Source organism: Ochlerotatus camptorhynchus, unplaced genomic scaffold, assembly GCF_037179485.1.
Source record: "Ochlerotatus camptorhynchus isolate MF236.1 unplaced genomic scaffold, CSIRO-AGI_Acam_v1.1 ptg000316l, whole genome shotgun sequence".
Taxonomy (NCBI): Eukaryota; Metazoa; Arthropoda; class Insecta; order Diptera; family Culicidae; genus Ochlerotatus; species Ochlerotatus camptorhynchus.
Genome location: NW_027040804.1, coordinates 433,512 through 495,000, shown reverse-complemented (window position 1 = coordinate 495,000; position 61,489 = coordinate 433,512). Strand labels below are relative to the sequence as shown.

The window sequence follows — 61,489 nt, the reverse complement described above, 5'->3', positions numbered from 1 at the left end:
ACGGCAGGAAACATTTGTGAAGCTGAGCTATTTACGAAAGAGAGTGACGATGAAGAGAATCGATCAATGTAGATAAGACCTATTGAAAAGTGACGCGAGATTTGTTTTCCGTACTGAGCTCCAATGCTACCGACGCCAGGAAGGCAGCTCCCACACCTGGACCCTACATATCGACCCATCAACTCATGAACAGGGGACCAACGGCGAAGAAAGGTGGGATCAGATATGTTATGCCTCGGAACATGCCGCTGTGACTGAGATTGAACCCAGGCCTGCCGGGATGAGAGGTAATCACGCTAACTACCGACGCCGATATCTTTTAAGGTGATATCACGGCGAATAAGAACGACCCAAATTTGAGTTTAGTTATCTCAGAAATAATAAATAAAGTGCAGGAACTCAGCGATGAGTAAATTTGCTTCATGTTTTCCCAGGATTTTCCAGAATTTGAGAAAAGTAAAGATTGGATTCACTCAGTCTATTGGTACTACTCCGAGACTGAATAAAATTTTCGTCAATTTCCTCATTTTCTGGCAGATGTTTTAGGTTTTCCACAGGAAACCATGAGACAAATTTACTCATCGCTGAGTTCCTGCACTTTTGGCGATTATGAGTGAACTAAACTCAAATTTGGGTCGTTCTCATTCGCCGTGTACGCAAAAGGAAAAGAGCCAGTGTCACTACTTGATAGCAAACTACTCATAATGGGAGGAGTCTTTGTAACTTTTATACCACTTGTTTGCACATCATTCTGCTTTAACCTGAAAAGATATACAAGAGCGTTGCTGTATGGCATTAGTTCATTTTCGCTTCGGACGGCGTGGTGAACAGCAATAGCAGCAGTAGAAAGGTGGTGGCTAGTCCACTCCTTCACACCTATGCTGTCACCTACACTAAACACGCCAAGCGTAAGTGGCCATGGATGTCCTCTTCAATAAAACGACCCTTTTCAGGGCCATCAAGCATACATCAGTAAAGAGTTGGAGTAGAATTTATCTGTGCTTGTTTGTCCATATTCAGAACCAAAAGCCCCCAACGACAACACAAAATGCTCTCCAGAGTTGTATTCTTGTAACCAAACTTGGAAGCAGGGGTGCAAGTGATTTTGATTGATTCTCTTAATCAACTTTCTATTTGAAAAAGATTACTACAAATATGGTACGCCTACAATTCAAAAACGGAAAGAGTTGATATAATAGACAATTGATCAATTAAAAGAACTAAATGCTCTTCACATTTATTCCGTCCACTAGCGGTCCTACGTCAAGCTTCCGTTCGTGCCCCTAGGCACAGACCCTTCTACTTTTTTTGCGTTCGGAAATGTGTTTCGTATTACATGGTATTTTAGGCAGATCCATTCATTTTGTGTTACTGATTATTTTAAATAAGCTTTTGAAATATTCAAAAACTAATTTCATTCTAAATTAAAGCAGCCGTGTTTCTATTCTACTTATTGCTATCATTTATTGAACAAACATCATCTAGTACATTGAGTAGCATGAGTAATTACTTCTTCCGTTTTGCCTTAGATTTTGGTAGTGAATTTGAACGCTTTTTTGAAATTACTTTGAAACATGAACCCGTTTCTGAACAAGAAATCGTTTTCATAAGAACAGTATCTTCGCCGGTAGGGGTGGCACAATGCATTCCGCGAATTCCAGGAATGGGTCGTACTAGAGCGAATCGGGCTTCTAAATCCTGCTTATTCGTATTACATTGCTCCGATGTCACAAATTGTACATTCAAATTGCAATTTGACAGTGCCCATTCGTATTACTCTTTTGGCGTTTGTATCGTTGTACCGTGTAGACTGGCTCTCGTTGCCAATCTTTTCAAGGTACCTCCTAAACCGTCACTAGGGCCTTTGCCGCATGTCGTGGCAAAGTAATGCCACTCAGCCGGAACTCCGAAGTCTTCTCGATGGTAGAGCAAGTTGATGACGTTGAATCGGCTTTTATATAGCGAACCAGCACCATCAGAAACGTATATAATTTTAGTCAAATGTGATAGCCGAGATTTCAGGAATGCCATAAACTGCCTCTGGAAACTGTGGAAGATAGCTGTGGAATGCTCAAGAACGTCGGAGATAATGATACAGTTTAATGGAACAACCTTTCCTTGCTCTAAGAAATAGGCGACGAATGGATGGACGGCGGCTTGCGGGTTATTATAGTGAACCCCTTGTACGCTGTCTTGGAACACAAACGAATAATTTTCGGAAAAGTCCGCAACAACAAGAACTTTTCCTTCCTGCAGATTATCCCGAGTATTTTTACAGTAGTCTGCCTGTTTTGCAGCAATATAATCCCCGACTTTCGTTTCCAAACTGCACCGATCTTGCTGAGTCCATTGCTTGCACGTTATTTCCTCGATAGAGTTATCGTCCAAATATGACCAAATCGTTTTTCTGCTTGAATCCAAATCGCCACAAACTGTATTGGCACACTTATTCAAAAAACATGGCTCCGATGGTGGATCACATAGGTTCTGCTTCAGTACGTCTCTGTACGAAGAGAATGCTTTCGTACCTTCTACTTGCCCTTGAATTTCGTTGAACTTAGCACTCAAAAATTTGAGTTTAAAATTTTCGTGAACCACGCATACGCAAACTGTGTGTGCTCCTGCAGCTCCAGCCAGGACACACTCAGGTGGCCGTAGCTAAGCAAATTTTGAAAACCCAATGTCGATTTTGGGAAACATCTCTTTAAAGAAAGAGAAAGTTTCCCTGAGATTTGCCAGCACCAACCACTTTTGCTTCAGAACACGAGAGTTTCCTTCTCGAACACTCTTGAATTCCTTATTTCCGGCTAACTCTCAGCTTTACGGTAAAATGATAAAATCGTATGCACGACGTCTTCTGAAATAGGGTGGCCTTTTCTTGGATTAGGTGAACAGAGAATACATTTCTGTTCAACGCACTTCTTCATATTTCGAACTAATCTTTCGGAACACTCGAACTCGCCTGTAGATCACCAAATGCAATCAATTAATTCTAAACTCTGTTCTAAATTAATTAAGCTTACTCTGAATTTTGCGCACAGTTCAGGATTTGGGCAAAACTGACAAGACTTGGATTTTATCGCTATCTTTCGTACAAATCCGAAACTTTTCTTTCAGCTGCTTGATTATCTCCTCTCCATCTGCCTCATATTGTCCAGTCTGTGATTTTTTCTTCCATAAAGCAATCTTCGCCTAGAGCTGTGGCAAATGCAGTTTCCAACGCTTTTGAAGCATTGGAGTACTTTCGTGTGGGATATTTCATCGATCGGTTCACCTTATGTCTACGAATCGGTGATTGACCAAGCGACTCCAGCGTGGTGTTCAAACTTGAAAATGTCAATTCATTTCTAGCGGGATCTTCGACATCATCGCTGGCATCTTCAACCTTCAACCAAAAACAAGGTACAGTCAGGAATCCTTATTGCCGGGGTAACGGGGGCGTGAATAAGGAACCGCGAATAAGGATACCCACAGCTTATGGGATTTTCACTAATGGGGGCTGTAGTGGAATATCTCATTTGTTTCAATACATAAAGCTATACTGTCTTCGACAAAGTTGCTGTACTGGGTTAGACCAACAAGCCTGTGCCATTGGATTCAGGTTAAATTGGGAACTACGCCGCTAGAGGCGCTTCACTTTTATGTTACTTATGACGGATGCTATAATATAAGGATCATATTTCCAACATAGAATATCTCGTGATACTGGCCATATAGAAAGTTACTGTTTTGAGCAAAGTTGTTCAGGTGACCAAGTCCTTTCGGATGGTGGCCATATTAGTTCAGAACTCTCTCACTACGCAGCGCTAGTGTGCATGTGCAATTCCTATATAAACTGTATCTCGAGAGCCTGGCCATATAGAAAGTTGCTGTTTTCAGCAAAGTTGTGCAGGTGATCAAGTCCTTTTGGATGGTGGCCATATTAGTTCAGAACTCTCTCACTACGCAGAGCTAGTGTGCATGTGCAATTCCTATATAAACTGTATCTCGAGCGCCTGGCCATATAGAAAGTTGCTGTTTTCAGCAAAGTTGTGCAGGTGATTAAGTCCTTTCGGATGATGGTCATATTAGTTCAGAACTCTCTCACTACGCGGCACTAGTGTGGAAGTGAATTTCCTGTATAAGCTGTATCTCGAAAACCTGGCCATATAGAAGGTTACTGTCTTCAGCAAAGTTGTTCAGGTGACAAAGTCCTTTCGGATGATGGTCATAATATTTCAGAACTCTCACACTACGCGGCGCTAGTGTGCACATGAACTTCCTTAATATGTTATGTCTCCAAAGCTTGTCCATGTAAGATGTTACTGTGCAATGTGAGAACAGGAACCGGAAAAGGGATGACGTGTAGAGGCCGGAAATCGATGTCAGATGCCATTTTGGAATCCAAGATGGCGGCCATCGGTTCAAGAAAAACTGTCAAATACCCTACAATATGGATATTTTTGGAAAGGGGATGACGTGTAGAGGCCGGAAATCGATGCCAGACGTCATTTTGGAATCCGAAATGGTGGCCAGCGGGTCAAGAAAAACTGTCAAATACCCTATAATACGGGTATTTCCGGAAAGGGAACGACGTGTAGACGCCAGAAATCGATGCCAGACGCCATTTTGGAATCCAAGATGGTTGCCATCGGTTCAAGAAAAACTATCAAATACCCTACAATATGGGTATTTCCGAAAAGGGACGACGTGTAGAGGCCAGATATACATTCCAGACGCTATTTTGGAATCCAATATGGCGGCAACATGTTTTCCATAAATAAGGCCTATCAAGCATATTGCGTATAATTTATTGTGTATAGCGTATCATTAAGCAAGATCTCAACGTAACGTGGAAAATTCCTCAAAACAATAAAACGCTTTGAATTGTTTTGTTTTTTCTATCGTAAACTACAGATTTATTCCACATTTTATTTTCTCTTTCGATAACAAAGAACCAAGCAGCGCTTATGTTTATGTGCGCTGTTTTATGCATTCTAGTCACTCTTGACTTCCCATAGCAAATCTTGCATTTTTACACTCCGTTCAACATTGCTGTCCAATGTGCAGAAACTTTCGACCTCGGAGAGTTGATTTAGTTTTAACTCGATTTCTGCCGCACCAGGTGGTGGATGAAAATATCATCCATATTCACTGTAGAGGGGTCCAGGAATAAATCTGTAGTTTACGATAGAAAAAAAAAAAACAAAACAAATCAAAGCGTTTTATTGTTTTGAGGAATTTTCCACGTTACGTTGCGATCTTGCTCAGTGATACGCTATACACAATAAATTATACGCAATATTCTTGGTAAGCCTTATTTATGGAAAACATGTTTTTTTTAACTAGTTTGCGATGACCGCCATCTTGGATTTCAAAATGGCATCTGGCATCGATTTCCGGCCTCTACACGTCGTTTCCTTTACGGAAATACTCATATTGTAGAGTATTTGACAGTTTTTCTTGACCCGATGGCCACCATCTTGGATATCAAAATGTCGTCTGGCATTGATTTCCGGCTTCTACACGTCGTCTCCTTCCAAAAATATCCATATTGTAGGGTATTTGACAGTTTTTCTTGAACCTATGGTCGCCATCTTGGATACCAAAATGGCATCTGACATCGATTTCCGGTCTCTACACGTCATCTCCTATCCGAAAATACCCATGTTGTTGGGTATTTGACAGTTTTTCTTGACCCGATGGCCGCCATCTTGGATTCCAAAATGGCGTCTGACATAGATTTTCGGCCTCTCGGCGGTCTGGCATCGATTTCTGGCGTCTACACGTCGTTCCCTTTCCGGAAATACCCGTATTATAGGGTATTTGACAGTTTTTCTTGACCCGCTGGCCACCATCTTGGATTCCAAAATGACGTCTGGCATCGATTTCCGGCCTCTACACGTCGTCCCCTTTCCAAAAATATCCATATTGTAGGGTATTTGACAGTTTTTCTTGAACCGATGGCCGCCATCTTGGATTCCAAAATGGCATCTGACATCGATTTCCGGCCTCTACACGTCATCCCTTTTCCGGTTCCTGTTCTCACATTGCACAGCAACATTTTATATGGACAAGCTTTCGAGACATAACATATTAAGGAAGTTTATGTGCACACTAGCGCCGCGTAGTGTGAGAGTTCTGAAATAATATCATCCGAAAGGACTTAGTCACCTGAACAACTTTGCTGAAGACAGTAACCTTCTATATGGCCAGGTTCTCGAGATACAGCTTATACAGGAAATTCACTGGCACACTAGTGCCGCGTAGTGAGCGTGTTCTGAACTAATATGACCATCATCCGAAAGGACTTGATCACCTGCACAACTTTGCTCAAAACAGCAACTTTCTATATGGCCAGGCTCTCGAGATACAGTTTATATAGGAATTGCACATGCACACTAGCGCTGCGTAGTGAGAGAGTTCTGAACTAATATGACTATCATCCGAAAGGACTTGGTCACCTGCACAACTTTTCTGAAAACAGCAACTTTCTATATGGCCAGGCTCTCGAGATACAGTTTATATAGGAATTGCACATGCACACTAGCGCTGCGTAGTGAGAGAGTTCTGAACTACTATGGCCACCATCCGAAAGGACTTGGTCACTTGAACAACTTTGCTGAAGACAGTAACTTTCTATATGGCCAGGATCACGAGATATTCTATGTTGGAAATATGATCCATATATTATAGCAGCCGTCATAAGTAACATAAGAGTGAAGCGCCTCTAGTGGCGTAGTTCCCAATTTAACCTGAATCCAATGGCACAGGCTTGTTGGTCTAACCCAGTACAGCAACTTTGTCCAAGACAGTATAGCTTTATGTCTTGAAACAAATGAGATAATCCACTACAGCCCCCATTAGTGAAAATCCCATAAGCTGTGGGTATCCTTATTCGCGGGTAGCCCGGCAATAAGGATCCGGCAATAAGGGATACCGGCAATAAGGAATCCGGCAATAAGGATTCCTGACTGTATACAATTTAAGACCCACAACCCCCCCAAATGGCATTTTTCTTACCCGGTATGTCTACATCCTAACACGCATCGGCTTGACAAGTAATCCCTGCTCCATCGGCCGAAAAATAGTCTTTTGTAATTTAATGTAATTTTTTGCACAGGAAACGTATTATTTCTCTACCATTCGCAAACTTACCATTTTCAGCATGAGGTCCCTCATACGATTCCTCTTGCAAAACTTTTTCCCTTACTGCTTTATCGCATTGAACGCAGATTTTGCGACCCTCAATCACATCCTTTACGTGATGATTAAAATCGTCGTGAAATTGTTTGGAAATTGTTTTCAAATTTCTTCGGCGAATATTTGAATGCACTTTTGACGGGTTACAGCATTGCTTCTGCTTAGCTGCATAAAACCGTCCGAACTGATTCGCGTGGCTTTCACACACAGTTTTCAAACTGAGAACACCGGATCGAAGTTTGAAAAGATTCCATTCCCGAGATGAGACCTGACAGGAGGACCAATGTTGTTTTGCGATAGTACATTTTCTTTTTAAGTAAAGGGTGATACGGTCAAAATTTGGTCAATATCAACTTGACGTATTTCTTTCAATTTTGCATTTAAAAAACCTGAACACCCCTCATTTTGAAGGTGTGTGTGTGTAGAATGTTGCTCCTATTTTGATTATGGAATTCACTCTTCAGTTGTCAAAATGCCGTCCAAGCAAGAAGAGCAGCGTATCAAAATTTTGCTCGCGCATCGCGAAAATCCGAGCTACTCGCACGCAAAGTTGGCAAAATCGCTAAAAGTTGCCAAATCAACCGTTACAAATGTAATTAAAGTGTTTGGGGAACGTTTGTCGACAGCCAGGAAGTTTGGATCGGGGGGAAATCGAAAACCGGAAGCCGCTGAGACAACAAAGAGAGTTGCCGGTAGTTTCAAGCGAAACCCTAACCTCTCTCTCCGAGATGCCGCAAATAAGCTGGGTGTATCGTCTACAACCGTGCATCGAGCCAAAAAACGAGCCGGACTATCGACTTACAAGAAGGTAGTGACTCCAAATCGCGATGATAAACAAAATACGACGGCCAAAGCGCGATCCCGGAGGCTGTACACGACGATGCTGACGAAGTTTGACTGCGTGGTAATGCACGACGAAACCTACGTCAAAGCTGACTACAAGCAGCTTCCGGGACAGGAGTTTTATACGGCAAAAGGAAGGGGAAAGGTAGCAGATGTTTTCAAGCACATGAAACTGTCAAAGTTCGCAAAGAAATATCTGGTTTGGCAAGCCATCTGTACCTGTGGCTTGAAAAGCAGCATTTTCATAGCTTCCGGGACTGTCAACCAAGAAATTTACGTGAAAGAGTGTTTGAATAAACGTCTGCTGCCTTTCCTGAAGAAACACGGTTGTTCCGTACTGTTTTGGCCGGATTTGGCATCTTGCCATTACGGTAAAAAGGCCATGGAGTGGTACGCCGCCAACAACGTGCAGGTGGTTCCCAAGGACAAGAACCCTCCCAACACGCCAGAGCTCCGCCCAATTGAGAAATACTGGGCTATTGTCAAGCGGAACCTAAAGAAGACCAAAAAAACTGCTAAGGGCGAGCAGCAGTTCAAGGCAAACTGGCTTTCTGCGGCGAAGAAGGTGGACAAGGTGGCTGTACAAAATCTGATGGCAGGGGTCAAGCGTAAGGCCCGGCAATTCGGATTTGGAAAAGCGGAAGCCTAACTGAATATTTTTCCTGAATTTTATACTAATTGAACTTGAAAAAGAAATTTAATTTGATTTTTTAAATAAACGATTTTACCGATTTACACGCGTTTTCCCTTGACCAAATTTTGACCGTATCACCCTTTACAATCCAATCGAACACGCCATTTTTAACCAGATAGTAACGACTGCAAGTGAATCACAATTCCAACTGACACTTCTCAGACACTATCCGTAAACTGGGACGGGACACGACAATCGAGAATATTGTTGTTATTGATATTTGTTATGCATACCTCATTGCAAATTTTACATGAAGATTGATGGTGTCGTTTCGTGTTGCCAAGATTGCAGAAAGTTATTTAAATTGTTATGAAGATTTATGTTTTGGATCAACAAATTAATATATGCAGCCGAAACCAGTTCTTATTTGATTGTAACAATTCCACTAAATTTTAAAACACAAAATGCAATGTTAACTAATAAATTTTAAATATTTATACCAGATAACAACTTTACAGCAACCAATATCCGGGATCAACATCAATACATTTGACACTTCATTGATTTTGGCATCACTGGTAATCATATTGGTGTGTTCCTTTTTATTCACTGGCTGCTACGGTTGCTACTGCCTAATCGACCAATCAGCAACTGGCTCCAGTTTGACAGCAGATTGGCTCCAAATCGCCACCCGATGGTCGGGTCCCGTCCCAGTCCGTAAATACAGTTTCTTTTTAGTATCAAGTAGGCCTTGACAAACTGGTTGATATTTGAAAATTAAAGCGGCACTTTTCTGCCAGATGCGTATAAATCTGTGCAGCCGCTCATGCACATTTGAAATAAGTGATACTATACTGTGCTATTTTCTAGATGGCAACACTGTCGAAACAAATCTGGTTTAATACTATCTGAGCATTTGATTGTATAAAATGAAAGAAGGATTAGATCCTCATCTAACTTACAGGTTTCATCGTTTCTATCAACATTCAGGATTGTCCAACGTTTCATATTGAAGGGTAGTACAGTAATGGAACTTTTTAAAAACATTAAATCTTTAAAAATCCATATCTCCCAAACGAAAAAAGTTGTTTTTGGTGGTTAGGTGATTCTTATGTAAAAATGTCTGCCAAACATTTTGGTGCTATCAAAATTAGAGGCATTTTAAGTTTTAAATTGCAAAAATCGACAAGTTGACAACACTGCATAAAAATTCTGATTGTACGTTAAAAATCCTTTAAAATGAGTGCCCAATCCTGTCTGTAGCATAATTTGGTCCAGAGATATGTTCGAAAGAAAAATGGTGTTTCTTGAAGATCGGAAAAAAAGTGGGGGCAGTCTCCAAAACCGGGGGGTGAGTCGATGGGTACAAAACGTTGGATTTTTTATTGTTGGCCTAAAATAAGTCGTTCCACCAAGTTTGGTTCAAATCGGAGAGGGTCGACGCAACTGACTCGGTCACTTGAGATGGAATGACCCATTCATCGACGTTCCTCGCGATAATCCGTCCACGAATTGCCGCCAGTATCCGCGTTTCTTAGCTTTTAGTAGGCTCTTGAGTTCGCGTTCAAGAGCCGAGTACGCTTCGAAGTGCACGGGTGTTCCACGTTTCCGGAAAGCCTAAACGCGTCGGACTTTTTTCGATAAACCTCAGTGCATTGCTGGTTCCACCAAGGGGAAGGAGGTTTCCAGGAACTGGCCAAGTTTGAGCTCGAAGCGCACTGTTCAAGATCAGATTGGAGAGGAAGTTATATTCCTCAAACGGTGGAAGCCCTTTTACCGACGACACGGCTTCCTCTATCGCGGTGTTGAACGTTGTCCAATCGTTAACGGATTCTGACGGATTGAACCCACTGGCAAGATTCAGTTTATCTGTATAATATGGTGTGACGAACTTAGATGTAGTTTAAATCGGTTTGCTATATTACATGCATTTTAATTAGAAAATATTCACTCCGGTTACTGTAAATAAACTTGAACATAAAAATGGGTCGCACATCAACATGCAGGTAGAATGCTATCCTTTTCAGCGAACTAACAGCGTCCGGAGGAAGAAAGAAAGAATACGTACGAAAAAAAAACAACCGGGATTAAGGATTCCTCACTGTTGTTTGATTTGCGTACCATCACCACCACCACTACTGGTCAGACCCACAACCATTCGGATGAAGCGGAAAAACTGGTCCCGGAGACAGAAGCATTCCTCTGTTGTCAAAAGGAAAGCAATTCCCGCTGTATATGTTTAGGTCAGCAAACTTGCACTGGAAAATCCCTCCATTTATGCGGAGGGTGGAACCGTTCACCCACCGCTATTTATCGGCTTTCTTTTGAGCTTATTTTCAGTAGATAACTAGTTTATGATTGATACTAATCACATACACCAAATCAGCGGAATTTGTTGTAGGACAAGGCGAGAAACAGCGGTGGGTGGACGGTACCACCCACCGCATGAATGGAAGGATTCTAGTAGGTACTATTCAGCCAGTCTACATCCCCAAAAAAGTAGTAGCAGTAGTGGTGGTAGTTAGTTTCACTTGTTTTTCGCAGAGTTAGACTGGCATTGTTGATTTGCTATCTACTGATGATGATGATGATGATGATGATGATGATGATGATTCTGGAATTTAGGTACGTCCGTGATATCATAATATGCTACACGCCTGCGCATCGTCAGCGTAATCAAAAACCATACTCGTGAGACGATAAACGATGCATATTTATGTTCCAGCGAGTTGATGTTGGAAGCGGCTTCATTTGACACCACAAGCCGACCAACCGAATGGTTGGCTGGTCGGTTGGTTGGTGGCAGCATAAATCCGTTACAAGTGAAGCAGGATTAACGGTTGAGGCGAGCTGTTCGCAACTTTGTGTGTTTGGTAGCCATCAAAAGGTGAGGATTTTCCCATATGGGCTCTGTTTATGCTCGATGTTGGCTCTTGGGGAGCAAGTGGAAGGATACGAAGGGGTTATTTTTTTTTTTTTTAGAAATTTGTTGTGGGGGATTAACACTGGAGGCTGAAATATGATGGTGTATTTTTTTCGGAAGAAAACACATGCCTATCATGCGGTGCATGGCCTTATTGAACAAATAAATGAGGTTTAATTTGTTTCAATTACGATGCGGTATAGTTGAAGTCCGAGGAAAATACGATTGCCAGGCAAATTAAAAGGTGGGTCGTGATAAACTACGATGAATACCTCCATATTTTTTTGGAATTTTGAATCAAACAATCAACATTTATATCATGGAACCTAAACCGTAAAAACCCGGAACAAACTTTTTATTTACAATGATATTTATCTCAAAGATAATATGGACGACTGAAATGAATTGTTTTTAACAGCATTCCGGTGAGTGGTTCTTACATCTGTTGGGTGGTACTCCCTCCCAGGCCCCTCCCTCTTTGTTATGTATTCAATAATGTGTTGAAACGGGGGTGTTTTTTTTTCAATCCATCGAGTAATACTTAATTTTAGTTAATTCTGGCCTATTCTGCGAGGCGTGGTGACTCTGACTAGTTTGTTTGGACTTCCCTGAAACTATGGACATCTCTCGAAAGCCTTGTGAACCCAGAAGGAATAAAGAAAACGAGAGTCTCATCAATTATACAATCTCTTATTATGATTGGGGGCAATTTCGCTGGAAAATGGCACTGGCAAAAAATCCTTCGCCCCTTACTCTGAAGTAAACGAAGAAATAAACCTTAGCAACGATTGGCAAAATGTCAACACAGAACAGTGATGCCATTTTATATTATATTTTGAGTGATCGTGTGCCATGACGTGCCGATTAGTGTACCACCATGTGTTTCGGCACAATGTGCAGAGTTGATTACTCCCCTACGCTTCGGTCAGAGAGCGTATAGGATGTCGTTGTTCCAATTTGGTCGTGGAACATTTCGAGTATGAGAGAGTAATTGCTCAGTCCGCATCGTGCGCTCTTGTGGTGCGGATCTATTTGCCTTGGACGGATTTAAATGTCTTCTCAAGTATCTTACTGAGAAGAAGCACACATTTTTTACTTACGACACCAAAACTGAACGTGTGTTCAAGGTTGTCATGAAAGGACTGCCCAGTGGTGAATCCCTGGATCAGATCAAAGATGAACTGGCACAATTACTTGGAGTTGTGCCACTCCAAGTAATCAAAATGAAAATGAAATCCCGTCCTGGCGATTCGCGCAACGGGATTTCTAATGATTTTTATTTAGTTCACTTCAAGTCTAGTGAACTAAACAACCTTAAGGTCTTAGAAAAAGCTAACCTTATGCTTCATGTCCGAGTGAAGTGGGAACACTTCAGGAAGACTGGAGGAAATTTCCAAAACCTCACTCAGTGCCGTAAGTGCCAAGGTTGGGGTCACGGAACTAAAAATTGCTACATGCCAGCTAAATGCATGAATTGTGGTGATTCCTCTCACGCAAAGGACGACTGTCCTGTGAAGGAAGATCCTAAGAAATTTAAATGTTCAAATTGTGGTGAAAACCACAAATCCAATTTTTGGGAATGTAAGACTCGCAAAGCGATCCTACAACCTCGTTCTAAGCGACAGGTAGAAAACGCTCTACGTTTCCGAACAGGTACAAATTCCTCTGCTGTTAACAACGGTCAACGAGGAACAAATTCCACATTCGTACCCGTAGGTACAAATATCACCCCTGCTTCAAATGTTTCATCTGTACCTATTCCCCACGCTGCTAACAATGTTCAGCGAGTTAATGGAGCTACCTATGCTGCTATTGCACCGGGTAGAAATCAAAATACTAACCAACGTTCTAACGGAAATTTTGACAATTTTGACTTAGGAAGCATTACTGCTCCTAAAATGGAATTTTTACTGAATTCATCAATTGACATGATTTCTGATATGCTTAAATCTAACTCCATGTTTGATGCTATTCAAACTGGAGTAAAATTTGCTAATAATATTGTCATGGCTTTAAAATTCAGTAATGGATTTTAAAGCTTTTAATATTTTAATTTGGAATGCTCGATCTCTTAAAGATAATGAAGACGAGCTATTTAACTTTTTGAGAGTTCATAACGTGCATATTGCCGTTATAACTGAAACGTTCCTTAAACCTGACCATAAGGTTAAGAAGGACACAAATTATTTATTTTATAGAAATGATCGTCTTGATGGACCCTGTGGTGGCGTTGCCATCATTGTTCATAGACGAATCAAACATAAAATTCTTTCTTCATTTGAAACCAGAGTTTTTGAAACTTTGGGAGTTTCTGTTGAAACAAAATTTGGACAACTTACGTTTATAGCTGCCTATTTGCCATTCCAATGCGTAGGCCAGCAAAAGAATTTTCTCAAGGGTGACCTCCAGAGACTTACCCGTCATAGGTCTAAACTCTTCATTATTGGTGATTTTAATGCAAAACACCGCTCAAAGCAATGCCAATGGTAATATTCTGTTTGATGATTGTTCTGCAGGTTATTACACTATTCAATATCCAAACCGTCCAACATGCTTTTCTTCTGCAAGAAATCCCTCAACTATTGATTTGGTCTTAACTGATTCATGTCAACTTTGTAGCCAATTGGTTACCCGTGCTGACTTCGGTTCTGATCACCTTCCAGTAACTTTTGAAATATCCCAAGAAATAATTTCTAATCCCAACAGCTCTATTTTCAATTACCACAGAGCTGATTGGGAGCAATATCGAACATTTATGGAAGATAACTTCGATCCAAACATTCCTTTGCAAACCAAAGATGAAATTAATTATGCTCTTGAATCTCTGACTACTTCTATAGTTGAAGCAAGAGCTGCCTCAGTACCAAAATGCGAGGTTAAATTTGATTCAATTATAATAGACGATGATCTTCAGCTCTTGATCCGTCTGAAAAATGTCCGTAGGAGACAATAAGGAGAACACGCGATCCTGCCATGAAGGTTATCTGGCGGGATTTACAAAAACAAATTAAAAAACGATTCTCTGCCCTGAGGAACAAAACTTTTGAAAATAATGTTTTAAATTAGACCCAAGTTCCAAACTCTTTTGGAAATTCACAAAAATTTTGAAAAAACCTCAAAAGCCCATTCCAGCGCTAAAAGAAGGTGGTAAAATTTTGATCACAAATTTGGAAAAAGCTCAGAAACTTGCTAAGCAATTCGAGAGTTCCCATAATTTCAGTTTGGGTCTTACTAGTCCTATTGAGAATCAGGTTGCTCGGGATTATCTGAATATTTTCTCTCGGGAAAATATTTTTGATGATTCCTGGGGGACTGATTTGGACGAAGTGAGGTGTATAACTAAAAAGTTTCAAAATATGAAACCTCCAGGTGATGATGGAATTTTCTATATCCTCATCAAAAAACTCCCAGAGAGTACCTTGTCTTTCTCGGTAAAATTATTTAACAGATGTTTCCATTTGGCATACTTTCCTGATAAATGGAAAAATGCAAAAGTTGTTCCAATTTTGAAGCCGGATAAAAATCCAGCTGAAGCTTCTAGCTACCGTCCAATAAGTTTGCTTTCTTCAATAAGTAAACTTTTTGAAAAGATAATTTTAAATAAAATGATGCTTCACATCAACACGAACTCAATTTTCGCAAATGAGCAGTTTGGATTCCGCCAGGGGCATTCAACTACTCATCAACTCTTAAGAGTTACCAATTTAATTCGTTCAAAAAAATCTGAAGGCCTCTCAACTGGAGTTGCTCTTCTAGACATAGAAAAAGCATTCGACAGTGTTTGGCATGAAGGTTTGATTGCTAAATTGAAAAAGTTTAATTTTCCACTTTACATTATGAAATTAGTTCAAAATTATTTAACTGAAAGAGCAGGTAAATTATCAAAATTCCAAATCTAATCGACTACCTGTTAGAGCAGGAGTTCCTCAGGGTAGCATTCTTGGGCCTATATTGTATAACATTTTCACTTCGGACCTCCCTGATTTGCCTCAGGGTTGCCACAAATCTTTGTTCGCTGATGACACAGACATTTCCGCTAAAGGAAGAAATCCTTTTTGTTATTTGCAGCAGACTGCAGAAAAGTTTAGATATTTTCTTTTCTTATTTACAAAAATGGAAGATTTCTCCCAACGCTTCCAAAACTCAACTTATAATATTTCCACATAAGCCTAGAGCTTAGTTTTTGAAACCTAGTAGTAGTCACATCAGTGGCGTCTCGTCCATATGTGCACCTCGTGCACTGCACAGTCTCGAATTTTCAAAAAGTAAAATTTATATTTCATAAAATTTAGGAGGCAAAAATTTAATACTCAATCAAAACCATTTTTGTCCCCCTATTTATTGGTTTCATATGGATAGTAACTGAATTGTCCACTACATCACTGAAGTAGCTGAATTGCTTACCACATCGCTGCTCAACCTCCGTTTTACCCGCCACTGAAAGAAAAGTAAGTAAAAACAGAAGCGAGGCATAGCGAGCTTGTTTTCACGTACGGGTATGCTGGGATTTTACCACGTGCAGACAACTCATTTTGGGCTTCTATGGCGTGGCGAATATGCGACACAAAACAAGCATGGAAAATATGCCTTCATTCTACCCAACCCACCGCATGCTTAGTTCTCCCAGTCTGAGCACTTTTGCTTGTGCACCAGAAACGCTCGTATTTACAACCAGATCAGTTGTATATGTATTGAAGTCCCGTAAGCATAATTGCCGATGTGTTGATGTTTATTTTGTGCACTTCTATCTTTGCACAGTTTAAAGAGTAGAGAATAAATTGGCACGTGTAGGCAACGTCGTATTTGAGTTTCTCTCTGAATTGATTGAATCTTGGAGAGCCGTCATTCGTTGTATACTACACGCACACATCGAATTTTTAAATTTTCTCACTACCTGACTGCATTTCATTCAGTAGCCTCAGCGCATTGATGGAATATTGTTCTAACATAGTGCAAAATTAAATAGGAATCATGGAACAGGATATTGTTGATGACCTCCTGAAAAGACCGTTTGCCAGAAGATCCATGAAGGAAAAAATGCTTATTGCGAGAATGGACGTCCCACGGCCAAAATGGACAAGTGGAAATTGTTGGTTGTGTCATGCTCGAGGAAATTGCGTGGGAAGTGGAGCATTTCGAGGAAATCGCAATTGGCGTCAACTCTACGCTACTGCTTAGGAAACGGTGAGTAACAATGACAAATATCATAAACATGAGACTTAAAAAAGAAAATCAATGTTTATATGCAAGAGTAAGCGAAACTGGTAGCAGAACTGTTTCCCATCATCATTTCATTTATTTTTTATACAGGTACCCCCGTCGAAAGATTTGTATCCCATTTTTTATTCTGCATCAAAATTGGCTTCTACTGTTACAGACAAAATATAAATAAAATAGGTGCACAACTAGTGAATTTTCTCACGAGACGCCACTGAGTCACATAGTCACTATGAACGGAGTTCCAATTTCCTGGTCAAACCAAGTGGAATATCTTGGATTCATACTTGACCAAACATTAACTTCTAAAGATCACATTGAGGGCATTCAAGCCAAATGTAACAAATATATAAAATGTTTGTATCCTCTTATAAATAGGAAATCCAAATTTTGCCTGACGAATAAACTTCTAATATTTAAACAAGTTTTTAGACCGGCCATGCTTTACGCTGTGCCAATATGGTCTTGTTGTTGCACTACCAGGAAAAAAGCACTTCAAAGGATTCAGAACAAAGTTCTGAAAATGATTTTGAAGTTGCCTCCCTGGTACAGTACTACCGAAGTACATAGAATTTCGAATGTTGAGACTTTAGAAAAAAATGTCCAACAAAATAATTAATAATTTCAGGGAAAAATCGTTGCAATCCTCCATTGCAACGATTAATTCTCTTTATACTTAGATAAGATTTAGTTTTAGTTTTTAGTTTTAAGATATCAATTGTTATACTGACATGCAGGTTTAAGAAACCTGTTTAAAATACTGAATTGCCAAGACAGGAACAATGTAAAAATACTTAGATATATATCATAACAATTAAGGCTGGTAAGTTACTGTAGTAACTGGAGCACCTAGGTAAAAATGATATGTAATTTATTTTGAATTGGAAACAAATACAGAGTAAAAAAAAAAGAGAGTAGTTGCAGTTAGATCAGAAGTGCCTTAGAAAGTATGCAAGTACTTTCGCAGATTACCCGAAGTTGCGATAGTGAAGGTATGATCACAGACAAGCAGACATATCACTCTTAAAACGTTCATCGAAATCGTTTTAAACCATCAATTAAAATGTTTCTTAGTTGGTAGTGCCGCCACTTGTGGTGCACATAATTAATTCCCTAACGTTTGACGTTTACACATTACAACCATCTGTTGAGTGTATTGCCCATCAAAGTATATACGACAGATGGCGGTAAGGTTTACAATGATACATGTTGAATGTGTTGTGTCTGCTTGCCTGTGATATAACATTGAGGTAACGCATCACTTTCAGAAATACTACACTTCGCAACCGATGAACCATTCTGACGGCCATATGAATACCCAAGGAACCATATATTCACAATATAGCTTGTATATTCTTGCTTTGCTTGAGTATGGTTAGTTGGGGAATCTGATGAAACTGTCACTTCTTGAAACTGATCCCTTTCGTATTTCATTAATTCTCCTTTCGCACACGGAGTGCTCGGTGGACCACACGCAAACCAAAAATCTATTACAATGAATGTTAGTTCCGTTTCCTATCATCCTCTGTTCATGAACATCGCAGCGAATGTTAGAAGTTGACCTTACAGGCGATGTAATGGTTTTTTGACTTTTTTATTTCGTGTTCTATCTACGCTTTCGACTATACCAGTAAGCTTGTAGAACGACGCACATTGTAGAACATAGTAGAACGACGCACACACTTGCCTCGAATCTCTCCAGCAGAAAAAGCATACGAAGCCGAGTATGCGAGAAAATGAGCGCTTCATATTTGCTTTTAGGCTATTCATATTCAGGAGCATGGAGAGAGCAGTGGAAAAAGCACAGGTCTGATAATCGAAGCGTTCTTGGTTCGAGTCCAGTCGGCAATCGGATTCCTATTTTTTCGACATAACTAATTTACCTCACTAATACACTCTAGATTTTTCGGTCTCCAATTTTCTTGCATTGGACCGCAGCTAGGTATATCGCATCCTCGGTTCATGCGGTCTCCACTAACATCCTCTGATGATGAATCCCACATAATTGTAAGCGAATCTTGCATCCCTCTGTTGGGTGCAGCGACTTTGGACGTGAGCCACGTCCCAGATCACCATGGCAATTCAATGACAGATGGTGGGCTTGAAACCGACCAAAAAAGGCGGAATCGTTTTAGAAACAACTAAGGACGATCTACGGAAGGATATTGCCGGTGAAGTACGGAATGAAATACGAATCGAAAAGTCCAAGGGATTCCAAAAGAAGTAATTAACGACGGCGGAAAAGCAGAAAATGGTGAGAGCTTTCCAATACTTTTAATAAAATTAAATATCAAAATTTAACTAAATACATGCCAGGTTTGAAAAAAATATTTTCAAACCTGGAAGTGTGTATATATAACCAATATCCATTTGATAACGGTGATGCATACATGCGGGGCTTATTGTGAGTGAAAGTAACCTCGGAATGGGCGTGACTCTCCAGACATTCTAAAATGGGTTGCTGGAACTGCAAAAGAGCTATCACCTTCTAACTCCTGAACTAAAGCTGTCTACAATGACCATAAATGCGACATTGTAGAGAGAGTTCTTCCATAATAACACTGCCGGCCAGTGGGGGTTAGAGGAAATACACACACACAATGTGCATAGTTGATTACCCCTTGATTACCGATCATTTCCGATACGGTCAATAAACTATTCGTTTTCCGAGACACGCTATTTCGAGGCTACTCATTTTTGAGTCAAAAACCACTCAGTCCAGTCAATGGGGAAGTAACCCAAAAATGGGTAAACATGCTTTTACTCAAATCTGAGTAAACGTGCCTATGGAGCAAACTGAGTAACGTTTACTCAGATGATGACATTTGTCAACTGAGTAAACGTTACCCATTTCTACAGAAGCGAATGAATGCGCCTTATATTTAAATAATTTCTTCCGGGAATAATATAAAAAAGAATACGAGAATGATAATTCTGTATTTATTGATACCGCAACACCAAATCATTTCGTAATAAAAAAAAAGAGATAATCAGAAAATACATGAACTGTTTGTTAGTGTTCTATAAATCAAAATGGAAGAAACGTCTTGATACATCTGCAGCTTGCTTGGAACTTTTTGACCGAAGACATGGAAACTCTTCCAAAATAGATCTAGCGTATCGATAAAAGAGTCGCTGGTCTAAAGTACCACCTCGTTGAACACAATGTTGTAAGATCCCGATTTGAATGTGTAAGTGACACAGACGATATGTGGTTCGTCGTTCGAGACTTCAATGTGATGTGTGAGGTCCTAGAAATTTTAATAATTAATTTTCGGATGAATTAAAAACAAAAAAAAATATTTTAATTACCTGTGTCCATTGAAAAAATGGTGCAACCAAAATTTCCTCTGGAAGCATTAAACTACTGGGACCTGCATGATTTGCTGTCGCATTTTGCACACCTTTTCTGTGTAATTTCGTAAACATCCGTAAAGCTCCTTTGACATGCACTAAATAAGGCCGGAACAAATATCAAGTTTTTCTTTTGTCACCCCCCCTCCACCCTTCAAAATTTTGGAATATCACCAAGGGGGAAATAAAATAAACTTTCAGTGCATATTTATTTTTCTCAAATTCATTTGGGTATGGATACTCGCTTTGCTAGATTTTATTATGTTGTTGTTGTTGTTGTTGTTGTATCACCTTGTTCTTTTAATGAATTTTCACATAAATTGGTACTTGACCAGTACGGCATGACAGGTCCTTGAAATCGGATCAGCCGGTTTCAGTTGTTGAAAACGGATCTTATCGAACATCATTCCTAATCTTGTTTGGCAACTCACTAGGTAAGCCACCTTCAATCTGATCGATCCCTCTTGTTCGTTGCACACACCTTCGTCTAGTCTCAGTCACTACAAAGAACCATTTTCAGTGGGTCGTTATCCGGCATTATTACGATGTGCCCAGCCCACCGTAGTCGCCAGATTTTTGCATTCGATCTACATTTCTTAACTTACAAACCTTCTGCAATGATACTTAATGATTCACTTCTTTTCTACAGTGATTCAACAATTTCCGAGCTAAATCCAATCTTTTAAAAATTGGTTTAAAATTTTTAGAAGTGGGACCAAATCAGAAACGATTCAGGAAATTCCTAACTGAGGTGACACTTTTCAAAGCAGATTCAAGACTGAGTCTGAACTTTTTTGAAGTGAGTTCAAACTTTCGAATAAGTCATCAATATTTTTCTAACTGAGTCTAAACTTCAATCAGTTTTAAAGTTGTCAAAACTTTCCTGAAGTGATTCAACATATTCCAAATCCAATCTTGAAAGAATTGGTTTCGCATTTTCTGAAGTGAGGCAACATTAGCTGATTAATCCTTTTCCTAAATGAAGCCAAGGTTTCCTGCATTGATTCAACTTTTTCCGAACTGAAACCAAACTAGTCAGAACGGGTTTGATATTTTCCTAAGTGAGCCCCAGATTTTTGTTAACTGCTTTGGCGTTTGGCAAGAACACAATCTTGCTTAGTGAAAGTGTAGAAAGTTTTCCGAAGTGAATCGATAATTTTTTGAGCTTAAATTTTCCAACCTTTTCTGAAGTGGGGAGTCCAAAATTTTCTGTTGAGTTAATGAATTATATTGAATGTTAGTCTGAGCTTTCCTGAAGTGATTTAACTAACTTTTAACGTAGATTCCACTCCCTTAGATCCCTTCCTCGTTTTTGTGTGATTAACATCCTTTGAAAATTAGGCTGAGATTTTAAAGAATGGACCTTCGTGTGTTCATACCTGATGGTAGATTTTATTTTAAAGCAAGCACAATTGTTGAGAAAACTGGGTTTACATCCACAAAAGTACGTATTTTTATAGAAATTTGGGTTTCTTGATCAGCCAAGTTGGATTTTGGCTCCGTCCTTTGAAAAACAGGCTTGGATGTTATGGAATAGACCTTTGTGAGTTCATACGTTTTGAAGCCAGGTTGGATTTCGGTTCAATCTTTTGAAATGTGTGCTTGGATTTTGTAGAATGGAACTTGCCGGAAGGACGAACCTGGTTAACATTCACAAAAGAAGGTATTTTCGTAGAAAATTAATTTTTCTGTTTTTCAGAACTGAATTTTGGCTTCTATCTTTGAAATATAGGCTTGTATTTTTATAGCAGTTGCTGAATCCATACGTGAGGGTTGAATTTCTTCAATTTTTGAGAATACCGAGTTTAAATTCACAAAAGTACGTATTTTCATAAAAACTTTGATTTTCTGTTCTGCCAAGTTGAATTTCGGCTCCGATCTTTGAAAATAGACTTGAATTTTATAGAATGGACTTTTCTGAATCCATACGTGATGGTAAATTTTTTGAAGCATGCACATTTTTGTAGAAAACTGGGTTTTAATTCTCAAAAGTACGTATGTTTATAGAAATTTGGGTTTCTTGTTCAGCCAAGTTGATTTTCGGCTCCTTTCTTTGAAAAATATGAGTGGATTTTACCGAATTGCTGAATCCATCCGTATTTTCATAGAAATTTGGTTTTTCGGTTCTGCCAAATTGCATTTTGGCTCATATCTTTGAAAAATAGGCTTGAATTTTTTGAATGGACCTTGCTGAATCCATACGTGAAAGTTGAACCGGGTGTGTAATTCGAAAAGGGTTTTTTTTTGGTTTTCCTTTTCTGCTAAGTTGGATTTTGATACTGTCCTTTGAAAGTTATGCTTAGATTTTATAGAATTGACCTTGTTGAATTCATATGTGATGATTATTTTTTTAAGCACACCCAAAGCCAGGTTTAAATTGATAAAACAACGTATTTTTGTTTAAATTTGGTTGTTATGTTCAGCCAAGATGGATTTTGGCTTCTTTCTTTGAATATTACGCTTGGATTTTGTTGAATAGACCTTCCTGAATCCATACGTCTAGTTAGATTTTTTGAAGTACGAACAATTGTTGAGAAAACTGAGTTATATTTGGATAGGGAAGAAGTATCGAAAACAGAAAGTTTTTTTTTATTAGACCTGTTACGTTTGTGGTATTCCGCTTGATGGTTTATCCGGAATTTATCAATACCCAACAATCAATTGCTTTGATCCTATTAATCTACATTATTACCAATGTTCTTCCTTGAAAGGATATAAAAACTTATGCGCGAAATGTCTTGTTGATAACTCGAGTGTTACACATAATAAAGTCAACATTTGTGGCACTAGTGTCGAAAATCACCGGTTCAAAGAAGTATAAGGCTAAAGCGGGGGCTAAGAAAAAATGTTAGCGTTTTAAATAGGTATACGGTTTAGATATAATGTAAAACGAATTTTAAATGTTTTATTTTTTTTGTTTATTTTTTATCCCCCCCCCCCCCTCGACAGGTGCGAGCATCGAGTGACAAAAGAAAAACTTGTGATTTGTTCCGGCCTAATGAGAAAAAAAAAAAACAAGATCTGAACAACTGCTTCTTTAAATTGAGATGTTAATTATTACCATCATCTACCTTGAAAATTCCTGGTGCCAACAGAAGTCCCTTCCCAAAATGGATGTAATCTCGAACTGCTGTGGTACCTGGGGATTTAGACGATAAAATGCGTCATGTATCTGTTATTGACAAGTGAACAATGTGAATTAATGTTACTACATGTAAAACCAGTATACCATTGTAGTATTTTCAGTTTTACCATTGTGCCGTTATATGATGCCAAATGTGGAAGTGCGAGAAGCATTTCTTGCACTCTCTTTTTCTCTCTTAATAGGAGTTTGTGGATAGGGAAACATTCTTCCATTTCTAGCTTAATTTCGGTAATGTTGTCTGAATTCGCAATTAGTTCTGCTAGATCTGCAGCTTGTTGATAAGATCAGGTCGACTGTACTTTTTGATTTCTTTGGGTAAACCTTTTATGATGTTACGCACTTTATGTTAGATATTACCGCCGTGATCACGCTTAGAATTTCCCTTGTGCCACCAGAAAAATGCAGACTGCAAAATTAAACAACAACATAAAATGTGATTCTCTCACCCAATCAATCAACTTGAGCTATTAGTTTACCTCTTCTGGTGCATTTTCGTTCGCCCGTGTGCTTTTCAACTGAGGAAAGGTTCGAATAATATGCTTCGCCAATATCCTTTGATCATTGGAGGAAGGATAGCTGGAGTAAATTAAGGAATATTAAATAGGACGTTTTACGATGTTTGGCGTGATTTAAAATGCGATAATTCGACAGTGAGCATGCATAAGGGCGAATACGCGATGATCGATTCTCTTCATCGATTTTCTTTTTGCATTGCTACAGCTAAGCGAAACAATTCGACAGTGAGCATTCAAAAGGGCGAATACGCGATTATCGATTCTCTTCATCGATTTTCTCTTTGCATTGCTACAGCTAGGCGAAACAATTTTCTAGAATTTGTTCAATGCAGAGTAGTAACAGGTTGTATTGGCTATCAAAAGCAGCAGCAAACGCATCGAGAAACGTTAAATCTAGCGAGTTATTAACAAAAGAGAAAATCGACGAAGAGAATCGATCATCGCGTATAGGCCCTTATGCATGCTCACTGTCGAATTGTCTAGAATTTGTTCAATGCAGAGTAGTAACAGGTTGTATTGGCTATCAAAAGCAACAGCAAACGCACCGAGAAACGATAAATCTAGCGATTTATTAACAAAAGAGAAAATCGACGAAGAGAATCGATCATCGCGTATACGCCCTTATGCATGCTCACTGTCGAATTTACCCTTTATTGTCGTAAATCGATTTTTCGAACTGATGACGACACGAGATACTACACATCTCACGCAGATGTTTTTCACTTGTTTTGATCCAGCTCATTGTAAACAACAAATCGGAACTTTGCGTCGTCGAGAAGGACAGCTCTCAGCTTTTAAAATAATAAAATGAATCAATACATCATTAAACTTGTCGTGCATGTACAGATGTAAGTACTTCTTCAGGAGTTTTTTTTCCATTTCAACCGGGGGTGACTGTGCAGCACGGAGATTTGCAATTGAAGCAAGTGTTATCTTTCGAGGTCCTTTGGCTGTGATTCATATATCGATTAGATCTGCGTCCTCAAACATCAGTAGAGCCCGATCGGTTACCTTGTTATCTGGAAGCAAAATATGTATGTACTTAGTGTCTATAATGCATCAAGTTTAAAAACAATCTTTTAGAAGCTGCGTGCACTTGTCGAACAAAGTAGGGGTAAGAGGAGCGTAATGATCATCACGTACTCCAGCTTCCAACCGTTCAAAACAAATTAATTGCTAGAAGGTTCAATGTCTTACCTTACCAATCAGACTAAGGCGTTGTTGTCCTCTGCTGTCCGAAGAAGTCGTCTTCACTCTACTCGATCCATGGCCACACTTCGGCAACCTCGTAGTCTGCGAAGGGTCCGCAAGTCGCCTTCTACTTGGTCGATCCATCTTGCCCGCTGCGCGCCTCTTCTTCTTGTTCCTGTTGGGTCGCTTTCTAGAACCATTTTCACTGGGTCGTCGTGCGGCATTCTTACGACGTGCCCAGCCCACCATAGTCACCCAATTTTTGCAATGTGGACGATGGATGGTTCTCCCAGCAGCTGGTGCAATTCGTGGTTCATTCGCCTCCTCCACGTTCCGTCATCCATCTGCAATCCACCGTAGATGGTACGCAACACCTTCCGTTTAAAAACACCAAGGGCGCGTTGGTCCTCCACGAGCATAGTCCAGGTCTCGTGGCCGTAGAGCACCACCGGTCTAATCAGCGTCTTGAAGACAGTCAACTTCTTGCGGGGGCGAATTTTATTCGACCGGAGCGTCCTCCGGAGTTCAAAGAAGGCACGATTTCCTGCCATAATGCGTCTTTGAATTTCTCTGCTGGTTTCGTTTTCAGCTCAAATACACGAACTCATCGACCACCTCGTCGACCTCGGGTCGGGAGGCTAACATTGTCTTCCCTAGAACCTCTTACTTTCATGTATTTTGTCTTTGATGCGTTGATGGCAAGTCCAATCCGCCTAGCTTCAGCCTTCAGTCTGATGTACGTTTTCGCCATCGTCTCAAAGTTCCGTGCCATGATGTCAATGTCATCGGCGAAGCCAAGATGCTGGATGGACTTCCTAAAGATCGTTCCGCTCGTGTCTATCCCAGCTCTTCTGATCACACCTTCTAACGCGATGTTGAATAGCAGACACGAAAGTCCATCACCTTGCCGTAATCCCCTTCGAGATTCAAAGGGACTCGAGAGTGTCCCCGATACTCGAACAACCCACATCACTCGATCCATCGTCGCCTTGACCAATCGCGTCAGTTTATCCGGAAATCCGTACTCGTGCATAATCTGCCATAGCTGATCTCGATCGATTGTGTCGTATGAGGATTTGAAATCGATGCACATGTGTGGGCACGTTGTATTCGCGGCATTTCTGCAGAACCTGCCGAATCGCGAATAGCTTTAATAGCTCACTTGGTAGTTTATCTACACCGCACCAGTTGCTTTGTTGTTCTTCAGCCGACCGATCTCCTCCTCAACTTCTTGAAGATCAGGGGCCGGTAGCCTGTCGTCTTCTGCGCGTGCTCCAAGGTATGTTGCCGTGCCACCTTCGTTTTCTGCTGCTTCACCGTTGAGGTGCTCGTCATAGTACTGCTTCCACCTCTCAATCACCTCACACTCGTTCGTGAGAAGGTTACCTTCCAAGTCCTTGCACATATCGGCTTGCGGCACGTAGCCTTTGCGCGTACTATTTAGCTTCTTGTAGAACTTCCGTGTGTCGTTTACGCGGTAAAGATTTTCCATCGCCTCGCGATCTCGGTCTTCCTGCTGACGCTTCTTCCTTCGGAAACCGAGCTTTGTCTGTTCCGCGCATGTCTGTATCGCTCCACATTCAATCTCGTGCGGTGTTGCAGCATTCTCGCCCGTGCTGCATTCTTCTCCTCTACTAACAGTTTGCATTCGCCGTCAAACCAGTCATTTCTTCGGTCCGGGATTGCAGTACCTAGTTAGTGCCGCTGCAGCAGTACTACCTATGGCGGAACGGATGTCCCTCCAGCCATCTTCAAGAGAAGGTGCGCCAAGCTGCTCTTCCGTGGGTAGTGCAACTTCCAGCTGCTGCGCGTAGTTCTGGGCAACTCCGGCGTCCCGTAGTAGCTCAATGTTGGGTCGCGGCGTTCGACTTCGACGGGTGTTATGAACCGTCGAGAGTTTTGAGCGCATGCATACTGCAACTAGGTAGTGGTCCGAATCTATGTTTGCACTGTGGTACGTGCGGACGTTGATAATGTCGGAGAAGAATTTCCCGTCGATTAGAACGTGATCGATTTGGTTTTCTGTGTGTTGGTCAGGTGATCTCCAGGTGGCTTTGTGGATATCCTTGCGGGGGAAAAAGGTACTTCGAACTACCATTCCTCGAGAGGCTGCAAAGTTCACGCATCGTTGGCCGTTGTCATTCGATACGGCATGCAGGCTGTTTGGCCCGATTGCCGGTCTATACATTGTCTCCCGTCCTACCTGAGCGTTCATGTCACCGATGACGATTTTGACGTCCCGTTGCGAACAGCCGTCGTACACTTGCTCCAGCTGCGCATAGAACGCTTCTTTCTCGTCGTCGGGTCTCCCTTCGTGTGGGCAGTGCACGTTGATGATGCTGTAGTTGAAGAAATGGCCCTTAATCCTCAACTTGCACATCCCCGCGTTGATCGCCTGCCAACCAATCACGCGTTGGCGCATCTTACCCAGCACTACAAAGCCGGTTCCCAGCTCGTTGGTGGTAGAAATAGCTTTTCCATACCTTTTGTCCCGTCCAGCAAAGTTCCTGCAGTGCTACGACTGCGAAGTTGCGTGGTTGAAGTTCGTCATAGATTAACCTATCGCAGCCCGGGAAGCCGAGCGATTTGCAGTTCCATGTTCCGAGTTTCCAATCGTAGTCCTTATTTCGTCGCTTAGGTCTGTGCCGATTGTTCCGATTCGTATTTCTTTCTTCAGTATTTGCAACTTTGTTTTTTTTCCAGGGCGGCTTGTTGGGCCTGCCCCAACCCCCTGTCTCGCCGGGGGACCATCGTTCACAGCCATGTTTAGAGTCCCACGCTGGCACTATGACGGTGATCAGCCGCTCCTAACATGGAGAACAGACGCCGTTTTGAGCCGCACCTCCATGGTGAACAGACGCTCGGGTTTGGTGAAGCATTTCCTCTATCACCGTACTATGGTTACCGCGCCAGTGTTCGCGTCACACCTCTTCACTTTGCTATTGCCGGACTGGCAACATTGCCCACGCTACGCCACCCAGCTGTGTCCATGTTTTAGCTGGTAGTCTTTTGTTATGATATGACTCGGGGAGGAGTGAAGTAGGAACTTGTGAGGACCAGGGCTAGGTATTCCGCTCCTTCCAGGTTGTCAACTCACCATTTTGTAGCTCAATTCAATGTCATAATGATTTTAAACCTACTGTAGGAAGTACAGCTACCTACTGTCAATTAATTTGTTTCAAACTACTAGCAATCCAAATCCAAAGTACAGGATGCTCACTATACCCCACCTGTTTACTATGCAATTCACATCCACAATCCACATTGACTGATTACTATGCCTCTCTTTCTCCTACATCGTGGTTTAGGGACAGATTAAATAGTCAACTAAATATGTTTAACATTATTGGGTGTTCACGAACACCCATGCATTTGCTATACCATTAACTAACCTGTTCTATGTTTCTTTGAATTGAAGTGATTAGATGTTCACTTTTTAATCGTCGTTATATTTTAGACTAATGTATAAACAAAGTTCATCTACTCCTGATCGTTTCCATAAACTGTAGGACTTTCTCGGACAAATCTTTTTTTTTTTTCCTTTGGTTTGTTTTTTCCGTCGATCTTGTTTTCCGTGCTGAGCACCAATGCTACCGACGTGCCAGGAAGGCAGCTCCCACACCTGGACCCTACCTATCGACCCATCAACTCATGAACCGGGGACCAACGGCTTTACTTCCCATCCGAAGGAAGGCGTGATCAGAGATGTTATGCCTCAGAACATCCCGGCGGCGCCGACTGGGATTGAACCCAGGCCTGTTGGGGTGATAGGTAATCACGCTTACCTCTGCACCACCGGCGCCGTTTATCGGACAAATCTTTAAGCTTGAAACTCTGGCTAATTCATTGCTGCGTTTTACTTCCAAGCTGTACATATCTTCACTAAATTTGGACACGATTAGTTTTTGAATTACAAATGTAAATTCTTCGCCACGGCCTACTATTAATTCTATAATACCGGATTGTTTGTTATCACACACTTCATATTTTACTATCATTCCTGGACGAAAACTAGTGTTGTCGATTATTAAATGGTTGATGATAGTGATGCTGGAAGGAACATCAAAAAGGATTATTGAAAATTGCAAACAAGACTTCTCTATTTCTTGAGTCTTCATGACGGTGTAAACTTTTGAAGCATTATTATGCTTAATAATAGAGTGGGTTTATTTTAGTTTCATTCTGGTCGCGATGCTGTCAGTAAGATTTTAAAAATTGTTACAAGTTTTGCTTTGTCCTTTGGACATTTTAAATTTGGCCTCAAATGCAAAACAATTGGTTAATGATCCGTTTATTAGGATAAGCTCAGGGTGATGCGATAAATGGTGTATTTTATTTATTGGATTTTTTATCCGGGAAGCATACTTTGAACAACTGATGGAATTGATGAATTGCAAGCTCGAATTCGTGAATCTCGTCTAAACGAAATTTGTTAGAAAATGAGTAAAAGTTTATCTTGAGTAGAACACCTATTATTTTTACAACATTTTGATCGATAGAAATGAATGTATGAAACATGTACGGGAAAGCACGCAACAGAAGCCAACATTGTGATGCTGATTAATTTCTCAATCAATCAATCAGCTCGGGACTTGAGGATAGCTACAGAAAAATTTGCTGAAAGTTTGTTCTCTATTTCACATAAGCCATAATCAAAATCTTCAATAGTTTGATTAATTTGTTCACATGTTAGAATTTTTCGAAAAGTTACCAAATTTCACAGTATTAGTTTGATGATCATCATATTAACACCTTCACATAAGTCGTGCATAGAGTCCATAGGCCTGTCCTTACCATAATTGAAATAGCCTATCGTATTCAAACAGCATTCCTCAATCAGTCCACATTGACTTTTCACGACTTGATTGCAAATCAGTGTGAATAGATTCTGGTGTTCTATGAGGAAAACAATCTCCAAAATGTCCATCCCTGAAATCGTCACGAAAAATATAACAAACCTTACAAAATAATTTAGATTGAGGGCCCATAAAGTTAAAAATTTCGTGCAAAGCAGCAGTATCACCGACCGCATTTACCAATACAGCGTTTAAATTGTAGTAAATCCCACCTGTTCGAATCACTCAGTTTTAAAAACTTGTTTCTGTGCTCAATCTTTATTCACCACTACACAATAGCACAACGGGGACATATGCACAATGGCGGGTAAGTTTCTTGAGGTTTTACTCTCTTTCTAGCCTTCGCGGGAGCTCACAGCACAGGTAAGTATTTTACGATAATCTTAGTTCATTTATTTATCACTTCACTAACTTCAAGTAACTTCTAACTTTATTACTAATTAATACAAATAATTCAAATTCAATTTTATTACTCTTCTCTACTGGTTCACTAGCGGGTACACTTGATGATAATGATGATGATGGGCGTCGTGTTGTCACTTTTACTGATGATGAAGAACAATCTTGCTTCGGCTTTTATAACAGGTCGTCTTCTGTTTGGTTCGCCGGAAGAGTTGAATCGATCTGCGGTATAAGAGGTGAGGAGAAAGGAAACTAGTGGACTCTTTCGTTCTCGCGTCTTCTTACGCAGCAACAGAAGTGACGTCACGTCTGCTGTTGCATAAGAACACCGTCAGAATGAAAGAGTCCACTAGTTTCCTTTCTCCTCACCTCTTATACCGCACATCGGAGTTGAATCGCGAATTTCTGAAGGGAGCCATTGTCGATGAACGGGATGGTTGGTGCTGACATGGCCCCTTCAGAAATTACATTTCTGATAGTTGAATCCTCGATCGAATTGATTTGCTCACGTTCGTGTTGTGGTTCCCATTGAAGATGTGTGACAGCTGTCACCGGTCGGCTCTTCTCGTCTTGATGATTCTCGGAGATGACGACAATGACATTGATGATCATCAGCAAGAGTAGAATGTAAACATGAAAAGGAAGACCCGGTAGAGGGTTTCGTAAATTTTATAAATTCGGACAGGTTCTTACCTTGTCCCTTAATTCAAAGGGCCTTGTATTTCATTTTAGGTGATCCGGACGGCTACTATCAACAGGAACAAGGAATAGGCCAGCATCTTGTTGCAAACCGTGAAGTTTAAGGACTCAAAGTTGGAATCCAGATGCTGCACTTGGACGACGAGTTCATTGTTGTGTTGATTCGGTAGCTGCCTTTGATGGTGGAACCATAGAGGTAACTCTAAGACCAGGCATGGAAAATCATTTGCATTCATTTCGTGCATTCATTTACATTCATTTGTCTCTAACTTTTTTCATCAACAGAATTCCGCAAAATAATGTATCGAGGTTTTGTAGATTTTGTTATAAACTACAGCTTTTGTAAACAACTCAAACCCGTATCTCTTATGTATGACGAACCAGAGCAAACAGAAGCCACTACTGTTTTTCAGTGAATGCATTTTACATTCATTGAAAAACAGTAACAAGTTCTGCCCGCTCTAATTCGTGATGCATAAGATATACAGATTTGAGTTATGAGCAAAAGTTGTAGCTAATAACAAAACCTACTAAAGCTCAATACATCATTTTTCAGATTGCTGTTGATGAAAAAAGTTAGAAGCAAATGAATGTAAATGATTGCATGAAATGAATGTAAATGATTTTCCATGCCTGTCTAAGACCACTGGGTCCCGAAGAAAATCATTATTATTTTTGGCTCACTCAGTACCAGAACAACGGTCCCAAGCAGTCCCAAGCTATTTCACTCACCCCTGCATGTTCTGCATGAATCCACACACCCCTGATGTTATCTGTCAAACTTTCATAGCGAATCAAAACAAACATAGTGTAGTAATAGAATTTCAACTAGAATAGGGTACGTTAATCGTTTGCTTGGGACCAATAGGCTACTAAAGTGGTGAGCCAATTTAAAATCGTTAGTTTCGTATTGATTGTTGGTGGAACGATGTTTACTTCTTCTGTAGGTGGAATAGGCAGGATGCAAATTTTTGCAACGGGACGAGTAAAGCGGCCGGTTGGTGTCTGAACGGTCACTACCCGTGTGATGCCATCAGAACCCGGATGAACGTCGACGATTCTGCCCATCGGCCACGACATTGGAGACGAATTTTCGTCCTTGAGGAGAACTAATTGATTTTGCTTGATGGTGATCGGTGGACTGCACCATTTCGAACGGGATTGAAGTGTAGCCAAACATTCGGATTTCCATCGTTTCCAAACCAATTGAAAAATCTTCTGTGTTTGCTCCCACTGTCACAGACGGTTTAGCGGAACTTCGGTGACGTCGGTGTCAGGAATACCCTTGAGCGCAGATCCAACGAGGAAATGACCAGGCGTCAGTGGCTCGAAATCGGACGGATCTTCGCTGAGTGGAACGATGGGACGAGAATTCAGGCAAGATTCGATTTGGACTAATAGCGTCTCCATTTCATCATGTGCCAGAGTTCGAGTGCCGAGTACACGGATGAAATGCTTCTGTGCAGAACGAATCGCAGCTTCCCAAAGTCCACCGAAGTGTGAAGCCTTTGGTGGATTAAAATGCCTACGGATTCCTGTGCTGGTGCATTCTTGTGCGACGGCCCGACGATACTCCTTACTGCGGACCAATTTTCGCAGCTCGTTGGCAGCTCCGACAAAGTTGCGACCGTTGTCACTGTAGATATCGCTGCACAGACCTCGGCGAGATACGAAGCGACGTAGTGCTTGAAGAAATTTAGCCGTACTCAAGTCGACGACCAGTTCAATATGTACGGAGTGTGTTGAAAAGCATACGAACACTGCCACGTAGGCCTTTCGGGGTGCTGCTCGACGGTGTATGGGTTGCAGCGAGATGGGTCCCCAATAATCAATACCGGTCACGGAGAACGGTCGAGACGTTGTGACGCGTGACGACGGTAGTTCAGCCATGAATTGTTCTAGAAGTTGCGGACGTGCCCTAGAGTAAGTGACACAGTTGCGGTAAATGAATTTGGCAAGACTTCTGGCCCCCTATGATCCAGTACCGCAGACGCAAAATGGCAATGATGAGTTGTGGAGCAGCGTGTAGGTGTTTTTCGTGGCATGAACGAACCAATAGCTTTGAGAGAGGGTGAGAAGCTGGAATGATGATCTAGTGCTTGCTATCGTAAGGCTGTGGTGCTTGCACGAGACGGCCATTGCACTTCACGGTGTGTCGAAAGTGTTCTTCGCAAGCGGCTTCTTCGACGGAATGGTTTGGAGTGCTTTCGTCTTCTTCGATTGACCAAAACTTTTCGATTAGCTTATGTAAATCGGTGATCGTTGCAACATTGGCGATGATTGGAGACCTCGGAGTGCCCTGCGAAGTCTTTCCAGACACTATCCAACCAAGAACCGAGTTGACCAAGGTCGGACGGGATTCGCTAAGCTGAATGCGACCTGAAACCTTAAAGAGCTCAAAGAATACTTCTGCGCCAATGATAATATCCACTGGATTTAATTCGTTGAAAAATGGGTCGGCTAGCTGAACACCGGGGGGAATATTCCAAGAAGAAGTGTCAACTTGAACAGATGGCAAATCGATGGTAACTTTGGGCAGTTCAAGGAACTCGGCAGAGGTGGAGTAGTCACAAACCCTTGATTGAATCGAAGCGACGATCTTGTACCGTGCGTACGTTGATGATTGCCCAACGGATATTTTTGTGCGTTGAGATTTGATGACTTGCGAGAGTGATTCGGTAATGAAGCAACATTCACTACCGGAATCGAGAAGCGCTCTGGCAACATGTTCAGTGCCGTTGTCGTCCACTAGTTTAACGACTGCGGTAGCCAAAAGCATGCCCTTTCGTGCTTGACCGGTGCTTGCATGGCTTAAAGGTCCGGTGAAAGTAGCGGATACAGATGCTTTCGGCTGTTCGAGCTTCGCAGAGGATGTTGTGGCTGTTGATTGAGGACTTGGTTTCCTGGAGCTTACAGTGGCAGAATTCATCCTGGAGCAGAGCTGTGTGTGGTGACGACCTCGACACTTTCGGCAGGAACTGGATGTCGAACAGTCTCGAGCTTGGTGACCCGTGCGAAGGCAGTTGCGGCATAGTTGATGACGGCGAACTTCCTTTTCCTTCGCTTCGACGTCGAGTTTCGAGAACAGCTGGCAGATATAGAGTGGGTGATGATCAGAACACACGACGCATTTCCGGCCAGCGTGAACTTGATTGGCCCCATGACTAGCAACGACACGTTGACTGGACTTTTTCATCTGTTGAGTAGATGCTGGAGTGTCAATAGCTTTTCCCTGGATCGTTTGCAGAACAGTCACTCTTCGCTGGATGAAGGATGTCAGATCCTTGAACGTCACGTCTGGTTTAGTTGAAGATAATTCCTCTCAGTTCCTCCGAGTTGTGGGATCTAGGCGGACACTGAGCATACGGATCAGAATCAAAACCGTCCCAAAACTCACCGAGCTGCTTCAACACCTTCACGTTGGCTTCAAAGCTCTCTACCAGCAGATGTAAATCGGCCCCAGATTCACGTTTCAGGATACCAACTTCGAAAAGAGCATCGAGGTACGATTGTTTCAGACGCGAAGGGTTTTGATAATGCTCAACCAGCAGATTCCAGGCCACGTGGTAGTTATTGGCACTGATCGTAATCGTTTGAACCAGTTTTAAGGCCTCTCCAGCCAGAGAGGAACTAAGGTCGTAAAACTTCTGGATGTTAGATAATTCGACAGAAGAGTGAACCAGAGAGACATACAGATCATGGAAATTCAACCAGGTGTCGATGTTTCCACTAAACGTAGGAAGTTTTATGTCGGGTAAGCGCACATGCGACGACGAACTATGGACTTGTGAGCTTGAAGAAGAAGACGTAGTCATGGACGTCGATAGCAGAGATTTATTTTTGGATAGTAGAAGACCTTTCACCCGGTAGCAGGCGGTTTCAAAGTCGACCCGTTCTTTAAGCTGCTCGTCGATCGTCTCATCGACGGATTCGAGCTCCGATTGAGTGCTCTGAAAATCGGTCCACACCTTATCGAGGTTCTCAAGGCATACCGGTATCTCGAAGGCATCCCTTTCTTCCTGATAACTGTTAACGAACGTCTTGATCAGGTTGAATGAGATGGTTAGGCTCTTCAGCTTGGTCTTCAATCCCTTGATGCGACGTTCCGTTGACATGATGAACGGCGACAGTGGTCTGCAAAGCGAAAGACCGCGCAGATCACACGAGAAAGGGTAGAGGAAATAGGAAATCTAATTACCTTTGAAAAGGCAAATATTCACACCTAGATGCCGTGACGATGCTATTTTCGTGAAGCGAACACCACCTATCTTTAACTGAATGCCTGTTTGCAGAGCTTAGTAAGTAAAGGTTGTAAAACTTGAGAATACCCGTACTTTTTCAATACACTAGATTGAACAGTGAGAGTTAAATATACACGATCAAGAGTAGAGTTCACAATAGGATCAAAGTTTTGAATTTTAAAGCTTATATTTGTCAATTTCTTTTTTCCTTTTCGTGAGGCCAACGGGTTCAAATAATCAACTTCATCTGAATGCAACAATAGTCTCAGCACACATGGATAGTCTTTAAAAATATCATGACTCTTAAAAAGCGAACCATCTTTGAAACCACTTATCAATTCGTCATGTGCCGTTTCAGCTAAAGGGCGAACACGAAATTATTGCGACACATTCAACAGGGCATAACTTTTTTACCATTTTGTAAAAATCAACCAAATTTTGCACACTTCCTCATTGATGTGTATTGTGTACATGCTGTCAAACTTGAAGTCGTATTTTTCGATTCAACGAAAATGGAGGTGAACCAACGCGAGTTGAGAGAACAAATTCTTTCCAAACACCTGGAATTTCCTGACCTGTCGCACCGGCAGTTGGGAAAAATGTTGAACATTCACCATTCAACCGTCTCCAGAGTGTTGAAGCGGTTCCAGGAGCGGTTGACGTTGGACCACGGCAAAGGAGCTGGAAGAAAACCGGGACCGGACAACAAAAAGACGGAGGGAAAGCCGTTATTTGGCTAAAAAGATCGGCATGTCGCAGAGCTACGTCCAGAATGCAAAGAAAAGAGCTGGACTACATACATACAAGGTACAGAACTTCCCAAACCGCGATGAGCGGCAACAATCGACGGCTAAAACTCGGGCACGGAAGCTCTACGAGAAGATGCTGACAAAATATGGATGCTGTGTGATGGACGACGAAACGTATATAAAAGCCGATTTTAAGCAAATTCCGGGGTTGGAGTTTTTCACCGGCAAGAGCAAGTTCGATGTGGACGACAAATTTAAGAAGAAGAAAATGTCGAAGTTCGCCTCCAAATATCTCATTTGGCAGGCCATCTGCTCTTGCGGACTGAGGAGTGAGCCTTTCGTGACAAAGGGCACAGTAAATCTGAGTGCCTTGAGAAGCGCCTTTTGCCGTTCTTGCAGCAGCACGACGAAGCTCCGCTATTTTGGCCAGATTTGGCATCATGCCACTATTCTAAAAGTGTCCTGGAGTGGTATGAGGCCAATTCTGTCCATTTTGTTCCAAAGGACATGAATCCGCCAAACTGTCCGGAGCTGCGCCCGGTGGAGCAGTACTGGGCAATAATGAAGCGAGAACTTCGGAAGAGCAAGAAGACAGTCAAAGACGAGAAACTGGTACCGGATGACACTGTAAAGACTTTGATGGAGGGCATCAAGCGAAAATGCGTTCAATTTTACACTCAAGGCTCCATCGATTAACTTTTCTTTTGATTTTTGAAATAAGTATATGTATAAAACTACCCTAAAATTTTGGTTTGATTCTAAACATTATAAGAAAATTGGCATAACATTTTCGGTGTCGCAATAATTTCGTGTTCGCCCTTTAGCACACAAGCTCTTGCTTCCGGACTTCTCATAACAAGCTCAAGGATCATGTTAACCGGTATGTAATGTGCTACATCCTTTACATTTCTTGATTTACGTATCAATGTCGTCCGCCCATACTTCAAATGAGCTGAGCGATGAGGAACTAGTTTAGTAACCTTTCGGCTGCCAAACACGATCTCTCGGACTGTTGGTACCGAACCATTCGACTTATAGGCCAAGTAGGACAAATTGTTTTGTGGTGTTCTGACATCAGCGAACGGGTCCTCGAGTCTCAACGAATTTACAAGATCAACTAAATCTTCGTCTTTTTCATTGATATCCTTCTTTTTCGTAAACTGCTTCAAATTACCCAGTACGAAAAGTTGGTAAGTATTGAGAAAACTTGTCGTTGCATCCATCATAGTTGTCAGCTTGCTCTCCGGCAAACTAAGGTCGCAGCGTAATTTCGTTTTCAGTTCAACAGCCTGATTTTTTATTTCGGTTATTTCTACGGCATCGCAGAAATACATGGAATTAACAATATCCCCCACTATGTTTTGTGCATCATCATCTGATTCTGAGGCGAAGTTCAACTGAACTGGACCGAACTCCACATCCGCTGCAGCTTCTTCTTTTATCATAACCTCACCAATCACTGTTAGTTCTTGATGTTTTTTAATGATATGTTTCCGATAATTTGTATAAAAATAAAACACGGCATGGCAATCCTCACAGGCAATGGGGATGTTATTTCTTTTACTGCACCGTATATTGTGATGCGATTTTAAATGATTTTTGTAAATTTGTTCGTCACCAACAACAAACATTTGACAGCCCGGAATGCGGCATTGAATGCCTGAATAATTAAAAGTTGAGATTAAATTCAAAATCAAGAAACATACAAAATACTTACCAACTAGCTGGTGATAGCTTTCGCCATCCAGGCTATTACGTAGTTGCTCCATGTTTCTGCTTAACTTCTTATAACTTATTTTTGACTAACTGCATGCACAAAAATCTTCTGTTCACTTTGAAGTTGTGCGCCATTTTGAACCTTGGAAAAATTGCTATCAGAATCATTTACCCAGAATCTGGGTGGATTCCCCTCATCGGATCAAAACCAGTTTACTAATTTTTTGACAACTCCATACATTATGCAAAAATGAGTGCGATCTACCCAGTCACTGAGTAGCCTCAAAATAGCGTGTGAAGCAGACGACAATCGCTCACATCAAAAGTTACTTGAAGTAAACACAAAATTACGGGTTACCATACCTTGCACACTAGTTGGCCGTGCAACCAGATTTACTTTTATTCTCCCCGTGTGTCTCTGCCCAACTAACAATTTTCATAATATAAACGCTTTACTCATTTCATTTATAAAGCCTCAAGCTGCATTCAAACGTTATACGATATCAGGCAACCTTTACTCAACCTCTATACAAGCAAATCTGGCGAACTTAGTCAGCTACTTATGGCTGTTGGGACGGTTGGAACAAGCTCTTATTGCACTTCCATTTACGCTTCTATACAGCTGTTATCCTGCTGTTTAGTTGTGTGCGAACTTGAAAGGCGCTTATTCAACCTTTTCCCGGTTATCCAATAATCACTACACAGCTTTCTCTTGAAGCCGGGTTAAATATTGTTTACGCTTTTTTTGTTGGAGGAATTGATTGAGTTCATATTAATCGAAATAAGTTATGAGCACACCACACCACCAAATGATTTACACTGTACCGGAACATGGAATCGAACTCAAGACGACCGAATTGGCGAACCTTGATACTACCCACTTCGCTACGCCAACACATTGAACTGACGTAAACAAAAACACATGCCCTTCTACAACAAGATCGCTGAGTAGCGGCTTTATAATAGTGTACATGAATCACTTTTCTCGACTAGTTAATTCAGCTTTGTATAGAAGCAGAGTAAAAGCTGTAAAACTGCACACGTCTAAAAATAAACCTAGCTGACTCTAAAATAGCTTCCAAAGCAGCGCTAACACAGTTTATTAGTTGAGTACAGGTTGTTTAGTTGTTGAAAAAGCACTTTTGATGTTTATGTTATGCAGTAAGAGTTGTTGGTTCTTTAGAAGCCATCAAATAAGTAATATATTGGCTTTATTAACTTTTTTTTGCAGTTAAAAGTTGCAAGATGATTAAAATGTGTATAGAAGTGACATTAGCGTTTATTGGCTGAAGTTATTCAGTGTGACTGACAAATTGAATAATGGTTGTGAAAAAGTTGAACAAACGCTCTCCAAAACTATTTTGCTAGCTTCTGCTTGTAGCAGTATCTGCAGCTTTGTTTCAGCTACTTTACAGCACAACGCTGGAAAAGTTGGCTTACAAAGCTGAAAATGTTAGTTGGGTGGTTATTTACAGAGTCGATGTTATAATAAGAGTCCCGCCAAGAGAAAATGTTGCGAACAAGCAGCACTGTTTGTGATTTATTTTCGTCAGAGTAAACGGCAACCAGATTTTTTGCATTAGCATCGGATGACTTTCATTTAGAAGTGAAAAATTTCATGTCGATAACGGAGCTTCTGGGAGACAAAAACAATTATAGACCTTGAAAAAGGTTCAAACAAGTGCTTGGTATAACTTATAAATACCACAATGTACTAAATAAAGTGAAGAAATGTTTTTCATCTAAAATTACTAAAATATTGTCAGAAATGAATGCAATACTTGTAGTTCACTGGCTGTGGGAACAATGATGTTTATTTACTTTGCTTGTTTGGTACCCCGCTTGACAGTTCGATTGGTACTTCTGGCTTCACTCTTGGCGGGACTCTTATTATAACATCGACTCTGGTTATTTAGCATTCCGTTTGTCCTAGAAATAAAATTAAAATGGAGCTAAATGTATCCAATCGATTGCTCTCGAAACACCAATTGCCATTTTCAACCAGTGTTCCTGAGTGTCATTCGTTTTGCTTCCTTAGGTGGTCTAATTGATGCAATTATTTGTGTTACCTAGTCGAAGGAAAATATCAAATAATTTATCTTTTTGCGGTAATTGAGTCTAAGTTGAACGAAGGTGAAAGATCCTGGAGTGTTTCTAAGCAGCATCAAATGATTTTTTTTTCTTTTTTTTTGCAGCTGCATTGTTTTTGCTCGGAGATGGAAGGAAGCGTAACGATTGGGTTGGTGACGGTATGGGAGGCACAATATTAGTCCTTGCCATCGTCGTCGTCGTCGTCGTCAGATTGGCGCTCTGAAAACGCGCACTCTGTTGCGATGCGGTCGTTGAAACTAGGTCAACTTTGGGTGGGTGAAAGGAGAAGGAACTTTCAGATTACTTTTTTTTCACCTCCACCACTCCCGTTTGATGAACCGGAGTATCACTTTATGGGCATAGGTAGAGCGATACACAACCACACCTAACCCGGAGCGTTCAACACTAGTGTCGCACGTGTGCAAGGTTTTTGATTACATAAGAACCCAATCAGGTCAAAAAATCGTTAACTCAGCAATAAGCACAAAAAGCTCGCAATTTCATCTTTGAGGCTGGTATTGGTGCAAAAGCTCCGGGAGCAGTGTCGTTACACGCTAGCAAATATCTGGAGCGGAAGGACCGTTTAAGGATTGCGCAATTTTACATCGATTTTCCCATCTCACCAACACATTCCAAGTGGGTGCTGAGTGTGTAGTGTGACGCTCCACTGCCAATGTAGGACGGAAGCTTTCCAACGTGAAGTGCGGATTTTGCACAGCGCAGACGCAACTTTTTCCACATTCGGCTGGTCGTTGCTGCTTCGTGCCGAAAAGTTTCAATTATTGATCGAAAATGAAAATAATAAAATGTGCTGCTTTACGTACCGATCCGTAAAGTTTTTTATTAGAATTTACTGCGCCTTATACGCCCGTTTCACTTATCCCCTAGGCAGCAATACGAGCTTGAAATCATACTCCGAACTCGACACCATGAATTTACATCGTTTGGTGTGGAAAATTAAGGAGCCGCCCGATCGGTTGATCACTAATGCGGGTACGTTTTCTCCAAAAGATCGCCAAATTTCATTGCATGGATTTGCAATCTCCTTCAATCTCATGTTCGTTAATTCTTATTTACAATGGAATTTTCTTAGTTAGTTCATTTGACACTCCACCGGGCGCGGTGACATGGTGGGTGGTATCATCTGCAACCACCCATCAAATGTGTGGTGCACCATGCATCTCCATGGAAATGAAATATTCGGTGGTGACTGATTTAATACGCGCTTTATTTAAGCTTTGAATTTGTCATGCATCGTGTAAATAAGTACATGGAGGTATGTACAAACGCTATTTGATGGCGCACATGTGCACGTACTTGCATGTCATATTATGGCATAATTAACGTGTACGTGTTATTTCTCCGGGGATCATGATGTCAAGCAACCTTCGACGCGGCCCCTCGCCCTCCGGAGGCTTTGTTTAAGGAGTGGTCTACTTTTTCGAATGCATTAATAAAGAGGTGGTAAAAATTGCAGCAGGATTGGATTCGGATTGCGCTTACGCGCTGGAGGCAGGACGAAATGGAAGGTGAATAAATTAAATTGTTTGTGCTTTGCTAACTCAAGCAATGCACATTGGACAGGTATGGATGATTCTCGTTGATGCTTATTGGTTATCAACATATATATATATATATATATTAGAGTGATGCAAAATTTGAAATTTTTGCTCCACAATACTTAAACGATTCCAAATTAGATCCTGACTAACCTCTCAAAATTTGAACCCATTTGGTGTGAAACTGAGATGGCACAAACCATTTGAAGTTTGTATGGGAATTACTATGGTAAAACCAAGATTTTTATTCATGTCTATCTAATAATTCACCATATCGGTCTGCTTCAAAAGCTTTCTTGTACCGAAATTGTAGGAAATTGTACTTGTAGGAAATTTTCTCAGCTACAACTTTGCTGAAAACCACTTTTTGATTAAAAGCAAGGATCGAAAGTTATCAATGGTTCAATGCGCTGATGTCTTATGATCATGCTCAATCAACTGCTCAGCAGGCAACATTGGTGTTTCTGGGCGTTGAATAGGACACAAAAATCATGGCTACTATGTCACACTGCAATATACAGTGTTGCCTACAGAGCAGCTGCTTGTCATAAGTTTACCAATCTCTTAAATAACACTAGTTTACAACATTTTTGAACTCGGTAAGGTGATGATCATTTCCAATGCAAAATCCTACGCTGAATTCAATGCCGTGGTCAGAAAAAATAAAGTATAGCCATTTTTGAGATATACAAAAATTTTGATTTTTTGAATTTTGGACAAAAGTACGATTGCTAAAATGTCAATATCTTTGAAACTAGTGCACCATTTTTCCTGCGATTTTTTTATAAAAATCTTGTTTCAATCAACATTTTTAATGGGATAAAAAGATTCAAAAAATCATTCCAATATTTATTCTTAAAGTCCATTCAAAACCGGAGAAAATGAGCTTTTAATGGATGAAATCGGTTGGAAATTGTCGAAGTTATGAGCATTTTTGTAAAACACTTAAAAATGTTGCTGAAATACAACAGCTTTAGAGTTCCTTTTCTAGGTGTCGTTGTAAGCATCCAAATCGCATGTAAAGTTTTCATGGGAGATTCTTTTCTCTACATATCAATTTGATTAAGGCATATCAGGATTTAAAACCGAGTTGATACAAAAGAAATTTATTTAGGTTTTATTAAAAATGATTGAGAATCGAATGACTTTGTCTTCGATGTTTTGAACTTGTTTCTCGAATCAGAAACCAACAATAGTCACCCATCATTGCTTCATCTCAAAACCCTTGGTAACGACGTTCACGTAGTGGTGGAAGTATTATGCGTTCTTTTACCACAAGAGGATCATTTTTAACGTTGTCTTTACCAATTGTGAAATTATCCTGTTTTGGCCAATCTTTTCGGACGTAGTGTTCCTTACGAGCTCGACTGTCCCATTTATACAAAAAACACATATATTTTGTGTATCCCTGTTGCAATCCAGTCAACATGGCAACCACTTTAAGATCGGAACAAATTTTCCAATTGTGTTGATTGTAATTTATCAAATTGAGCAATAGAGCCATTGATTCATACGTTTCCTTCATATTAACGGCATGACCTAATGGAATAGAAGGTTTCTCATTCCCTTTATGCAGTAAAACGGCTTTCAAGCTCAACTTGCTGCTATCGATGAATAAACGCCATTCAGCTGGATCATATGGCTCACCAAACTCTTCAAACAAGCCGTTTACGTCATGGCAAAAACATGCCTTGTCCTTTGTAGAATAATATTTGTCAAATTTCTTGTGACGATTCCTGTGACAAGAAATTTTGACCTCCTTGCTCAGCATGTTGTGTTCTTTCAAGCGTGATGCCAGCAATTCGGATTTCTCCTTCGATAAGTCGAGATCTCGCACCAAATCATTAAATTCGGATTGTGTAAACAGTTTTGGGTTTCTTTCCAATTCCACCTCGAAGTCTTCCTCGCATTCCTCCTTGAATTCCTCCTCACTTTTTGTAACGGTCGATTCAACAGAGGGCGCTCGTTTCCGCTTTGGATAAACAGGATACGGGACCGAACTTGAATGTGGAACAGGTTTTGTCATAGAAGCCACTTGTGGATACTCAACTGTTTTGTGACGTCCTTGTTGCTTCACTTTTGTCAAGCAGAAATAACAATCCGTTGCATGACAAAATGGTCGACGCCATATGGTGGGCATGTCAAAGGACAAATAGCGACTGACAGATAACAAATAAGTGAGTTAGTAAGTAAGACATTAACACTTATCAAAAATAGATGAAGTAAGATAATGTCGATCGGGAAAGAACAAAGCACTACCATGCTGTACATAAATTGTTTATATGAAAGTTATTCAAAAAATCAATTTACCTTGCGCCTGACCGTCACCTAGCCAATCACGTTTTGCACGAACTACATAATACTTTTGGAATCCACGGTTCGTCAAAGCCTCCAGGATCAATTTTAAAATAAAGCCTGTATGCAGTTTGCAACGAAGCAGTGAAATTGACCGATTTTGTCAATATATAGTTGCCACACGCGTAACAAAACTTTTGAGGATCATTTTTACACTTGAATTCACGTTTTGTCGTATACATCGTTAAGCAATGTTAAAGAAAGAAAGCTGTCAAATTGAGTTGGTTGCGTTAGGTTCTCGCCGAGCGGTCTCACAAACACTAGCGTAAATTATATTGTTGAAAATATCCCATTTAATTTTGCGTGACAGCTGGTAGTGTTAGTGAAATGCACCGTATGCGTACACGTCCGCAGAAAGGCTTACTGGAAGTGGTGCATGAACCTAGGAGCGGGACAACGGCCAATCTTGGAACATTCAATTTCCATGATTTTACAAAAAAATTCATAACTTCGACAATTTTCAACCGATTTCATCCATTAAAGGCTCATTTTCTCCAGTTTTAATGGACTTTAAGAATAAATTATGGAATGATTTTTTGAATCTTTTTATCCCATTAAAAATGTTGATTAAAACAAGATTTTTATGGAAAGTTCGCAGGAAAAATAAAAAAAAATGCAGTAAATTTTCAAATGACTTCAAAATTAAATTTTTAATCAAGACATAATATTCTAGTGAACGATAGAAAATTTATTAAGCTTCATTTTCATAAAAAAAAGACTTAAAATTGGTGCACTAGTTTCAAAGATATTGACATTATAGTAATCGTACTTTTGTCCAAAATTTAAAAAATCAAAAGTTTTGTATATCTCAAAAATGGCTCTACTTTAATTTTTTCTGACCACGGCATTGAATTCAGCGTAGGATTTTGCATTAGAAACGTTGGTCAACCACTAAAGTTCACACTTTTTATGTTGTTTTGTAAACTAGTGTAATTAATAACTTTTTCCTGTCTCGTTTTACATAGAAACGATCTTCAGCAAAGTTGTAGCTGGGAAAATTTTCTATAAGAATAGTTATCGAACTGTTTCGCAGCTCAATATGGAAGAAGACTAGAAGGCAATGAACAAAAAGTTGAGATTTCCCATAGTAATTTACATGTAAAGTTCAAATGGCTTGTGCGAAGTCTGTTTCTAAACAAAAGAGTTGTTATATATATATACAGCCATTCCATAGCAAAAACGATATAGTGGTTCTCAGAATTTCGTAACAATTGGCAGTTTTGTTTCTTATCGAAAAATATTAGACCCGTATTTTTTTATTTTCTCATTAGGGTGACCATTTTCCTGTTAGGGTGGTCCAAGACATCGATTTTTTTTTCTATTTTTTTCCAAAAATGACATTTTTTTTTAAATCATAACTCTTAAACCATTGAACCGATTTGAATGATCAGAAAATCAAATGAAAGATTATTAAAAATACTTTACAGAAAAAAATATAAACTTTTTTGAATATTGGAGTTTTGTATCGAAGAATTTTGATTGTATTTGTTTTTATGGTTTTCATGGTTTGTAGACACTGGGAGTAACACGTTTTTATATATATATATTTTTTAATGTAGGCTTTTCTTCACACCATATCAAAAAATCAGCGATGTATTTTTTTTTTCCATATTAATTTATTTGTACAGGCTCAATCGAATAAACTTTACAGAGCCGAGTTATCATTTGCATTATACATGGTTAATGTCTTAAATCTAGAGTTGAAGGAATTGAACCGATTACTCGCGGTCGTCTCGAGGTTAGTGGAGATATACAATTTTTTGGATGGGGAAAGGGAGAAGGAGGATTGAAATATGATTTATTATACAAATATTTAATTAATCCTAAAACATGAACTTATTTCTATTCATCTTGAACACAAACATTAAAAAACAAACTACACGCACAATACGCAAACTAAACACAAGGTTAATCAAACTTACAATCTAAGGTTAATATTCTTAAAGTAAACATATATGAGTTTCACAAACTCCAGATCACGTCTAGCCAAAATATCCCGAACTGGAACATTAGGTTGTCTACCTCGAGCCCAAAGGGAATCGCACAGCTCAGATCTGACTCCACGATGCTCAGCACAAGACCAAAGGATGTGATCGGCGTCTTGGTAACCTTGTCCACATTCACAGAGATCGCTGTCTCCCAGCCCAACACGAAACAAGTGAGCGCTTAACGAATAGTGATTGGACATGAGGCGAGACATCAGACGAATGAAGTCTCGACCCACATCCAACCCCTTGAACCAAGGACTCTTCCAAGTGAGTCCGCCTTCTCATTGCCCGGAATCGAGCAATGAGATGGGACCCATGCAAAGATGATGACAAAAGATCTTATAGATAAAGCACTCAGAAGTTCCCGTATTTTCATGAGAAAATACGAGGAGTGCTTTACCGGCCTCATGGAGCGAATAGCCTCGACAGAACTGAGACTATCCGTAAAAATAAAATAGTGATCTGGTGCAAGTAAAGCGATCGTTTCTAGCGTATAGTGTATTGCCGTCAGTTCAGCCACATACACAGAACAAGGAGCTTCAAGTTTTCGAGAGGCGCTATGAAATTCATTAAATACACCAAAACCAGCGGACGACTCTATTAGTGATCCATCTGTGAAGAACGATCTTGCGGAATCAACTTGGCCAAATCAGCGATGTATTTGTCTTCGTTTTTAAGTTACGATTTTTTGAAATTATCAAGTTTAGAAATTTCGCTCATTACTCCAATATGACTAGATTACCCTGCGTCTCCATTGGTACATAGCTGACATAGTCACATAGTCCATATCAATTTTCTGCTTCTGCATTTATAGGCTTGTTTATTCAAAGTGAATACTTCACCAAGTAAATAGCTACCTAGACAGAGCACATGCTAAAATCATACGGAAAACTTGGTAGGTAAGGTGTTCGTTCGTAGGTACAATGCATGGTGATATTTAAGGATGAACAATCAGTAAGGAAACAAAAGCTCTGTTAATTCAAAGATATTCTGTACATCCAGTGTTTTATAAAAGATGAATTTTAAGTGTTCTTGTTGTTGTTTGTGGGTTTCAAATGCTTCAAAGAGGAATCTTACCCAAGCTCTTCAAGTTCATGCGGTGAAGAAAAAAGTTAAATTAGATGGCAGTTCCTTCATATGCAGAAATTGCTACCTCAAACTGTATAAACCCGCACCCGAAGAGCCCACCGCTGGACCGTCCGGAGTTCCTGCTATCAACAGCCAAGGTGAATATTGTATTTAAAAAATGTATTTACATTGGTAGCCATGAGTCAAACGAGCATGACGTCATATTATAGCATTCTGAAAACTTTGTAACGTCAGGTTCGAATGTAGTGTAGTGTTTACAGTAATGTCAAATATGTTTTTTTTAACTTCATTTTCAGAGTCACTAGAAGCACCCAGTTTAAAGGGTGTCCACGATGAAATCGCCACACACAAAATTCAGTCCGCATCGTGCTCTCTTGCCGTGCGGATCTATTTGCTTTTTGCTGAAGGAAGTGTTACTACTACCTAAAGCTACAACAAATTTTAACAGCACTTTTCAGTGCTCAACCTGTAAAAAAAAAAAAAAAAATTTTCTACCTTGTTCAACTCTTATTCCTCTTCGATCCTTGTTTGGACCCTACCCGAGGTAATCCTTCTTGGATATCGATTTGGAAAATTCCTCTTCGATCCTTCAGATTCTTATAGTAATCTGCTTGGAAGTCGATTTGGATAAAAATTTACTGCCGCCATGGCGCCTAAACGCAAAAGAAAGGGGCAAACTCTTGACCCCCCTTCTGATGAAATTAATTTGAGTAATCAATTTGATTTGCTCACGGATGATGAGAATGATCCATCATCCAAGAAAAATTCTAGTAAACTTTCCCGGCTTAATGCCAAGAAGGAAAAGATTCCCCCTATTGTGATAACCACTACCGATTTCCATGCTCTTCGCATGGAACTTTTGAATTTCGTGAAAGTTAAGTTTTCACTACAAATTGGACGTCGGGGTGAATGCCGTGTATTGGCTGAAACCTTGGACGGATTTAAATGTCTTCTCAAGTATCTTACTGAGAAGAAGCACAAATTTTTTACTTACGACACCAAAACTGAACGTGTGTTCAAGGTTGTCATGAAAGGACTGCCCAGTGGTGAATCCCTGGATCAGATCAAAGATGAACTGGTAAAATTACTTGGAGTTGTGCCACTCCAAGTAATCAAAATGAAAATGAAATCCCGTCCTGGCGATTCGCGCAACGGGATTTCTAATGATTTTTATTTAGTTCACTTCAAGTCTAGTGAACTAAACAACCTTAAGGCCTTAGAAAAAGCTAGCCTTATGCTCCATGTCCGAGTGAAGTGGGAACACTTCAGGAAGACTGGAGGAAATTTCCAAAACCTCACCCAGTGCCGTAAGTGCCAGGGATGGGGTCACGGAACTAAAAATTGCTACATGCCAGCTAAATGCATGAATTGTGGTGATTCCTCTCACGCAAAGGACGACTGTCCTGTGAAGGAAGATCCTAAGAAATTTAAATGTTCAAATTGTGGTGAAAACCACAAATCCAATTTTTGGGAATGTAAGACTCGCAAAGCGATCCTACAATCTCGTTCTAACCGTCAGGTAGGAAACGCTCCACGTTTCCGACCAGGTACAAATTCCTCTGCTGTTAACAACGGTCAGCGAGGAACAAATTCTACATTCGTACCCGTAGGTACAAATATCTCCCCTGCTTCAAATGTTTCATCTGTACCTACTCCCCTCGCTGCTAACAATGTTCAGCGAGTTAATGGAGCTACCTATGCTGCTATTGCAGCGGGTAGAAATCAAAATACTAACCAACGTTCTAATGGAAATTTTGACAATTTTGACTTAGGAAGCATTACTGCCCCCAAAATGGAATTTTTACAGAATTCATTAATTGACATGATTTCTGATATGCTTAAATCTAACTCCATGTTTGATGCTATTCAAACTGGAGTAAAATTTGCAAATAATATTGTCATGACTTTAAAATTCAGTAATGGATTTTAAAGCATTAAATATTGTAAATTGGAATGCTCGATCTCTTAAAGATAATGAAGACGAGCTATTTAACTTTTTAAGAGTTCATAACGTGCATATTGCCGTTATAACTGAAACGTTCCTTAAACCTGCCCATAAGGTTAAGAAGGACGCAAACTACTTGATTTATAGAAATGATCGTCTTGATGGACCCTGTGGTGGCGTTGCCATCATTATTCATAGACGAATCAAGCATAAAATTCTTTCTTCATTTGAAACCAAAGTTTTTGAAACTTTGGGGGTTTCTGTTGAAACAAAATTTGGACAACTTACGTTTATAGCTGCCTATTTGCCATTCCAATGCGTAGGCCAGCAAAAGAATTTTCTCAAGGGTGACCTCCAGAAACTTACCCGTCATAGGTCTAAATTCTTCATTATTGGTGATTTTAATGCAAAACACCGCTCATGGAATAATGCTCAAAGCAATTCCAATGGTAATATTCTGTTTGATGATTGTTCTGCAGGTTATTACACTATTCAATATCCAAACAGCCCAACATGCTTTTCTTCTGCAAGAAATCCCTCCACTATTGATTTGGTCTTAACTGATTCATGTCAACTTTGTAGCCAATTGGTTACCCATGCTGACTTCGGTTCTGATCACCTTCCAGTAACTTTTGAAATATCCCAAGAAATAATTTGTAATCCCAACAGCTCTACTTTCAATTACCATAGAGCTGATTGGGAGCAGTATCGAACATTTATGGAATATAACTTCGATCCAAACATTCCTTTGCAAACCAAAGATGATATTAATTATGCTCTTGAATCTCTGACTACTTCTATAGTTGAAGCAAGAGCTGCCTCAGTACCAAAATGCGAGGTTAAATTCGATTCAATTATAATAGACGATGATCTTCAGCTCTTGATCCGTCTTAAAAATGTCCGTAGGAGACAATATCAAAGAACACGCGATCCTGCCATGAAAGTTATCTGGCGGGATTTGCAAAAACAAATTAAAAAGCGATTCTCTGCCCTGAGGAACAAAACTTTTGAAAATAATATTTCTAAATTAGACCCGAGTTCCAAACCCTTTTGGAAACTCACAAAAATTTTGAAAAAACCTCAAAAGCCTATTCCAGCGCTTAAAGAAGGTGGTAAAATTTTGATCACAAATTTGGAAAAAGCTCAGAAACTTGCTAAGCAATTCGAGAGTTCCCATAATTTCAGTTTGGGTCTTACTAGTCCTATTGAGAATCAGGTTGCTCGGGATTTTCTGAATATTTTCTCTCGGGAAAATATTTTTGATGATTCCTGGGGGACTGATTTGGACGAAGTAAGGTCTATAACTAAAAATTTTCAAAATATGAAAGCTCCAGGTGATGATGGAATTTTCTATATCCTCATAAAAAAACTCCCAGAGAGTACCTTGTCTTTCTTGGTAAAATTATTTAACAGATGTTTCCATTTGGCATACTTTCCTGATAAATGGAAAAATGCAAAAGTTGTTCCAATTTTGAAGCCGGATAAAAATCCAGCTGAAGCTTCTAGCTACCGTCCAATAAGTTTGCTTTCTTCAATAAGTAAACTTTTTGAAAAGATAATTTTGAATAGAATGATGCTTCACATCAATACGAACTCAATTTTTGCAGATGAGCAGTTTGGATTTCGCCATGGGCATTCAACTACTCATCAACTCTTAAGAGTTACCAATTTAATTCGTTCAAACAAATCTGAAGGCCACTCAACTGGAGTTGCTCTTCTAGACATAGAAAAAGCATTCGACAGTGTTTGGCATGAAGGTTTGATTGCTAAATTGAAAAAGTTTAATTTTCCACTTTATATTATGAAATTAGTTCAAAATTATTTAACTGACAGAACTCTTCAAGTAAATTATCAAAATTCCAAATCTAATCGACTACCTGTTAGGGCAGGAGTTCCTCAGGGTAGCATTCTTGGGCCTATATTGTATAACATTTTCACTTCGGACCTCCCTGATTTGCCTCAGGGTTGCCACAAATCTTTGTTCGCTGATGACACAGGCATTTCCGCTAAAGGAAGAAGTCTTCGTGTTATTTGCAGCAGACTTCAGAAAAGTTTAGATATTTTCTCTTCTTATTTACAAAAATGGAAGATTTCTCCCAACGCTTCCAAAACTCAACTTATAATATTTCCACATAAGCCTAGAGCTTCGTTTTTGAAACCTAGTAGTAGTCACATAGTCACTATGAACGGAGTTCCAATTTCCTGGTCAAACCAAGTGAAATATCTTGGATTAATACTTGACCAAAAATTAACTTTTAAAGATCACATTGAGGGCATTCAAGCCAAATGTAACAAATATATAAAATGTTTGTATCCTCTTATAAACAGGAAATCCAAACTTTGCCTGACGAATAAACTTCTAATATTTAAACAAGTTTTTAGACCGGCCATGCTTTACGCTGTACCAATATGGTCTAGTTGCTGCACTACCAGGAAAAAAGCACTTCAAAGGATTCAGAACAAAATTCTGAAAATGATTTTGAAGTTGCCTCCCTGGTACAGTACAACCGAAGTACATAGAATTTCGAATGTTGAGACTTTAGCACAAATGTCCAACAAAATAATGAATAATTTCAGGCAAAAATCGTTGCAATCCTCAATTGCAACGATTAATTCCCTTTATACTTAGATAAGATTTAGTTTTAGTTTTTAGTTTTAAGATATCAATTGTTATACTGACATGCAGGTTAAAAAACCTGTTTAAAATACTGAATTGCCAAGACATGAACAATGTAAAAACACTTAGATATATATCATAACAATTAAGGCTGGTACGTTACTGCAGTAACTGGAGCACCTAGGTTAAAATGAAATGTAATTTATTTTGAATTTGGAACAAATAAAGAGTTAAAAAAAAAAAAAAAAAAAAAAAAAAAAAAAAAAAAAAATTGATTCGCAAAATTCGAGTTTTCATCCGATTGCCATCAAATTTTCAGGGATTGAGAAATAACTATTAAACTTCATTTTACCATTTTACTCGTATTTTATTTACAGTCCATACGCAAATGCCTGCACCTTGGCCTTAACCCCGGCCATAAGATTCTGCACAACCTGTGAATCAACCGTTTTTTGCATGTAAACCCATACTTTCTTCAGTTCCTCGACTGTCTTCACTACCTTAGGTCGTTTAAGAAGGTGCTGCTTCATAATCGCCCAGTACTTCTCGATGGGGCGGAGCTCCGGAGTGTTGGGAGGGTTGAACATTTTCGGCACGAAATTGACCTTATTGTCCGCATACCACTTCAGCACGTCTTTGGAGTAGTGGCATGAGGCCAAATCCGGCCAGAAGATTGTTGGGACGTTGTGGGCCTTCAGGAGAGGAAGCAGCCGCTTCTGGAGGCACTCTTTTATGTACACCTGTCCGTTCATCGTGTCCTGGGTCACGAAAGGTGCACTCCGCTTCCCGCACGTGCAGATGGCTTGCCAAACCAGGAATTTCTTCGCAAATTTGGACATCTTCTGAGTGCGGACATGCTCCGGAACGCTGAAGTTATCCTTGGCCGTGAATAACAGGTTGCCGGGGATCTGTTTGAAGTCGGCCTTCACATATGTTTCGTCGTCGATGATGCAGCATTCAACTTTCGTCAGCATGTTGAGGTACAACTTCCTGGCACGGGTTTTGGCGGACTTGTTCTGCTTCTCGTCGCGATTAGGGGCCTTTTGTACCTTGAACGTTCGAAGCCCAGCCTTAGTTTTGGCCTTCTGGACAAAACTTCGGCTTAGGTGCAGCTTCTTAGCCACATCCCTAACGGAGGCGTTCGGATTTCGGTTGAAGGCCCCAACTACGCGGTTGTGATTTTTGGTGTTGTACGGAATACTTTTTCCTTCACTTCTGGGCTTCCGATCGGTGGTCAACCGTTCCTCGAACCGCTTAATCACTCGCGACACCGTGGAATTCGCGATTCCCAACGTTTTAGCGATGGAACGATGCGATAGATCCGTGTTCTCGTGATGAATGCGCAAGATTTTATCACGCACGAGCTGTTCTTTCGACTACATTTCCGCGAGTTTTGATCACAGGACTTTAAAACTTGCAGGATGTAAATAATGCACTATGAACTAAATCCACCCAAATTTTCATTAAATTCTACCCAACGGTTAAAAAGTTAGAGCAATTTCATAGTGTGGCAATTTCATCGTGGACACCCTTTATTTATTTATTTATTTTGTTTTTCTTCATCGGACTTAACGTGTCTAATTGAAGCCTGATGGGGAAAAGCATACAAAAGGCGTAAAAACCTCATATCTTTTCGAAATACATGAATCACAATAAAGGGTGATACGGTCAAAATTTGGTCAAGGGAAAACGCGTGTAAATCGGTGAAATCGTTTATTTAAAAAATCAAATTAAATTTCTTTTTCAAGTTCAATTAGTATAAAATTCAGGAAAAATATTCAGTTAGGCTTCCGCTTTTCCAAATCCGAATTGCCGGGCCTTACGCTTGACCCCTGCCATCAGATTTTGTACAGCCACCTTGTCCACCTTCTTCGCCGCAGAAAGCCAGTTTGCCTTGAACTGCTGCTCGCCCTTAGCAGTTTTTTGGTCTTCTTTAGGTTCCGCTTGACAATAGCCCAGTATTTCTCAATTGGGCGGAGCTCTGGCGTGTTGGGAGGGTTCTTGTCCTTGGGAACCACCTGCACGTTGTTGGCGGCGTACCACTCCATGGCCTTTTTACCGTAATGGCAAGATGCCAAATCCGGCCAAAACAGTACGGAACAACCGTGTTTCTTCAGGAAAGGCAGCAGACGTTTATTCAAACACTCTTTCACGTAAATTTCTTGGTTGACAGTCCCGGAAGCTATGAAAATGCTGCTTTTCAAGCCACAGGTACAGATGGCTTGCCAAACCAGATATTTCTTTGCGAACTTTGACAGTTTCATGTGCTTGAAAACATCTGCTACCTTTCCCCTTCCTTTTGCCGTATAAAACTCCTGTCCCGGAAGCTGCTTGTAGTCGGCTATGACGTAGGTTTCGTCGTCCATTACCACGCAGTCAAACTTCGTCAGCATCGTCGTGTACAGCCTCCGGGATCGCGCTTTGGCCGTCGTATTTTGTTTATCATCGCGATTTGGAGTCACTACCTTCTTGTAAGTCGATAGTCCGGCTCGTTTTTTGGCTCGATGCACGGTTGTAGACGATACACCCAGCTTATTTGCGGCATCTCGGAGAGAGAGGTTAGGGTTTCGCTTGAAACTACCGGCAACTCTCTTTGTCGTCTCAGCGGCTTCCGGTTTTCGATTTCCCCCCGATCCAGACTTCCTGGCTGTCGACAAACGTTCCCCAAACACTTTAATTACATTTGTTTCGGTTGATTTGGCAACTTTTAGCGATTTTGCCAACTTTGCGTGCGAGTAGCTCGGATTTTCGCGATGGGCGAGCAAAATTTTGATACGCTGCTCTTCTTGCTTGGACGGCATTTTGACAACTGAAGAGTGAATTCCAAAATCAAAATAGGAGCAACATTCTACACACACACACACACCTTCAAAATGAGGGGTGTTCAGGTTTTTTAAATGCAAAATTGAAAGAAATACGTCAAGTTGATATTGACCAAATTTTGACCGTATCACCCTTTAATACAATACAATTACAACGAACATTAATCAAGTCTATAGCATAAAAAAAAGTTATCCTCCTGTGGCATAGAGTTGTCCGTGAATCAGGTAGAAGTCCTCGTCATGCAGTTGAACCGGAAACAAAAAATAAACAGGTAGCACAATCCTTCACGTGTACATTAAATGGACAGCTACTCACCTTCTCAGGAGTCTGCGTTTAATACGGTGACAAAAGGTTTCCGCTGCACAGTTGAAGCCGAAAAACTCGTAAAACTCGTTGAAACGCCCAGACATGAACCGTATTGGGTCATGCAAGCTGTTGTTTGCAGCACGAGGTCCAAGATGCAGGAAACTCCTCGACCGAAGAACTCGTTCGGGTGCGTAGATTTCGAATTCAGCCAAGATTCCTGGAGAGTCGATATCACCAATAAGTACTTTCGCTGCGAACACGGCCTGACTAATCGTCCGCCTATGTTCTAGTGTTTCTAAACCCAGGAGTTGACAACGATCTTCGTACGACGGAAGGTTCACAGGGTCATTCCAAGGAAGGTGACGAAAGGCATACCGAACAAATTTCCTTTGAACAGATTCAACCCCCGCTATCCAAACTGCTTGATACGGGCACCATACTACCGAGCTGAATTCCAAGATCGATTGCACTAGCGAGCAACACAGAGGTTTTAGACAGGCAGGATCGCGAAACTCGTCAGTGATCTTGAAAATGAACCCGAGTTGCCTGTTAGCTTTCGCAACGATGCCCGAGTAATGAAGCTTGAATGTTAAGGCGCAGTCCAGCGTGATTCCTAGGTCACGAACATTGTCCACACGTTGCAGAAGTTGGTGATTTATCGTATAGTTGAATGCCACTGGTATCAGCTTGCGATGAAATGAGATAATATTACATTTTTGTACATTCAACGTGTGATAGTTTCTTGAGCACCACTCTTCGAAAGTATCGATTAGGTGCTGAGACCACAAGCAATCGGCGAAGCTACGAACAATCACATAGATCTTCACATCATCCGCGTAGAACGATCGGCAACCAGTTGGGAGGATCAGTCCGGCCTCATTCACAAAAATCGAGAATAGCAATGGTCCCAAGTTGCTACCTTGAGGAACACCGGAGCTGTTTGTAAAATAGTCCGATTGCTCTGATCCGATTCTAACACAAAGTTCCCGATTGGTCAGATAGGACTTGAACCAACGAGTTAAACCCGAGGATACACCGAGTTTTTCAAGTTTACCTAGCAGTATGGAGTGGTCAACCCGGTCGAATGCAGCCTTAAGATCTGTATATACAACGTCCACCTGCGCTCCAGCTTCCATACTCCGAAGACATAAAGAAATTAACGGAGCTAGATTTGTTGAAACTGATCTTTTGGGATAAAAGCCGTGTTGGTCAGGAGAAATGTAATTTCTGCAGCTAGAGAATAATGCGTCGTTGATGATGATTTCGAAAACTTTAGAGCAGGCACTGAGTGATGTGATCCCTCGGTAGTTTTCGACGTTTCTCTTGTCTCCTTTCTTGTAGATCGGGAACATGAATGACGATTTCCAACGCGTAGGGAACTCCCCCTGCTGTAATGAAATATTGAACAGCTTCGAAAGCGGTGTTGTAAGCTCTGAACAGTATCGCTTCAGGATGCGTGAGGGGATCCCGTCAGGGCCAGCAGCATTAGAAAATTTCAGCTTCTTGATGGTGGATTCGACGAGGTCTACTGTAACCGAGGTAATCGAAAAATTGAAAGCATCACTGGGAGTGTCCCTCACCGCTTCAGCAACTTGGAACAACGAAGCCGTAGTGTCATTGAAAATGCTTTTGAAATGTTCTGCCAGAAGATTACATTTCTCAAGGGAATTGCTGGCGATTCTATCACCCAGGTGAATTTCGACTGGTAGCCCCTGCTCGTTTCGTTTGGTATTCACGAATGACCAGAACTGCTTTGGATTAAGCCGTAAATTAGCCTGCACACGCCTTGTGTAGCTCTGGTAAAGAATGCGGTTATATGTGCGATATTCGTTGCTCACTGTTGAAAATAATCGTTTGGTGAATGGGTTACGAGTACGACAGTATTTACGATCTCAGACGCTTCAAATTCCATAGTCGAGCATTGGACCATGCGGGTTTGGGTTTAGTTATTGCCCGACCAACGACCTCAGCGAAGTAGTTGACGGCTTCATCAATAGATGAACACGTGTCAAGGAACTGCCAATCTGCCTGGGCAAGCGAGTAACTCAGCGCGACGAAATATGCTCTACGAAAGTTGAGCTCCATGTACATCAACACCCCCTGTGTAGCGAACAGGAACAGATAGATTGATGGAAACTTCCAACGCAGGATGATTGGTATTGATGCCAATCAAAGGCTCTGGGGCTTCTAGGATAGAACATTCCAGTCCTGCAGCTTCGTTCGCCAGAACGAGATCAAGCAGCCGAGAATTTCTATTCAGTATCGAGTTGATTTGCGTTAAGCCATGCAGGTTGAAACCATCAAGGAGAGCACAGCATGATGCGGGCATGTTCGAGCGAAGAACATCAATGCTAGGAAGATCGTTTGCAGGAACGTTCCATGAGAGCCCAGACTGATTGTAGTCACCAAATATCAGAGCTAGGTTGTTTTGTTCTAGTCGAGAGAACACGGTACCAATCGAACTGATGTGGTTTGCAATGCTGCTCGAATCAGATTTCCGGTCTGGAGGTAGATACTTAGCGCCAATACTTATTGATCTACGAGGCGTCGTTATTTTGACCCACAGCTGCTCTAGAGAAGTGCAAACTGGAGCAGGATCGATGCAGGAGCTTAGGCGTTTGGATACCGCAATCAAGTCGCCTCCCCCACGCGATTTGGTACTATTCTGGTGGTTGCGATCGTTTCGAAATACCGTGAATAGACTGCCAAATAATTGAGATGAATTAATGCGGTCATCGAGCCAAGTTTCCGTAAGAACTATGACATCGTAGTCAGAGTCAAAAAAAATAATCAATCTTTGTTCGCAGGCCACGAAGTCGGTTGGAGGTCTGCAGAATGATCGATCAGCCGATCCAAAACGTGGCGAGCAAGATTCGGTGCAGTGCTGTATGTCCCATCGGTGATGTGGGATTTGGAGCCATCGGAGTATGACGTTTCAGTCGAACCAGCCGGTTGTTGCTCTTGAGGCGGTGAGGCACTGGAAGCAACGAACGAATCAGGAGCGGAACTGGTGATGACACGAACATACTTGCCTTGAGTTGCGGGTTGGAAGACCCCTTCTCCAAGCCCACACACAGGTCCGGGACGACTGGTGGACGATGACTGGAATGACTCGACTGTGACGGGAGAAGAAGGGGCTTCCGTAGTGCCAACTTCAATGCGTCCCAGAGTTCTTAGGCGACCGGTAGGTGACGGATGATTGATGACTGATAATGCGCTGGAACCAATGAACGAATCAGGAGTGGTACTGGTCGAGAAACAGATGATACTTGCCTGACGTAACAGACTGGAAGACCACCTTTTCAACTCACACACAGGGCCGGGACGACTGTAGAATGCTGGCACGAATGGCTCGACTGTGGTGAGAGAATTGGTGGCTTCCATGGTGCTAACATCGGTGCGTCCCAGAATGTTTTTTAACTTCACAATGTCTGGTCCATTTTTTTTTTCCTTTGGTTTGTTTTTTCCGTCGATCTTGTTTTCCGTGCTGAGCACCAATGCTACCGACGTGCCAGGAAGGCAGCTCCCACACCTGGACCCTACCTATCGACCCATCAACTCATGAACCGGGGACCAACGGCTTTACTTCCCATCCGAAGGAAGGCGTGATCAGAGATGTTATGCCTCAGAACATCCCGGCGGCGCCGACTGGGATTGAACCCAGGCCTGCTGGGGTGAGAGGTAATCACGCTTACCACTACACCACCGACGCCGTTGATGTCTGGTCCATTGTTGGGGTGTCCGTTTTGGGTGTTTGCGTATTTGGATCCAGTTTTGCCAGCTTCGTTGGATGTTGAGATTTTTGCGCACCAAAATTTTCGAACTCGCGGAACATGAGGCCCATGATGACAATCGATCAGAAGTACTGACAGTGTGCCTACTACAAACGATGATGAAATCATTCAGCAACTCAAGGAAAAGTTTCTAGAAACTCATGATAATAATAAGAAGTATCGCATTCTCACGACTTTACCTAGAAGCTGGTCAGCATATAAAATAACGAAGGAATTCGGTGTTTCTCGATATATGGCGGATTGGACCAAAACACCACAGGAAGACAAGGGGATAATGACTTCACCAGGAAGAAAGCTGAGCAGGGCGTCTTTAGCAGAAGAAACTTTATCACTCGTGCGTGATTTCTATACCAGTGACGAAATAAGCCGAGCCTGTCCAGGAAAACGAGACTATGTTATTACAAAAATGTTGATGGTAAGGTTTATATACAACGAAGATTAGTATTGTGTAATTTGCAAGAAGTTTATGCCATTTTCAAGGATCAATATCCCTCAACTAAAATAGGGTTTTGAATGTTTGCAAGTAACCGCATTGCATTCTAGCAGGAACGAGTGGCACACAAACTGCTTGTGTGTGTGTTTACCACCAAAATGTTAAATTAATTTTTAAAGCTCTTCAAGATAGAAAGTCACTTCCAGCTGATGTGAAATCATACTATGACTTGTTTTTTTAAATTATTTGCACCAACCCTACAGAACAGTGTTGGTTAAAAATGGGTTAACATTGCCCAGGTATACAAAATTTGACTTCAGAAATGGTTACTATCCAGACCGATGGAAATGTGGAATCCTTAAAACTTAAACAATGGCGTCAAGCTGACCGTTGTATCATGGATTTAGTGGAGTTGGAAACTCAAGAGTTTATAGACATGTTTTTGGAAAAGTTATGCGATTTATCACCACATAATTTCATAGCTGAACAACAAGGTAAATACTTGAAATATGTCAAAAGTAACTTGAAAGTAACGGAATGTATAATAATATGTGATTTTTCTGAAAACTTTTCATTTGTTGTACAAGACGCTGTACAAGGATTTCATTGGTTTGCACTATACATCCATTTGCTATTTATTATAGAGATGATCATACCGAAGATTTAATGTTTACTAGTTTCACTGCAATCGCGGAGTTCACCAAGCACAACAATGTTTCAGTTCGATTATTCGTAGTTAATTGTATAAATTCCATCAAGAGTATGATACCCAGCCTTAAGAAAATTCACTTTTTCTCAGATGGATCAGGCAGTCAGTACAAAAATAAGATGACAGCTTTTAATTTGTGCCATTTGAAAAAGGATTTTGGTATAGATGCGGAGAGGAACTTTTTCGCCACATGCCACGGTAAAGGTCCATGTGATGCTTTGGGAGGAGTCTTGAAACGAAATGCTGCTAAAGCAAGTTTGCAGGGCCATCTCATTACAACTGCTAAAGAGCTTTATACATGGGCAATTTCTTAAATCGATTCAAAAATGTACTATGGCTTTTTTTCAGACGCAGATCATAAAGCGATGGAAAGAAAACAGATCATAAAGCGATGGAAAGAAAACAGAAATGAGCATAACTCTTCGGTAAAATAAAAAAAAAAAAAAAACTGTGAAAAATTCAAAGTTGAGAAAATGTGTTACGAAAATTTACAGACTAACTTCTGTTAACCCCGTGTAATTATGAAAAATAAAATTTTTCGATTTTATCCAATCTTTACAAATAACAGTCATTGAATTTTAACCGAGTTAGTAATCCAAAAATACTAACTCCTGTAAAAAAATCTAAGTGTGTATACAGAAGCAGCGGAGCTCCACACTTCTACATCGAAACAGCACCGCAGCTGAGCTGTGAGTGCTATGAAATAAAAAGGACATCGACTTATTACCACTAGGGTAGGATGGTGCAAAACGCACCGTTTAAGCAAAATCGTCAATTGCTGGCGATTGGAAGCTAAAATCAAGAAAAAAGTAATGGCGTTTGGTTTATTACCATGTTTTCTACGAAGATCGAGTGATTGAGAACTACAAAAGGATGATTGTTATGTACTCAATTTCTCATGGGGTAGATTCATTGCCCTTACCACAACAGCACAGACGAAAACCTACCTTGTGATCGAGCCACCGACAGCTATGCACTTCACAGCCACCAGCGTATGGATCGAAGAGCCACCGTTGGCTGTACACGCTACAGCCACCAGCGACGGGATGCCTCTCTCAACGAAGGACCACAACACAACTCGTGATCAAGCCACCGACAGCTGTGCACTTCACAGCCACCAGTAGTGGGACGATGAGCCACTGACAGCTGTGCACACCACAGCTACCAGCGAAGGGACGATGCACCGTTGGCTGCGCACCCCACAGCGGACAGCGTAGGAACGATGGGTCGCTGATAACTCTTCAGCCACCAGTCGTTGAGCTGCCAACAGCTGTAACCACTACAGCCACCAGCGCAGTAAACCTCTCTCTCTCGAAGGACCACGGCAAAACTGCCGAACGTTGGAGCCGAACCAGCCCAAGGCTGAAAGCCTCCTTAATAAAGCTAAATAATAATAATAATAACTGCCGAACACAAGGCTCTGTTGAGCAGGGAAACAGGAAAGTTCAACACTTTTTAAAGTGTCCACTAGGTGGAACTTATGGAAGATGAATCGATCACCACATGCAACCAGTGGATGAACGAACATCAACTGGACGAAGCACGAATGCTCGGGAAATCTCCGTTCTCGGACGAAAAGAATGAGACACTGTTCTCAATTCTACCTTTTATTTATTCGCTGCTTCCTCTTCAATGGTTAAATGCAGGATACAGAATGAAACATGATTTTTTTTTTTTTTTACTTACTTAAATGATCTATATTTCTTGAATTTGTGTGGTTTACATGTATAACTTATCAAGTGACACAGATGCGTCTTTTCAACTTTAGTTCCTGTGAAATTTCAATTATTATTAATTACAGTTCCTAGTCCTATCAGGCCTGTTTTAGAGAATGACCACCTTGGTGGGATTGGTTTGTTTGAAAATTTGAAAAAGGAGACTACTTATAACTACTATTTACAACTACAACTAACCTACAACTACTATGTACACCTAGCCTACTATATACAAATTGCTTATCATAGCATGTTCTGATAAATTACATTTTTGTGCAAATTTAGTCTTAATTTCGTTAATTTTGGAATCTATTTTGGCAATGCCTGCCTCTTCATGTAAATTTGTTATTCTAGTGTCGAAAGGACGATCAAGAACCATCCTCAGCACTCTATTCTGA

The 61,489-nt window shown here is 40.8% G+C and overlaps 1 pseudogene; it reads right to left on the bottom strand.

The window, feature by feature from the left end:
• Positions 1-23,557: 23,557 nt before the first annotated feature.
• On the bottom strand, positions 23,558-37,720 carry LOC135707672 (uncharacterized; annotated as a pseudogene).
• Positions 37,721-61,489: the final 23,769 nt, after the last annotated feature.